General features: G+C 41.3%; 1 protein-coding gene across 1 annotated transcript; it reads left to right on the forward strand.

The window, feature by feature from the left end:
- Positions 1 to 6,918: 6,918 nt before the first annotated feature.
- On the forward strand, positions 6,919 to 60,168 carry LOC118386732 (uridine diphosphate glucose pyrophosphatase NUDT14-like). The gene is made up of 5 exons (XM_035774497.2): positions 6,919 to 7,079; positions 19,506 to 19,549; positions 33,160 to 33,224; positions 35,411 to 35,723; positions 47,018 to 60,168. Exons 1-5 carry the CDS (start codon positions 6,999 to 7,001, stop codon positions 47,265 to 47,267), a joined length of 753 nt encoding a protein of 250 aa, XP_035630390.1. The 5' UTR covers positions 6,919 to 6,998; the 3' UTR covers positions 47,268 to 60,168.
- The last annotated feature ends 9,868 nt before the right edge of the window (positions 60,169 to 70,036 follow it).

Below are 70,036 nucleotides of genomic sequence, written 5' to 3' on the forward strand. Positions count from 1 at the left end.
GAGAGGGCCTAGAACAGAGCCCTGGGGGACACCAGTGGTGAGAGCGCGTGGTGAGGAGACAGATTCTCGCCACGCCACCTGGTAGGAGCGACCTGTCAGGTAGGACGCAATCAAAGCGTGGGCCGCGCCGGAGATGCCCAACTCGGAGAGGGTGGAGAGGAGGATCTGATGGTTCACAGTATCGAAGGCAGCCGATAGGTCTAGAAGGATGAGAGCAGAGGAGAGAGAGTTAGCTTTAGCAGTGCGGAGCGCCTCCGTGATGCAGAGAAGAGCAGTCTCAGTTGAATGACTAGTCTTGAAACCTGACTGATTTGGATCAAGAAGGTCATTCTGAGAGAGATAGCGGTAGAGCTGGCCAAGGACGGCACGTTCAAGAGTTTTGGAGAGAAAAGAAAGAAGGGATACTGGTCTGTAGTTGTTGACATCGGAGGGATCGAGTGTAGGTTTTTTTTCAGAAGGGGTGCAACTCTCGCTCTCTTGAGGACGGAAGGGACGTAGCCAGCGGTCAGGGATGAGTTGATGAGCGAGGTGAGGTAAGGGAGAAGGTCTCCGGAAATGGTCTGGAGAAGAGAGGAGGGGATAGGGTCAAGCGGGCAGGTTGTTGGGCGGCCGGCCGTCACAAGACGCGAGATTTCATCTGGAGAGAGAGGGGAGAAAGAGGTCAGAGCACAGGGTAGGGCAGTGTGAGCAGAACCAGCTTTGTCGTTTGACTTAGCAAACGAGGATCGGATGTCGTCGACCTTCTTTTCAAAATGGTTGACGAAGTCATCTGCAGAGAGGGAGGAGGGGGGAGGGGGAGGAGGATTCAGGAGGGAGGAGAAGGTGGCAAAGAGCTTCCTAGGGTTAGAGGCAGATGCTTGGAATTTAGATTGGTAGAACGTGGCTTTAGCAGCAGAGACAGAGGAGGAAAATGTAGAGAGGAGGGAGTGAAAGGATGCCAGGTCCGCAGGGAGGCGAGTTTTCCTCCATTTCCGCTCGGCTGCCCGGAGCCCTGTTCTTATGGGTGTGTTCCTAAATTCACTCTGGAGTACCAGAGTGCGCTTCATAAATTCAGAGGGTTGTCAGATTGTCAGTTTGTAAATTCAGAACGGTTCACTTTTGGACTGTTCAGAGTGCACACTGGACGCTCTGACCAAGGAGTAAATTAGATCCGAGTGTTCTGACATCACAATGGCAGTTAAGCACCCCAGCTAACTGGCTAAAGTTAGCTAGCTTGATAGTTACTTCCAGATACAAATGAGAGAACACCTCACTGATCATTTTACTCGCAGAGCTGGATAAGCCGTTTGCACGTTATCTAGAGCATTGGTGACTGTAACTGTGCTGCTGGCAACAATTTAATTATATATATTATTTTGCTGACATACTGACATGGTCATATTTAACGTGTGTTGTGTGTTCGTAAGTGCATCAGTTATTTTGTGTTCTGGCGAATTTACGGATGCATCCTAATTTATCCTGAACATTTTTGTATTTTTTTTTGATTACTTTGGTTTATTTGTGTGGTGGCAAGTAGCCTAGTGGTTAGAGCGTTGGGGCAGTAACCGAAAGGTTGCTGGATCAAATCCCCATCTGTTGTTCTGCCCCTGAACAAGGCAGTTAACCATCTGTTCCTTGGTAGGCCGTCATTGTAAATAAGAATTTGTTCTTAACTGACTTGCCTAGTTAAAGGTTAAATTAAAAAAATATTATGAAATATAAAGCGGGGCAAAAAAGTATTTAGTCAGCCATCAATTTTGCAAGTTCTCACACTTAAAAAGATGAGAGGCCTGTAATCTTCATCATAGGTACACTTCAACTACGACAGAAAAAATGAGAAGAAAAATCCAGAAAATCCCATTGTAGGATTTTTAATGAATTTATTTTCAAATTATGGTGGAAAATAAGTATTTGGTCTGCCCTTTCCCACCTGGACAAAAGGAACAGGTGGGAAAGCTATAAGAATGCTATTCATTGACTACAGCTCAGCGTTCAACACCATAGTACCTTCAAAGCTCATCACTAAGCTAAGGATACTGGGACTAAACACCTCCCTCTGCAACTGGATCCTGGACTTCCTGATGGGCAGCCCCCCAGGTGATGAGTGTAGGTAGCAACATATCTGCCACGCTGATCCTCAACACTGGAGCCCCTCAGGGGTGCGTGCCCAGTCCCTCCTGTTCACCCACGACTGCATGGCCAAGGCACGACTCCAACACCATCATTAAGTTTGCAGACACAATAGTGGTAGGCCTGATCACCGACAACGACGAGACAGCCTATAGGGAGGAGGTCAGAGACCTGGCCGGGTGGTGCCAGAATAGCAACCTATCCCTCAACGTAACCAAGACTAAGGAGATGATTGTGGACTACAGGAATTGGAGGACCAGGCACGCCCCCATTCTCTTCGTCAGGGCTGTAGTGGACCAGGTTTAGAGCTTCAAGTTCCTTGCTGTCCACGACACCAACAAACTAGAATTGTTCAAACACACCAAGACATTTGTGAAGAGGGCACGACAAAGCCTATTCCCTCTCAGGAAACTAAAAAGATTTGTCATGGGTCCTGAGATCCTCAAAAGGTTCTACAGCTGCAACATCGAGAGCATCCTGACTGGTTGCATCACTGCCTGGTACGGCAATTGCTCGGCCTCCGACCGCAAGGCACTACAAAGGGTAATGCGTACGGCCCAGTACATCACTGGGGCTAAGCTGCCTGCCATCCAGGACCTCTACACCAGGCGGTGTCAGAGGAAGGCCCTAAAAATTGTCAAAGACCCCAGTCACCCCAATCATAGACTGTTCTCTCTACTACTGCATGGCAAGCGGTACCGGAGTACCAAGTCTAGGACAAAAAGGCTTCTCAACAGTTTTTACCCCCAAGCCATAAGACTCCTGAACAGGTAATCAAATGGCTACCTGGACTATTTGCAGTGTGTTCCCCCCCAACCCATCTTTTACGCTGCTGCTACTCTCTGTTTATCATAAATGCATAGTCACTTTAACCATATCTATATGTACATACTTCCTCAATCAGCCCGACTAACCACTGCCTGTATGTAGCCTCGCTACTGTTATAGCCTCGCTACTGTATTTAGCCTCGCTACTGTAATTTTTAACTGTCTTTTTAGTGTTGTTTTTATTTCTTTACTTACCTATTGTTCATCTAATACCTTTTTTGCACTGTTGGTTAGAACCTATAAGTAATTTCACTGTAAGGTCTACTACTCCTGTTGTATTCGGCGCACATGACAAATAAACTTTAATTTGATTTGAAATGGTGGAAAAAAGGGATATGGTTTGTTAAAGAAGAATGGTAGAAAGTGTAAGCAGAGGGAGCTGAAGACAGGAGGAGAAATGGAAGTGAATGAGGGTGAATTATCGGAGGTGGTAGGTGTGGTATAGATATCGGAGACCGAGGTATGAACCAAGGATCAGGAGGTAGGTGTGGTATAGATATCGGAGACCTAGGTATCAACCAAGGATTAGGAGGTAGGTGTGGTATAGATATCGGAGACCTAGGTATGAACCAAGGATCAGGAGGTAGGTGTGGTATAGATATCGGAGACCTAGGTATGAACCAAGGATCAGGAGGTAGGTGTGGTATAGATATCGGAGATCTAGGTATGAACCAAGGATCAGGAGGTAGGTGTGGTATAGATATCGGAGACCGAGGTATGAACCAAGGATCAGGAGGTAGGTGTGGTAAAGATATTGGAGATCTAGGTATGAACCAAGGATCAGGAGGTAGGTGTGGTATAGATATCGGAGACAGAGGTATGAACCAAGGATCAGGAGGTAGGTGTGGTACAGATATTGGAGATCTAGGTATGAACCAAGGATCAGGAGGTAGGTGTGGTATAGATATCGGAGACCTAGGTATGAACCAAGGATCAGGAGGTAGGTGTGGTATAGATATCGGAGACCGAGGTATGAACCAAGGATCAGGAGGTAGGTGTGGTATAGATATCGGAGATCTAGGTATGAACTGTGGATCAGGAGGTAGGTGTGGTATAGATATCGGAGACCTAGGTATGAACCAAGGATCAGGAGGTAGGTGTGGTATAGATATCGGAGATCTAGGTATGAACCAAGGATCAGGAGGTAGGTGTGGTATAGATATCGGAGACCTAGGTATGAACCAAGGATCAGGAGGTAGGTGTGGTATAGATATCGGAGACCGAGGTATGAACCAAGGATCAGGAGGTAGGTGTGGTATAGATATCGGAGATCTAGGTATGAACCAAGGATCAGGAGGTAGGTGTGGTATAGATATCGGAGACCTAGGTATGAACCAAGGATCAGGAGGTAGGTGTGGTATAGATATCGGAGATCTAGGTATGAACCAAGGATCAGGAGGTAGGTGTGGTATAGATATCGGAGACCGAGGTATGAACAAAGGATCAGGAGGTAGGTGTGGTACAGATATTGGAGATCTAGGTATGAACCAAGGATCAGGAGGTAGGTGTGGTATAGATATCGGAGATCTAGGTATGAACCAAGGATCAGGAGGTAGGTGTGGTATAGATATCGGAGACCGAGGTATGAACCAAGGATCAGGAGGTAGGTGTGGTAAAGATATTGGAGATCTAGGTATGAACCAAGGATCAGGAGGTAGGTGTGGTATAGATATCGGAGACAGAGGTATGAACCAAGGATCAGGAGGTAGGTGTGGTACAGATATTGGAGATCTAGGTATGAACCAAGGATCAGGAGGTAGGTGTGGTATAGATATCGGAGACCTAGGTATGAACCAAGGATCAGGAGGTAGGTGTGGTATAGATATCGGAGACCGAGGTATGAACCAAGGATCAGGAGGTAGGTGTGGTATAGATATCGGAGATCTAGGTATGAACTGTGGATCAGGAGGTAGGTGTGGTATAGATATCGGAGACCTAGGTATGAACCAAGGATCAGGAGGTAGGTGTGGTATAGATATCGGAGACCTAGGTATGAACCAAGGATCAGGAGGTAGGTGTGGTATAGATATCGGAGATCTAGGTATGAACCAAGGATCAGGAGGTAGGTGTGGTATAGATATCGGAGACCGAGGTATGAACCAAGGATCAGGAGGTAGGTGTGGTATAGATATCGGAGATCTAGGTATGAACCAAGGATCAGGAGGTAGGTGTGGTATAGATATCGGAGACCTAGGTATGAACCAAGGATCAGGAGGTAGGTGTGGTATAGATATCGGAGATCTAGGTATGAACCAAGGATCAGGAGGTAGGTGTGGTATAGATATCGGAGACCGAGGTATGAACAAAGGATCAGGAGGTAGGTGTGGTACAGATATTGGAGATCTAGGTATGAACCAAGGATCAGGAGGTAGGTGTGGTATAGATATCGGAGACCGAGGTATGAACCAAGGATCAGGAGGTAGGTGTGGTATAGATATCGGAGACCGAGGTATGAACCGTGGATCAGGAAAAAGATGAGTCTGTGAAAGTAGGAGTGAAGTTTATGGAAAAAGTGGACTCTTTCCTTTTGGCTGATCCATTTGTGGTTTCACGGTCGGTGAAAAAAGAGTTGGGTAATGTGGAATCAGTGAGGGTAACCAGAAATGGTCCAGTGATAATTGCTTGTGTTTCTGTTGGTCAGAGGGAGCTCGAAGTAAAACGAATTTGGGCAAGAAAAGTGAATGGTTTCGTTCTCTAGTAAAGGGCACCAATGAAAGGAGTGATAACTGGGGTAGCAGTAAATAGAAAAGTTGACCAGCTGAGGGGAAAGATTCCCTGTGTATGTGATGCTCGTCGTTTGATGCGACGCAAACAGGGTGGCAAGAGTGAGGAAACAGAAGAGTCATTGTCTGTTCTTCTGAGTTTTGAAGTTGAGTCTTTGCCTGACAAAGTGAAGTTAGGATATTTAAGTTAACCTGTACGAGCGTATATGCCGAATACGTTACGATGTTACAGGTGTCAAGCTGGCATGTGGCAGCAGTGTGTAGGAGGGAGGGTGTGAGAAATGTGCAGAAAGGAATGATACAAGGGAATGTGTAGTATTGGGGAAAGTAGTGAAATGTGTTAATTGTAGGGGTGTCCATGGAGCTGGGTGTAATATTCATATGTGTAAACATACTGAATTGTAATTGGATGCATTTTACCGCCATGACTCACCTGGTTACTGTGCTATGATTGGTTAAGACCACCCAAATGGTTAGGTCATGGGCAGTTTGATCCTGGTTGGTGATACCTGAGCATGCCAGTTATAGGTAGCTAATAAAGAGCTACGTTAAGAAATATCCTGTAGTACTGCATTTGATTATTTTGTACAAAGTGTGCAAAACAAGACACTGGGGATCAGAAATGTCCCATGCGAGAGTGGCAGGTGAGGATTCCAGGGTTAGAGTAGTGCAGACGTTGTCATATGCTGAGGCAGTGAAGAAAGTAGAGGAAGTTGTGTTAAGGGGGAGGAGTGGTGAGAGTAGTAGAGATATACCAGTACAGAGGGACAGGCCAAAAAGTGATATAGGTTTCAGTAAGATTGGATTTTTAGCATTTATAGCAATGGTTATCAGCTGTGCTGCAGGGATGGAACGGAAGTTGCAGAAAATGGAGGTTGTGGTGGCAGATGCAGAGAGGTATTTGGGTGTGCAAGACTTGACATCAGAAGAGTTACAGGGTGTGTTAAGTGGTGATGTCCCATCCTTTCAGGATGATGGCATGAGGTAGGAATAAATACATTTAATTAGTGGAGAAGGGTGGTGTTCATTTTATTTGATATAATTTAGAAATTAGTGAGTGTAGTGTTAGATGGTAGGGTATTTATTTAGAACATTTACATTTTTCAAGCAAAGTATAAGGGAGTTGTACTCCAGTCTAGTAGGTGGCGGCAATGCAACAAATTGGATGACAACCGCCGTTAAATCGCATAGAAGAAGAATAAGAAGACTTCCAATTAAAAGCGAGTGTATTTTGACCTTACTAGGGAACCGTAGGCATTTGTCTCATTCCCCACTCCGACCTGTGGTTTGTGCTATCTGACGTGAGATAAGCGTCGGTGGAAAGCTAGCAGTCTGAACTATGGAGCAGATACATGATATCCAGGTCGTTCCGTGCACCAACTCCAATTATCTGAAACCATTCAGGGTGCACTATAACCAGGTGAGTCAAAATAGCTCACTCGCGCCTGAATCTAGTCTGAATTCCCGGACTCATTCATTTCTATTGCTAGTAGCCCAACCCCCATCCTTTTCCCCATTGCTTTATTGTGCTGCTTCAACGGCATAACCTTCATAAAAATACAGTACACCGTATTTCAGTAACACTTATGGACTTAGCTGTCTTAACTTTGCTTCACAACTGCCACCAAATGTTTTCTCTTAGCATGAAATGTAGATTTTCAGGCAAGTAGCTAACATATCAGTTACTGTCTCATGAGCATATGCTTTACATTAACGTTAGCTAACTCGCAACCTAGTTAAGTAACTGGCTAGCTTGTTGGAAATGTACAACCTGATGCTTAGCTACAATATCTACATTTCTCCGGTGGTTGTTGTTGCACGTTGAGCGTTAGCTAGCCTAGTCATGTAATGTCAGGCCTTGTTGGGATGTGTCAAACTAGAGATGGCCTTGCTAGTTTGATAGTGATTTTATGAGGTCGGATGTTGAGCATTTGGTGCTGTGCTGAGCTTGCAAACCCATTTTACTTTCAGTGATATATATTTTAATATATCTAGGGAACCCACACAAGTCCACTTATGTATAGAACCCACCAGTATTTTATGGCCCACAAATCATCTTGTGAAAATGTTCATCTACCTGAGTCTTTAATCTAAAGGGCAGCTAGCCCCTCGGGAGATAAAATGCATGTTAGGATAGCTTTCTAGTTAGCTACATTGATTCCACTAGTAACTATCCTCTTAGGTACGTACAGTAGCTAGTTGTTTGGAAGATGGATACACCAGGATTTGTGGTCGTTGTTTCAGTATGATATGTTGGATTAAGGAATACTAGACTCCGTAACAGTCGTTGCCATTCTTGAATTAGGCTGTTACCACTTTCTGGATCGAAAGCTATGCTCAGGTCAATCAATAACATACATGTAGGCTTCTAGAGGCTGGGCAAAGGCTGTGCCTCCTTTGACACTTTCCTTCAGGAAATGTGGAAATGTTCTGCTGTGATTTCTTTGGCAGTGAGACTCTTTGGGGCGGGCAACGCTTCATCACATTCACTCAACCTTTCCTGAGATAATGACATTTCTCCTTCTGTGGATTTCATGAAGGGCATTAGGCACCGTTTCGGCAGGAGGGCACCTGTAGATATTTCCGTCCCCATCTGGGCTTGTGGTCCTGGCCTAACGCTTCCTGTCATTGAGTGTGGAAGTGTTCTGCTTCTCTGGCCCATTGTTGCTCTTTAGGCGTTTGTGAGTCATAGGCTGAATGACCACTGTTGAGCCCTATTGGTATGGCATTTCTTCCCCATCCGCTGTGTTATAGAAAAGACTTGATACTTTAAGTAGGGCGTTAAAGGACAAAATGAAACTTTGGTTCAATACTTTGTATTGTTATAGAGAAACTTCTCATGAACACAAAACTTTTTTTTTATTTCATGAAGATAGGACTTGCCATTGCTGAGATCTTATTTTCAAGATATCTGAAAAGATCAACAAGGTTGCAGACCGGTCAATGTTAATCCTAGTTAATAATTTCACCATCACCTGTCTGGATTTTTTTTTATAATAACATGTTTTGTCCAATATCTCAAGAGAGGGGGGTCATATTGTAATTAAATTGATTAAAAGTAAAGTACAACTTATGAAATAGAAATGCTATATTATGCAAATTAGGCACTACAGAATATATATTTACAGTAATGTAAGCCCAATAATGTGAAGTAGGGTGGTCATATTAACAGATGTTCATGCTTTATACAAAACTGAGTTACAATTCATTACATTTGTTATACAACTTTGCAAATGATATATGTAATATGCTAATTAGTCTGTATGGAATAAAAAGAGAAATACAGCAATGTTAAACCCATTCATTTAAAGTAAGGTGGTCATATCATTAACATATATTGGTGTGTGTGTGTGTGTACCAGGGGTACAAGCAGTGTACATATAATTGTCAGGGCTCGAGAAGCACCTTTTTTTTACAAGGAGCCCGTGGGTGTCTGTAAGCCGGTAATAGACTGCTTTTGACTAAAAATAAATAGAAAATTGGCACCAGCCAAGTGTCCAGGATGAGAGGAAAATCCCATTGTGAGATAATGCTTTTTTTTAGCCTATTCATTGAAGGAAATACCAGTTGATGTAAATACATTTGACTGGTTATGCTTATCGTTCTATTGGTTCATTTGCATCATTTAGTGGAATTAAATTGGCCAGTTTGTATATTCTTTATGCATCTTATTTATCAGATGTGCATAGCGTACAGAGAGCCTTTGAGCAGAAAATGAAGGCCAATGGTGACTTTTTAAAACAGTTTTAATGGCTGTGATAGAAAACCTGAGGATGAATCAACAACATTGTAGGTACTCCGCAACACTAACTTCAGGGTAATAAAGAATGTTTTGTAACCTTTCTTTACCAAGTAAGTCTTCATCATTTCATCATTTCCTGCCACTCATACACATTACATGTGTCTGTTCCATCACCTCTGAAAGTGGATGGCTCACACACATCAGATTTCATGACAGTTTACCTTGTACCAGTCTGGCATGCACAATGGGACGGTGTTGGCGGCTACCTTGGATGGAGTGGTATTACTTGCTGACAGACTTGAAACAATACTGTGACCAATCTCTTGACCCATCTGTTTGACTAAATCAAACATAACACTGCTGCGTATGGTATTCATCATCATTGGAGTGATTATCATCTCCATCACTCTGACCTGTTGTTTGATCAATAACATCCTCTTGTTCATTTACTGACGTTACACCAGACTCCCGGTTAAAGTATGCTCTACCATTCTAGCTATCTGAGCCCCCCGTACCAATACTGGGGTTTACAGTATCACAGTTAACTCCCCTAGGTTGTAAGTCCTCACCAGTGTTGGAATTGGCTAAACTTTTGAACATTTAGATTAGATGTCGACCGATTATGATTTTTCAACGCCGATACCGATTAGAGGACCAAAAAAAGGAGACCCGATTAATCAATACTGAATGAACACTTATTTTAAATTATTATAATACATCAATAAAAATCAATTTAGCCTCAAATAAAATGAAACATGTTCAATTTGGTTTAAATAATGCAAAAACAAAGTGTTGGAGAAGAAAGTAAAAGTGCAATATGTGCCATGTGAAAAAGCTAATGTTTAAGTTCCTTGCTCAGAACATGAGAACAAATGAAAGCTGGTGGTTCCGTTTAACATGAGACTTATTCCAAAATATTCCAAGTTAAGAGGTTGTAGTTAATATAGTATTTATATGACTATTTCTCTCTACCATTTGTATTCCATATACCTTTGACTATTGGATGTTCTTATAGGCACTTCGTTATTGCCAGTGTAACAGTATAGCTTCCGTCCCTCTCCTCGCTCCAACATGGGCTCGAACCAGGAATACAACTACCCTCGAAGCAGCATTACCCATGCAGAGCAAGGGGAACAACTACTCCAAGCCTCAGAGCGAGTGACGTTTGAAACGCTATTAGCGCGCACCCCGCCAACTAGCTAGCCATTTCACATCGGTTACACCAGCCTAATCTCGGGAGTTAATAGGCTTTAAGTCATAAACAGCTCAATGCTTGAAGCACAGGAAAGAGCTGTTGGCAAAACGCACGAAAGTGCTGTTTGAATGAATGCTTACGAGCATGCTGGTTGTCTATCATCGCTCAGTCAGACTGCTCTATCAAATCATAGACTTAATTATAACATAACAAATAAGAGCCTTTGGTCATTAATATGGTCGAAACCGGAAACTATCATTTCGAAAACAAAACGTTTATCGCATATACCCTGACTCTGCGTGCAATGAACGCAAGAGAAGTGACACAATTTCACCTGGTTAATATTGCCTGCTAACCTGGATTTCTTTTAGCTAAATATGCAAGTTTAAAAATACATCTGTGTATTAATTTTAAGAAAGGTATTGATGTTTATGGTTAGGTACATGTTGGAGCAACGATAGTCTTTTTTCCGCGAATGCACAACGCATCAATTATATGCAACGCAGGACATGCTAGATAACTACACATGGATGATGATATTACTAGTTTAACTAGTGATTGATTTATTGTTTTATTTTTATTTTTTATAAGATAAGTGTAATGCTAGCTAGTAACTTACTTTGGCTTCTTATTGCATTCGCGTAACCGGTAGGCTCCCCGTGGAGTGCAATGAGAGGTAGGTGGTTAGAGCGTTGGACTAGTTAACCAAAAGGTTGCAAGATTGAATCCCCGAGCTGACAAGGTAAAAATATGTCATTCTGCCCCTGAACAAGGCAGTTAACCCCCACCAGAATGTGTTCTTGACTGACATGTCTAGTTAAATAAAGGTACAAAAAATAAAATATCTGCCAAATCGGTGTCCAAAAATACAGATTTCCGATTTGGCTATTCCGATTAATTGGTCGACCTCTAATTTAGATTTGTATTTTTTTATTTCACCTTTATTTAACCATGTACGCTAGTTGAGAACAAGTTCTCATTTGCAACTGCGACCTGGCCAAGATAAAGCAAAGCAGTGTGACACAGACAACAGTTACACATGGAGTAAATGATAAAAAAGCCAATAACACAATAAACAAGCCAATAACACAGTAGAAAAAATAAAGTCAATATACAGTGTGTGCAAAAGGCATGAGGGGATGGGCAATAAATAGGCCATAGGAGTGAATAATTACAATTTAGCAGATTAACACTGGAGTGATAAATGAGCTGATAATGATGTGCAAATAGAGATACTAGTGTGCAAAAGAGCAGAAAAGTAAATAAAAACAGTATGAGGATGAGGTAGTTGTAGATTGGGTGGGCTATTTACAGATGGACTATGTAAGCTGCTCAGATAGTTGGTGAGGGGGGGGAAGAAAGTCTCCAACTAAAGCGATTTTTACAATTTGTTCCAGTCACTGGCAGCAGAGAACTGGAAGATAAGGCGGCCAAATTAGGTGTTTGCTTTGGGGATGGTCAGTGAAATATACCTGCTGGAACATGTGCTACGGATGGGTGTTGTTATCGTGACCAGTGAACTGAGAAGGCGGAGCTTTACCTAGCATAGAATTATAGATGACCTGGAGCCAGTGGGTCTGGCGACGAATATGTAGCGAGGGCCAGCCGACTAGAGCATACAGGTCGCAGTGGTAGGTGATATTAAGTAAATGATGGATCAGAAGCATAGAATATAAGGAGTGAAAGAGACTGGGTTTTATGTCTGAAGTTAATGGTTCTCTGAAGAAAGACAGATGGCTTTGGAATGTGTTGGATGGACGGGAGGAAGTCACAGGATTGCTATAGGGGAAGCAGATGGGCATCTGATAATTAGGTGAAGGAGGAGTTGAGGTCAGGTCAGATCCCCTGAAGGGAGTAATACGTTTTTTTTTACTCTATTACCCTCTTACTGTGGAACCATAAGATGAGAGGAGTGTCTAAAGTGGGATATATATCTATCTGTGATGGTGAGATGTTTTTTTGTTGTTGTCTGAATACAGCTGTGTCAACCCTTTGGGAAGAATTAAACTTGGTTAAACTTCTCTAGTGTCCGTGAGTTATTTACTCTGAAAAATAAGAACCTAACACCAGTAAAAGTGGTGGATCACCATTGTGCTTGACCAGAGTACCTGGATTCTTTGGTGTGGACATTCATGACGAATATTCAAATTGACTGTCTCCTTGAAGTTGACGGCAGGTGTAGTTCTCTTCTCTGGAGCACTGCTGTATTCCCGGTGATCTTGTAGATCCGGGTCATGGCACCAATTTTGTAACCAACTTCACACAGCCCCCCAGAAGAAAGGCACACAGACACCCACACTTCAGGTTGACTCGGGTTTTCATCTGCAGTAAAGTATATCAAACCGTGATGACAGGCACTGACAGGACGGTCACATTCACACGTTCACTGGTTAGGTGGGACACGAGACATCTTTTAGATAGGAGCAACATTAATGATACATGCCCTCAACGTGAAGTGATATTAATCTATAAATACAGAGCACAACTACAACCCTTCTTATATTTATTAAAACCTTTTAGGGAGTTTTATTCCTCTGCTGGTAGCGTGACTACAGCTCAAGCTCATTACCATAACGCACAATGCGCAAAAATATTCCTAAAAATATTTAACCTCCACACATTAACAAGTAAAATAGCTCAAATGAAAGATAAACAAGTTGTTTATCTAGCCAGCAAGTCAGATTTCTAAAATGTTTTACGGCGAAAACATAGCACATATTTATGTCAAACCACCACCGCAGACATATCTCATTAGCATAGCCAAGTAGGAAAAAATATGCAATCAACAAATGCAGGATTAAAAAAAAAATCATTTCACTAACCTTTTGAAATCTTCATCAGATGACAGTAATATAACATGTTACACAGTACATTCATTTTTTTTCAATAATATGCTATATATATCCATAAATCTCTGTTTACAATTACGCATCGTTCAAAAAATGCTACTAAAATGTGAGGAGAAATTAAATAGCTCCGGCAGATAACGTCAGCTAACAAGGAATACACATCATAAACTTTGACTAAATATGCATGTTTTACATATGTATAGGAAGATACACTTATTCTAAATGCAATCGCTGTGTTACATGTATTTTTAACGTTACAGGTAGAGTTCACTAGGCTAAACTAGGAGTCGGCGCTCCAAAAGTACCATTCTGGCTCCTCTACATTAGAGTCGACAGAAACCCAAAATTAACACAAATATTTCCTTACCTTTGCTGTTCTTCCATCAACAGAACTGGAAGGGATTAACTCACCAAACCAGCGTTTAGTTTTCAAGTCTGCGTCTTTCGGTTCTCAAAATACACGCATTTCGGTCAAAATGTAGGCAAAAATTGAAGTGGATGCGCACCAAAACGTCGAAATGATATATTATATGTTGAGTTAACTTGTCAAACTAACTTCATAATCAAGCTTTAACATGTTATAAAGGTGTACAGCAATTTTGAGAACAAACAGAAACACAGGCACCGTTCAATCGATCTTGGAAAAGAGAGAGGACTTGACCATTGCGCACAGAAAAGTGACAGGTTTTTTTGAGTGACTGAGAGCTTACCGCGTGCTCAAACTCTCGCGAGCGGGCGATTCTCACAATGAGAAGCCCCATTGAAAGCTGAGATCACGCTGAACACGTGGAGACTGTTCCTGGCGCTGTAACTGTTTGGGGAGGGTGTTTGCGATGAGGTCAAAGGTGACCCAACTTTTCAGATGAGAAGAGATAGTTTGGGAGAATGCAGATTTTGAGAGTTCTGCTTTACATAGAGACATAATTTAAACGGTTTTAGAAGCTTTAGTGTTTTCTATTAGATAATATTTTTTATTTGCATATATTAGCAACTTTTGACAAATGTATCATGTTTTATATGGGTACCCAAATCCTCCAGAAGGGGCAGTAAACCGTGGTATCCTGAACAGGTTAAGTGAATGTTTATATGAAAATAAACATTCACTTAATATTTCAATAAATTACCTGCTAGCAATAGCTATTGTGACATTGTAGTGCAGTGGCCAAGTTAGCTCGTCATTAACATGGCTAGCTAAGCCAGTAAAAACTTGGTTAACTTGCCGAATTAGGTGTTAAATACATTAACAGCAAAATAAATATATACAGTTGAAGTTGGAAGTTTACATGCATGTTGCCAAATACATTTAAAGTCAGTTTTTCACCATTTCTGACATTTTATACTAGTAAAAATTCCCTGTCTTAGGTCAGTTAGCATCACCACTTTATTTTAAGATTCCCAGTGGGCCAGAAGTTTACATATACTCAATTAGTAGCATTGTCTAACTTGGGTCAGATGTTTCCGGTAGCCTTCCACAAGCTTCCCACAATAAGTTGGGTGCATTTTGGCCCATTACTCCTGACAGGGCTGGTTGTAACTGAGTCAGGCTTGCACACGCTTCATCAGTTCTGCCCACACATTTTCTATAGGATTAAGGTCAGGGCTTTGTGATGGCCACTCCAATACCTTGACTTTGTTGTCCTTAAGCCATTTTTGCCACAACTTTGGAAGTATGCTTGGGGTCATTGTCCATTTGGAAGACCCATTTGCGACTAAGCTTTAACTTCCTGAATGATGTCTTGAGATGTTGCTTCAATATCTCCAAATAATTGTCATTCCTCATGATGCCACTTATTTTGTGAAGTGCATCAGTCCCTCCTGCAGCAAAGCACCCCCACAACATGCTGCCACCCCCTTGCTTCACGGTTGGGATGGTGTTCTTTGGCTTGCAGGCCTCCCCTTTTTCCTCCAAACATAACGATGGTCATTATGGCCAATGATTTCTATTTTTGTTTCATCAGTCCAGAGGACATTTCTCCAAAAAGTACTATCTTGTCTCCATTTGCAGTTGCGAACCGTAGCTTCTTCCTTGCTGAGCGGCCTTTCAGGTTATGTGGATATAGGACTCGTTTTACTGTGGATATAGATACTTTTGTACTTGTTTCCCCCAACATCTTCACAAGGTCCTTTGCTGTTGTTCTAGGATTGATTTGAACTTTTTGCACCAAAGTACGTTCATCTCTAGGAAACACAACGCGTCTCCCTCCTGAGCGTTATGACAGCTGCTTGGTCCCATGGTGTTTATACTTGCGTACGATTGTTTGTACAGATGAACGTGGTACCTTCAGGTGTTTGGAAACTTCTCCCAAGGATGAACCAGACTTGTGGAGGTCCACAATTTTTTTCTGAGGTCTTTGCTGATTTCTTTTGATTTTCCCATGATGGCAAGCAAGGAGGCACTGAGTTTGAAGATGGGCCTTGAAATGCATCTAGAGGTACACCTCCAATTGACTCAAATTATGTCAATTAGTCTGTCAGAAGATTCTGAAGCCCTGACATTTTTTGGGAATTTCCCAAGCTGTTTAAAGGTACAGTCAACTTAGTGTATTTTAATTTCTGACCCACTGGAATTATGATACTGTGAATTATAAGTCAAATCTTTCTGTAAACAATTGTTTGAAAAATGACTTGTCATGCACAAAGTAGATGGCCTAACCGACTTGCCAAAACTATAGTTTAACAAGAAATTTGAATTCAACTGTACATAGTCACATTCGCTATTTAATTTAGGATATATGAACCTGTTTTCCAACAACACTTTTTATGCAGAGGAAGGAGACACGATCCTGCTCTCAGAATATCTCTCTGACTGAGGAGCAGGCAGACCAACTTCCCAAATAGGGGAGAAGCACTCAAAACCCACTAGTTGTTCTTTCAAAGAAAATAATACAAAAATGGTAAGTCCGAAGACCTCTTCTATTACCAACCTTAATACAATGGCAGCAAATATTCTTATGAATTCAGCAACACATAATGAAAGGTAACTTTATTTATATCACCCCTTTTCCTGAAGTGAATGGTTTCACCCACTACTCTACTCGCGAACTGCGGCATTCTTTGATATCTACATTGCGTGCGAGGTTGATGGAAACTCTACAGTTTCACTTTGTCACACTAAGCTAGACAGAAGATGCTACCTGCTCCCAAAGTATCGATTACTTCAATCTACTAGCCCTATAATGAATTTTATTTTGAAATTTCATCTGATGGGTTCTTTGAATCAGTACACCACACACACACGATATCTAGCGGCAAAAAGTATCTGACAGCCACCTAGCTAGAATTGACATGCACCCCTACTGAAATCTCAAAAGCTCAGAACGTATTCATACCTCTTGACTTATTCCACATTTTGTGGTGTTACAGCCTGATTAAATTAAATGTAAATCTCACTCGTCTGCACATAATACCCAATAATGACAAAGTGAAAATGTATTTTTTTGTCATTTTAATTGTTTTTTTTTTTCTTCCCCATTTGATTTACCCAACATTCGTAGCACTTTGAAGGTGCGTAATATATGTTTATTAGCACCCCTTGTTGGATGGGGATTTGATTTGAACAGACCTCCAGGCTGTGTAAGGGCTATTTGACCAAGGAGACCTGGAGTGCTGCTTCAGATGACCTGGCCTCCACAATCACCTGACCTCAACCCAATTCAAATCAAATGTTATTTGTCACATACACTTGGTTAGCAGATGTTTAATGCGAGTGTAGCGAAATGCTTGTGCGTCTAGTTCCGACAATGCAGTAATAACCAACGAGTAATCTAACCTAACAATTTCACAACAGCTACCTTATACACACAAGTGTAAAGGGATGAAGAAAATGTTCATAAAGATATATGAATGAGTGATGGTGCAGAATGGCATAGGCAAGATGCAGTAGATGGTATTGAGTACAGTATATACGATGAGATGAGTAATGTAGAGTATGTAAACATTATATTAAGTGGCATTGTTTAAAGTGGCAAGTGATACATTGTTTTTACATGTATTGCAGCAGCCACTCAATGTTAGTGATGGCTGTTTAACAGTCTGATGGCCTTGAGATAGAAGCTGTTTTTCAGTCTCGGTCCCTGCTTTGGTGCACCTGTACTGACCTCGCCTTCTGGATGATAGCGGGGTGAACAGGCACTGGCTCGGGTGGTTGTTGTCCTTGATGATCTTTATGGCCTTCCTGTGATATCGGGTAGTGTAGGTGTCCTGGAGGGCAGGTAGTTTGCCCCAGGTGATGCGTTCTGCGGACCTCACTACCCTCTGGAGAGCCTTACGGAATGTGGGCGGAGCAGTTGCCGTACCAGGCGGTCATACAGCCCGACAGCATGCTCTCGATTGTGCATCTGTAAAAGTTTGTGCTTTTGGTGACCAGCCGAATTTCTTCAGCCTCCTGAGGTTGAATAGGCACTGCTGTGCCTTCTTCACCACACTGTCTGTGTGGGTGGACCAATTCAGTTTGTCCGTGATGTGTACGCCGAGGAACTTAACTTTCTACCCTCTCCACTACTGTCCCGTCGATGTGGATAGGGGGGTGCTCCCTCTGCTGTTTCCTGAAGTCCACGATCATCTCCTTTTGTTTTGTTGACGTTGAGTGTGAGGTTATTTTCCTGACACCACACTCTGAGGGCCCTCGCCTCCTCCCTGTAGGCCGTCTCGTCATTGTTGGTAATCAAGCCCACCGCTGTAGAGTCGTCTGCAAACTTGATGATTGAGTTGGATGCGTGCATTGCCACGCAGTCGTGGGTGAACAGGGAGTATAGGAGAGGGCTCAGAACGCACCCATGTGGGGCCCCAGTGTTGAGGATCAGCGAGGTGATGTTGTTACGTACCCTCACCACCTGGGTGCGGCCCGTCAGGAAGTCCAGTACCCAGTTGCACAGGGCGGGGTCGAGACCCAGGGTATCGAGTTTGGAGGGTACTATGGTATTAAATGCTGAGCTATAGTCGATGAACAGCATTCTCACATAGGTATTCCTCTTGTCCAGATGGGTAAGGGAAGTGTGCAGTGTGGTTGCGATTGCGTCATCTGTGGACCTTTTGTGGCGGTAAGCAAATTGGAGTGGGTCTAGGGTGTCAGGTTGGGTGGAGGTGATATGGTCCTTGACTAGTCTCTCAAAGCACTTCATGATGACTGAAGTGAGTGCCACGGGGCGGTAGTCATTTAGCTCAGTTACCTTAGCTTTCTTGGGAACAGGAACAACTGAGATGGTTTGGGATGAGTTGGACTGCGGAGTGAAGGAAAAGCAGAGGGAACTCCTTCAAGATTGTTGAAAAATTATTCCAGATACAGCTGGTTGAGAGAATGCCAAGAGTGTGCACAGCTGTCATCAAGGCAAGGCAAAGGGTGGCTACTTTGAAGAACCTCAAATATAAAATATATTTTGATTGAACACTTTTTAGTTACTACATGATTCCGTATGTGTTATCATAGTTTTTCTTCACTATTATTCTACAATGTAGAAAATAGTCAATAAGAAATTGAATGAGTAGGTGTCAACTTTTTTTTGACAGGTACTGTATATAAAATGTTTCTTATTGTAGTCTTTGCTCGGCATCAGACACATTTTGTGCTTCAGTTGCACTTCTAAACTCAGATGAGAATTCACTAACAGGCATTCCATCAGTAGATTGCGCTCTTACTGATGTGTTGCTACTTTTCTCCAGTACATTTTGCTTGCAGATGTCCAAACTCACCAAAAATTACTTTAAGTAGCTACTATTTTAAGTATAACTTTTTGAGCTAGATTGCCAGTCTTTGTCGTTTGTTTTTCATTTGCGCTCGCTAGCAGTCTTCATATTGAAATCTGCTATTAGTTTGTGCAAATGTTGTTAGCAATCTGGTAACTGATGCCCAATTAGCTTATTTTTTTTGCCCCTTGTGTACTAAGACGGCAATACTGTAAATCCCGCGATGAAAGGCTATATGAAAATCTGGATACCGTCCTAGTTAATGGATGATTTGATATCCATCCGAGCCCACCAACATGTAGGACAATTAACTAGATCCTAGCACAGTTTTTTCAGAATGGGAATGTCATTCATGTATTGTTTTTGTGTCGTTCACAGAATGGGACGAAGAAATCGTGGGACTTCATGCGAACTCATGACAGGTGAGCTTTTATCTGCCATTGACCCGTTTCGTTGTTGATAAGAGAAACTCCGTGCTAGAGATGGGGTGTATTCACATGAACACACTCAAACACACTCTTTCAACTACCTCGCTGTCAGCTGAGAAGAGTCTTCAGATGTGAAAACCCCACATGCCCACCCCCCCCCCTTCCCAACGCATTCCTATACCCTTCACTTTGACTTGCTACCTAATAAACTAACAAAATATAATATTGAGGCCATTTCCTTGAACTTGGGAAAGCCCAGACAATTTCTCTCTTCAGTCAGTATAAGCTCTTGGCATTTCTTGTGGAGATGAGGGGAGGAGGTATGAGGGGACATTTTTGGCTGATATTTTCCTTGCAAAAAAACCTTTAGCGTTTAACATTTAGCGGCCTTTTAAGCATTCTAGTATAGTTGAAACGCACAAACTGACAAAGTTAGTTTGTTGGCATTTACGTATATCCCCATTACCAGTAAAACATAAAACCTATTTCTTTAATTTGCTGTGCTGTTTCGTTGTTCATTTAAGTCGTTTCATTCTCAACCAAGATTTCATCATACATTTCAAGCAGTGAGGTTTCAGCTCTCTGTCCGTGGCCTCTTCCTCGGTGCGCATTGTCACTGTGTCCGTTTCCATCTTGTCCAGCTCTGTCTGTCCGTGGACTCTCCTCTTCGGTGCGCACTGTCACTGTGTCCGTTTCCATCTTGTCCAGCTGTAACTGTAACATTTCACGTAAACCCTGTTTCTTGTCTGCATCGAAGTAGCGGTCCTTGTACCTAGCATCGAGCATGGTGGCGACACAGTAAAGCGGCTCAGAGAGAATGCCTGTTAAAGAAGTAGTGGTCTTTGTACCTAGCATCGAGCATGGTGGCGACACAGTAAAGCGGCTCAGAGAGAATGCCACCGACTCGCTTGTTCACAGCCTCTAGTAGAGTACATTTGGCAGTTTGTTGAGCAGGCATTTCTTGAAGCTAATAGCAGTGACACCCATAGCAAGTAGCTCAAGTAACTCATGGGTGAACAGGGAGTACAGGAGAGGGCTCAACTCCGTGTAACTCCGGTATGGCTACATCTGAACAATAGCGCCTACTTGGTAGTGTGTACCGGGGCCCGAGGTGCTCGACCAGTCGGCAAAAGCCAACATCCATGACAGAGTGGTTGATTGTCAAGGGCAATGAATTCCATTATCTTGGCGTTAATGAATTTCGCGTTTTGAGTTGTCTCACTAAAATTCATTGCAAATTACAAAAAGTTTAAGAACAAATTTACTCACATAGTTTGGATATCCCAAAAAAGCAAAATTCCAAGAATTATTTAATAAATGAAGTCAACTTGGAAAATCATTAATCAACTGTTATAGTTGTAGATCTTATCTCAATTGTTGGAATTAAGACCTATCGTGTTCCTGATGTTATTTCATGTGACTTTTTTGTAACTTTTTTGGTGAATGTGGGTTCCTCTGTTAAAGAAAATTGAGAATACTTCTGGAAATCCCTTGTCTGCTTTCTTTTGATCTTCCTGATGTTATGGAGGTGATGGCGGTAACTGGCAACTTAAAGATTTCATCATGTTATTAGTCACTACCCTAAACCGTACTTTGACATTCAGAGTCCTGTACTTTGCTTAATTTATCTTTGCCTCGATCTTGGCTAGTCTCCCACAGTCCCTGCCACTGGAGAACATCCCCACAGCATGATGCTGCCACCACCATCCTTCACTGTAGGGAGGGTACCAGGTTTCCTCCAGATGTGACACTTGGCATTCAGGCCAAATAGTTCAATTTTGGTTTCATCAGACCAGAGAATCCTGTTTCTTATGTTCAGTCCTTTAGGTGCATTTTTGGCCAATTCCAAGGGGGCTGTCTTGTACCTTTCTTAAAATGTATTTTGTATAATATTTTTTTACTGAGGAGTGGCTTCCATCTAGCCACACTACAATAAAGGCCTGATTGGTGGAGTGCTGCAGAGATGGTTTTCCTTCTGGAAGGTTCTCGTAACTCTAGAGCTCTGTCAGAGTGACCATTGGGTTCTTGGTCACCTCCCTGACCAAGACCCTTCTCCCCCGATTGCTGAGTTTGACAGCTCTGTGAAGTCTTGGTTGTTCCCAACTTTTTCCATTTTAAGAATAATGGAGGCCACTGTGTTCTTGGACCTTCAATGCTGTCAAACAAATGTTGGTACCCTTCCCCAGATCTGTGCCTCGATACAATCCTGTCTTGGAGCTCTTCTGACAATTCCTTTGACCTCATGGCTTGGTTTTTGATCTAACTGTCAACTGTGGGACCATATATAGACCGGTTTGTGTGCCTTTCCAAATCATGTCCAATGAATTAAATCTACCACAGGTGGACTACAATCAAGTTGTAGAAACATCTCAAGGATGATCAGTGGAAACAGGATACAGTTGAGCTCACATCAAAGGGTCTAAATACTTATGTAAATGTATTTCTGTTATTTTTAATACATTTGCATATATATATATATATCACACACTACCATTCAACTGTTTGGGGTCACTTAGAAATGTCTTTATGTTTTTGTCTATTAAAATAACATCAACTTGATCAGAAATACAGTGTAGACATGGTTAATGTTGTAAATGGCTATTGTAACTGGAAACGGACAATTTTTATTTGATTTTTTATGGAATATCTACATAGGCGTACAGAGGCCCATTATCAGCAACCATCACTTCTGTGTTCAATGGCAGGATGGATCATCAACATTGTAGTTACTCCACAATACTCAATACTCCACAATACTAACCTAATTGACAGTGAAAATTAAGCCTGTACAAAATAAAACATATTCCAAAACATGCATCCTGTTTTTGCCGTAAGTCCCTACAGTAAAACTGCAACAAATGTGACACAATGCCCTGAATACAAAGCGTTGTGTAGCGGTTTCCCCAAACATCACTGAGTACCATTCTTCATATTATCAAGCATGGTGGTGGTTGCATCATGCTATGGGTATGCTTGTCATTGACGAGGACTAGGGAGTTTTTTTTATTTTTGCAAAAAGAAACCGATTTAGAGCTAAGCACAGAAACTCTTGGAAAGCAGACGGAACCAGGTTATTTTCGAACAGACACTGAGAGAAAGTTACCTTTCAGTATGCCAATAACCTGAAATATAAGGCCAAATATGCACTGAGTTGCTTACCACAGTGTTCCCGAGTGGCATATTTACAGTTTACTTAAATTGGCTTAAAATCTATGGCAAGACTTAAATGACTCTAGCAATGATCAACAACCAACGTGAAACCGTTGAATATTGTTTTTTTAAAGAATAATGTGCAAATATTTGTACAATCCAGTTGTGCAAAGCTCTTAGACTTACCCGGAAAGACTCAGGGGTGTGAATACTTAAGTAAATTAGATTTCTGTATTTCATTTTCAATACATTGGGGGGGTGTAGATGGTTGAGGGGAGAAAAATATTGTGTTTATTACATTTTGAGTTGGCTGTAACAAAATGTGGTGTAAACACTTTCTGAAGGCACTGTATATACTTTCGAAAAAATTATTTGGTTATGTTTCTAAAGGTATTGGGTAACTTATTTTTAATGTTTTTCAATGAACACAATAGCCTTATTCTGAGTTAGTTTACAGTAACAATCTGCTACTGTGTGCATGGAACAGCAGTTATTCTGGGAAAAAGGTATATTTTGAAATATAACAATGTTATAGGTCCCAGTTTTGGGACTGGTGTGGCAGATAATAGTTCCTGTAACAGGATAGATGATGAAACGGGCTTCTCTTTCAAAGGTTCTCAATTATTTTATTCAACATTCTCTAGTGCAAACTGTCTTTCTGTATTTTCATTGTATTTCAATGTTTTCTTGTTTTTTTTTGTCTTGAATCTCACATCCCTGACATTACTTCATACACATATCAAACATGCATCAATTTACACATAAAACATATTAAAATCAAATTCACATCCTCCAATTCTTTACATTTGTACCCCAAACACTTAATTTGAATTTGCCTGTTTAGGCTATAATTATGAAGTTGATTGTTGCCCACTATAGCCCCATAGGAGACTGTAAAACATGAAAGCCTTTAAAGACTGGAATAACTCATTTGAAGTTAACATAAACTCACTCACTTTTGTACAATTGACCTTATTTTAGCGCCCCAAAAACGTAATACTTCCAGATCAACTGCAATGTCAATACCATTGTAAAGCACAATTTCTCCCCTTTCCAACAAAATCAATTACATGACCTAAACGCTGCCCATTTCTGCATAATTCAAGCAGAGCCCTGTCGGGTCTTTTTAAAAATGGCACGTGGGGAAGCGAAACTAATGCGTGATAGTGAGAAGGAGAGATGTTGTGAAAAAAAGCATTTTTTTCCCACTCGATCTGTCCAACTTATCACCTCAAATGTAAACAAAACACTGAGTTTATATAATGTGTCATTACATACCTATTTGAAGGTTTGTCGAATTTGAATCGGGGTTTTTAGGGTTGTGCTAAAGTGATCTTAGAAGTAAACAGCGGATTTGAGAATGATGATCGCATGCAATGATGATGCAAAAAATTACTAGGTATCCCCCCTTAACCCCGTCACTGTTCATTTCTTGTTTTAAAAAGATGATCTCCACCAGGTGAGAGATTGTAAGACATGACACGTCACAATGTAACGGAGGGTCTTTTTTTTTTTAGCTTTTCTCCAATACTACAGAGCCATTACCATGTTGATCAACACTTGAATAGAAACCTAGTTCACACCCCCGATTTTGAAGTCAACAGTCACTAGAGTCCCATTAATTTTCTTTGTAACCTCGTTTGAATGTTGCGCACATTTGTACGGAATGGGGTGAATTTACGTTACTTCATACCCATGCTCAAAATACATTCACCCAGTGTAAGAAGAGCTAATAGAAAGACAAGACTATTGCAACTGACATTAATGTTAATTATTGGAAAATGACTGAACAAGCTAGCGTAGCACTAACCGGAGCTAGCCAACAGCTGACTGGAGCTAGCCAACAGCTAGCAGCTTTTCTAACATTTACAGTATAACAATTAGAATGTTCTTAAACATCGCCGTTACAACATTAAATTCTCTAAACCCTTAGGATATTGTTAGGTGTGTCTTTTTCAAAAATAAAGATGTTAAGAAGTAAAAAAAATTCTAAATGGAAGGACTGCATCTCAATTTCATTTTACGCTCAACGTGCGTTTTCAGTCCTGTAAGAAGTTATACAATTACTATGTTCAAAACCATTACATTCACTTCAACAGGCAAGTTCCAAAACTATATTCTGGTATCCAGGCTGGCTCACATCTGGCCGTGATTGGGAGTCCCATAGAGCGGCGCACAATTGGCCCAGCGTTGTCCAGGTTTGGCTGGGGGGGTGGGCCGTCATTGTAAATAAGAATTTTTCTTAACTGACTTGGCTAGTTAAAGGTTAAATGTAGAATATTAATTTTATTTTTTATTATTTTTGTCTTTTTGCACTTTACTGACCTCCCAGATTTGGGACTGCTGCAGCAGATAATTTATCCTGTGTTACAGGAATTTATGAAACGAGAGAACCGTAGTCCCAGATCGCATATAGTGCCAAGCAAACACGTCTCACTGCCTCCTACTGGCCAACAGTAGTATAAATTCATTGCAATGGCGAGAACTTGGAATGACATTTCGGTAAAAGCATTCTTCCCCAATGAACAGAAACACAACTAACTGTACATTTAGTGTGCGTCGCACTAATCTCTTTTGCAAAGATAATAGTAACTTCAGGCCAGTTAATATTCTACCTCTGGTGTTGAAGGTTGTTAGTGTGTAGCAGAGTAACTGATTGCCCACCTCAACAACAGCCCCTTCACATTACACTCCATGCAGTTTGGCTTCAGAGCGAAACACTCCACAGAAACGGCCAACTGCTTTCTTCTGGAAAATGTGAAGTCCAAGATGGACAAAGGGTGCGTTGTTGGGGCTGTGTTTCTGGACCTAAGGAAGGCATTTGATACTGTTAACCATGAGATTCTCATCACAAAATTGTCCAAGTTCAACTTTTCCCCTGATGCCTTGAGATGGATGAAATCATACCTTGAAGGCAGAACTCAGTATGTCAGAGTGAGCAATAAGCTGTCGCCCACTCTTAGCTATGATGTGGGCGTGCCCCAAGGGTCAATACTGGGGCCCCTCCTGTTCAGCTCGTACATTAATGACCTGCCTTCTGTTTGTACTTGGTCTGAAGTTCAAATGTATGCAGATGATGCGGTGATATGTGCATACAAACAACAAGCTGCACACTAACTCACTAATGTAATGGTCCGGGTTACAAGGTGGCTCAGTGACTCATGTTAGCATCTCAATGTGAAAAAAAAACTGCATGTTGTTCACAAAGCAGGCAACTGATGCTACTGAGCCAGATGTCTGTGTCAGGGGAGAAACTCCAGGTGGTATCTGATTTCATACTCATCATACTTGATTCCAACCTCTCTCTGTAAAAGCAGGTGAAAAAGTTAACTCTAACCAAATTCAACTTAGCTAATTTCCGATGTACACGAAATTGTTTGACTACAGAAGTAGCTAAACTGTACTTAAAATCTATGACACTCCCCCACTTAACATATTACTTGACTAGTTGGGACCAAGATTGTTGTAAAACAATAAAACCCATTCAGTCTGTCTACAAACAGGCTCTCAAAGTGCTTGATAGAAAGCCCAATAGCCATCATAACCGTTACATCCTCAGAAAGCATGAGCTCCTGAGTTGGAAAAATCATGTGCAATACACCAACGCGTGTCTTGTATTCAAGATCCTAAATGGCCTAGCTCACCCTCCACTCAGTATTTTTGTTAAACAGAAATCCCAAACATATGGCAGCAGATCCACAAGGTCTGCCATGAGAGGTGACTGTATATATAAGCAACTTTAGTCAATCTGTTTTCTCTGAGGGCTTCTCATGTTTGGAACATCCGACACATCTTGCACCACCTATGACACCTATCACACTTTCACAAAAACATGAAGACATGGCTAAAGGCCAATCATACTTGTGAACATAATCCCTAGTTGTGTATGGCCACTTTCCATCTTGTCTGTAGATTGTGGAAACACTTTGGTGATTTTTATTTATTTTGTCTTGTTGCTTTTTTGTCCTATGTTGCTTTGCATCTGCTCACTGCTCATTGATTGTCTGTATTGTAATGTTTTTTTAATAACCTGCCCACAGACTGTGGTTGAAAATTAGCCGGCTGGCTAAAACAGGAACTTTTACTGAAACGTTGATTTAATTTGCACTGTCGCTGTAAAAAATAAGCCCGACGGTAAGTGTTTTGGAAACCTCAATCTGTTCTTTCTGATACTGTATAGAAATCAAAATTCCTTACCTGCATGTGACTGTAGGAAGATTTGAAAAAGTCACTTTTCGGTGCTAAAATGTCCTCCGAACTGCTAATAACACATTTTCATCGTTTCCCGGACCCCGTCTGTAATACCTACATGTTGTAAGCAGACCACCATAGTCCCTGTGCCCAAGAACACCAATGTAACCTGTTGTTGAAGGAATTTAATTCCTCTGTTTTAATTCCCAATTAAAATTAAACACTGTTAATTCATAAGAATTTGTAAGACCCTTATTTTATAGGAATGGACAGAGCCCGGTCTTAAAAGTCAATTAACAGCCTTTATTCAAGAGACTACTGCCACAATACAGGTTACCACAGGTTATAAACTGAAAATGACGTCATTAGCTCTAACACTACCCCGTGCCATCTCCGTTCCAGTACCAAGGCTGTGTCTCAAGCCTTCCCACATCTGTCTCCCTACCAATTTAATATAATTTACCAGTCAAGGTTTTCTTGTGTAGATAAGCATTTTAGCCAGTCTGATTCATTTGTACCAAGGAACAGACAGTCATTGTTACTAAACTCTTGACCACATTCACACACATTATTTTCAGTACTGGGATCTGATAAGAAAATTCATACATATACAGTAACATTTAGTATTCTGATTAGTACATATACAGTAACATAGTATTCTGATTAGTACATCCTGATTGAAATTTATACATATTTAGTCATTATAGATAGTCATTTAGACAGGTGTTAAGGGAATTTTTATCGCCCCGTAGTACTCACATCTGTAGCCAGGAAATCCTTTGAATGGCTGGTCATGGCTCACATCAACATTATCCCAGACACCCTGGACCCACTAATTTGCTTACTGCCCCAACAGGTCCACAGATGAGACAATCTCTATTGCACTCCACACTGCCCTTTCCCACTTTTGCAAAAGGAACACCTACGTGAGAATGCTGTTGACTCAGCGTTCAATACCATAGTGCCCTCCAAGCACATCACTAAGCTAAAGATCCTAGGACTGAACACCTCCCTCTGCAACTGGATAATGGACTTCCTGACGGGCCACCCACAGGTGGGGATGGCATGCAACAACACATCTGCTACGCTGACCATCAACACGGGGCCCCGGTGGTGCGTGCTTAGTCCCCTCCTGTACTCCCTGTTCACCCATGACCGTGCATGTCTCCAACACCATTACGTTTGCAGAAGACACCACAGTGGTAGGCCTGATCACTAGAGGTCGACCAATTATTTATCAGAATGGCCGATTTAATTAGGGCCGATTTCAACTTTTCATAATAATCTGTATTTTTGGACACCGATTGTGGATGATTATTTTATTTTTTTCTCCACCTTTTATCTAACTAGGCAAGTCAGTTAAGAACACATTCTTATTTTCATGGTGGGTTAACTGCCTTGTTCAGGGGCAGAAGGACAGATTTTTACCTGGTCAGTTCTGGGATTTGTTTCTGCAACCTTCCGGTTACTAGTCCAACGCTCTAACCACCTGCCTTACATTGCACTCCACGAGGAACCTGCGTGGCAGGCTGACTACCTGTTATGAGAGGGCAGCAAGAAGCCAAGGTAAGTTGCTAGCTTGCATTAAACATATCTTATAAAGAAAACAATCAGTCTTAACATAATCACTAGTTAACTACACATGGTTGATATTACTAGTTTATCTAGCGCGTCCTGCGTTGCGTATAATCGATGCGGTGCCTGTTCATTTCTCATCGAATCACAGCCTACTTCGCCAAACGGGTGATGATTTAACAAGCTCATTCGCGAAAAAGGCACTGTTGCACCAATGTGTACCTAAACATCCATGCCTTTCTTTAAAATCAATACACAAGTATATTTTTAATCCTGCATATTTAGTTAATATTGCCTACTAACATGAATTCCTTATAAGTAGGGAAATTGTGTCACTTGCGTTCCGTATAAGCAGTCAGGGTATATGCAGCAGTTTGGGACATTTATTCCTAACGAAGACTAATTCATTTGCCAGAATTGTACATAATTATGACATAACATTGAAGGTTGTACAATGTAACAGCAGTATTTAGACTTGGATGCCATCCGTTTGATAAAATATGGAAAGGTTCTGTATTTCACTGAAAGAATAAACATTTTGTTTTTGAAATGATAGTTTCTGGATTTGACCATATTAATAACCAAAGGCTCTTATTTCTGTGTTATAATTAAGTCTATGATAGAGCCGTCTGACTGAGCGACGGTAGGCAGCAGCAGGCTCGTACGCATTCATTCAAACAGCACTTTTGTGCGTTTTGCCAGAAGCTCTTCGCAATGCTTCAACCATTGAGCTGTTTATGACTTCAGGCCTATCAACTCCCGAGATTAGGCTGGTGTAACCGATGTGAAATGGCTAGCTAGTTAGCGGGTTGCGCGCTAATAGTTGTTCCCCTTGCAGAGGGCCCCGGCTTTTGTGGAGCGATGGGTAACGATGCTTCGAGGGTGGATGTCGTCGATGTGTTCCTGGTTCGAGCCCAGCTAGGGGCGAGGAGAGGGACGTAAGCTATACTGTTACACTGGCAATACTAAAGTGCCTATAAGAACATCCAATAGTCAAAGGTATATGAAATACAAATGGTATAGAGAAATATTCCTATAATAACCTCAACCTAAAACTTCTTACCAGGGAATATTGAAGACTCATGTTAAAAGGAACCACCAGCTTTCATATGTTCTCATATTCTGAGTAAGGAACTTAAATATTAGCTTTTTTACATGGCACATACTGCACTTTTACTTTCTTCTCCAACACTTTGTTTTTGCATTATTTAAACCAAATTGAACGTGTTTCATTATTTGAGGCTAAATTGATTTGATTGTATTATATTAAGTTAAAATAAGTGTTCATTCAGTGTTGTAATTGTCATTATTGTAAATAAAATCTGCAGATTTAATCGGTATCGGCTTTTTTTGGTCCTCCAATAATCGGTATCGGCTTTGGAAAATCATAATCGGTCGACCTCCACTGATCACCGGCGAAGATGAGGTCAGTGACCTGGCAGTGTAGTGCCGGCAAGACGAGCTGATCATGGACTACAGGAAACTGAGGGCCAAGCACGCCCCCATTCGACAGGGCTGTAGTGAAGTGGGTTAAGTTCCTCGTTGTCCACATCACTAAGGATCTATGATGGTCCAAACACCAGCAGTCGTGAAGAGGGCACGACAACGCCTCTTCCTCAGGAGGCTGAAATTATTTGCTATTGGCCCTCAGGTCCTAAAAATTCTGCACCTGCACCATTGAGAGCATCTTGACTGGCTGCATCACCGCTTGGTATGGCAACTGCTTGGCATCCGACCGCAAGGTGCTACAGAAGGTAGTCCAGACGGCCCACTGCGTCACTGGGGCTGAGCTACCTGCCATCGATGACCTCTGTACCATGCAGTGTCAGGAAGGCCTTAAAAATTGTCAGACTCCAGCCACCCAAGTCAGACTGTTCTGTCTGCTACTGCACAGAAAACGGTACCGAACCGTAAACAGCTTCTACCCCCAAGACATAAGACTGCTAAATAGTTAGTCTGGGTAGCCATTTGGTTAACTATTTAACTAACTTTTTTGACTCATCACATACTCTGCTGCTACTGTTTAATTACCATCTGTCACTTTTTTTCCTAGTTACAGTTGAATTTGGAAGTTGACACACACCTTAGCCAAATACATTTAAAAAACTCAGTTTTTCATAATTCCTGAAGTTTACATACACTAAGTTGACTGTGCCTTTTAAACAGCTTGGAAAATCCCAGAAAATTGTCATGACTTTAAAAGCTTCTGATAGGCTAATTGACATCATTTAAGTCAGTTGGAGGTGTACCTGTGGATGTATTGCAAGGCCTACCTTCAAACTCAGTGCCTCTTTGCTGACATCATGGGAAAATCAAAAGAAATCAGCCAAGCCAAAAAACATTGTAGACCTCCACAAGTTTGGATCATCCTTGGGAGAAATTTCCAAACTCCTGAAGGTACCACGTTCATCTGTACAAACAGTAGTACGCAAGTATAAACACCATGTGCCCACGCAGCCATCATTCTGCTCAGGAAGGAGACGTGTTCTGTCTCCTAGAGATGAACGTACTTTGGTGCGAATAAGTGCGATTCAATCCCAGAACAACTGCAAAGGACCTTGTGAAGATGCTGGAGGAAACCGGTACAGAAGTATCTATATCCACAGTCAAACTAGTCCTATATCGACATAACCTGAAAGGCCACTCAGCAAGGAAGAAGCCACTGTGCAAAAACCACCATAAAAAAGCCAGACTGCGGTTTGCAATTGCACATGGGGACAAAGATCATTCTTTTTGGAGAAATGTCCTCTGGTCTGATGAAACATAATGGAACTGTTTGGCCATAATGACCATCGTTACGTTTGGAGGTTAAAGGGGGAGGCTTGCATGCAGAAAAACACCATCCCAACCGTGAAGCACGGGGGTGGCAGCATCATGTTGTGGGGGTGCTTTGCTGCAGGAGGGACTGGTGCACTTCACAAAATAGATGGCATCATGAAGATTGACAATTGTGCATATATTGAAGCAACACCAAGACCTCAGTCAGGAAGTTAAAGCTTGGTTACAAATGGGTTTTCCAAATGGACAATGACCCCAAACAGACTTCCAAAGTTTAGGCAATATGGCTTAAGGACAACAAAGTCAAGGTATTGGAGTGGCCATCACAAAGCCCTGACCTCAATCCTATAGAAAATGTGTGGGCAGAACTGAATAAGTGTGCAAGCAAGAAGGCCTACAAACCTGACTCAGTTACACCAGCTCTGTCAGGAGGAATGGGACAAAATTCACCCAACTTATTGTGGGAAGCTTGTTGAAGGCTACCTGAATCGTTTGACCCAAGTTAAACAATTTTAAAGGCAATGCTACCAAATACTAATTGAGTCTATAAACTTCTGACCCACTGGGAATGTGATGAAAGAAATAAAAGCTGAAATAAATCATTCTCTCTACTATTATTCTGACGTTTCACATTCTTAAAATAAAGTGGTGATCCTAACTGACCTAAGACAGGGAATTTTTACTAGGATTAAATGTCAGGAATTGTTAAACTGAGTTTAAATGTATTGGACTAAGGTGTATGTTAGCTTCCGACTTCAACTGTACTCATCTTCCTCAATTACCTCGTACCCCTGAACATCAACTCGGTACTGGTACCCCTTGTATGTAGGAAAGTTGTTGTTGTAACTAATACTGAACACAAATATAAACGCAACATGCAACATTTTCAGGGATTTTACTCTGTTCCAGTTCATATAAGAAAATCAGTCTATTGAAAGAAAGAAATTATGCTCTAGTCTATGGATTTCACATGACTGGGCAGAGGGACACAGTCATGGTTGGGCCTGGGTATCCCACTGGGTAGCCAGGTCCATCCAATTAGAATGAGTTTATCTCCATAAATTAGTATTAGACAGAAATACTCCAGAGATCCTGGATTACATGTGGTCTGGGGTTGAGAGGCCGGTTGGACGTACTGCCAAATGCTATAAAACAACGTTGGTAGAGAAATGAACATGCAACAGCTCTGAACATTTCTGCAGTCCGCATGCCAATTGTACGATCCCTTAACTTGAGACATCTGTGTTATTGTGTTGTGACAACTGCATATTTTAGTGGCCTTTTTATTGTCCCAATAACAAAGTTCACCTGTAAAGCTGTTAAAATCAGCTTCTTGATATTTCACACCTGTCGGGTGGATGGATTATCTTGGCAAAGGAGAAATGCTCACTAACAGGGATGGTAACAAATTTGAGCACAAAATATGAGAGAGGCTTTAAAAAAAATTTTTTTTAAGAAAATGGGACCAATACTTTACATGATGTGTTTTATATTTTTGTTTAGAATTGAGGACTATCCATGGACATATTACACTGCCAAAATGTATGGCTTGTGTTTGTATTCTGATTTTGGTATGAAATCACTATCTCATTTTGTGGTGTAAACGCTCAACTCTCATCAACACAACAGGGCGACTTCCTGCTTAAACTTGAACAATGTAATTCAATTTAGCATATTTTCAAGTTTGTGACGTTCTGTAGCTACATTAGGAAGAAAGAATGATGGCAGTCTGGGCAGGTATGTATTTTGTAGTGGATTTCTGTAAGTAGGAAATTGGTGCACTGTGCGTGATGTCATGTAATATAGTTAATTTAGTTTATTAACAGTATTTAACACTTGCTTGTCCACTGAAATTCTGAATGAAACAAACTGAATTAATTATTTTTCTCTACTCTCCCTTTTATTTCCAGTGTTTCGGTGCTGATCTTCAACACCACCTCACACTGCTTCATCTTGGTCAAGCAGTTCCGCCCAGGTAAAACTCCCTACTCTCCATTTCTCCTCGACCAATCAAATCATGTTTCCTCCGTAAGAACAACCTTTTTTTCTAAGGACTGGGAATTCACATTCCTTTTCATATTTTTCATAGTTATTAGACAATGAAGAGGGACAGGAAATTAAAGTAAGGTGGAGAAAGTGTGTTAGAAGGGTGTGGGTCAGAATCGAACCCACCACAACCTTTCTTCATCCCTGTCACATTGCAAGTTTCTTAGCCAGCACCTGTGTATTATAGGATTTTGCTGAACTGCCACTTGAGACTGTAAAGTGGAACAATATCACTCTTAACACGTGGCCTGGGATCTGTCTGGCACATGCTCTCTCCTCCCGGCCTCCAGCCACCTTTACCCCTGTGGTGTTCACCAGGGTTAGGGTCAATTTTGTATCTGCCAAAGCAGCCGCTATTCTTCCTGGGGTCCAGCAAAATTAAGTCAGTTATACAAATTTAAAAACATTACTATACATTCACAACAGATTTCACAATCCTTTAAGTGTGTGCCCTCAGGACCTTACTCTACTACCACAAATCTACAACACAATATAGTGTATAGTGTTTATGTTATCATGTGTGTGTATGCATGCTTCACAGTCCCGCTGTTCCATAATTTGTATTTTTACCTGCCTTTAAAATCTGATTCTACTGCTTGCATCAGTTACTTAATATAGTAGAGTTCCATTTAGTCATGGCTCTATGTAGTACTGTGCGCCTCCCGTAGTCTGTTCAGGATTTGGGGATTGTGAAGAGACCTCTGGTGGCATGTGATGTTGGGTATGCATGGGTGTTCAAGCCGTGTGCTAATAGTTTAAACAGACAGCTCGGTACATTCAGCTTGTCAACACTTGACGTCAGTCTCTCTTCCACTTTGAGCCATGAGAGATTGACTTGCATATCATTAATGTTAGCTCTCCATGTACTTTTAAGGGCCAGCCGTGCACACCATCTTAGCTACTATATTCCATGGCTACATCAAGCTTGTGACTTTACAAACTTGTTGGATGCATTTAGTTTTTTTTGGTTGTGTTTTGTATTATGTTTAGCCCAATAGGAAGTGAATGGTGAACGATGTATTGTAATTTTGGAGTCACTTTTATTGTAAGTAAGAATAGAAGATGTTTCTGAACATGTCTACATTAATGTGGATGCAACAGTGATTATGGATAATCATGAATGAATTATGAATGATAACTGAGAAAGTTAAAGGGACCAAGATCATATCCCCCCTAAAATAAAATGCTCATCTCCTCTGCTATTGATAATATGTCAGAGGTTTATTATGTTTTGTTGTAGCCTCAACTTTATCACTCATTATTCATGATTTTTATCGCATTCAGGGTTATTTTAGACTGGTGTTCAGAAACATCTACTAACTTATACAGAAAGTTACTCCAGTCATTTTTCACCATTCAGTTATTATTGGGCGTAACCTGAAACCCAACCAAAACGAGCTGCAAATACATCCAGCAAGTGCGTATAGTCACAAGCTTGATGTAGTCATTGCATGTTAGGAATATGGGACCAAATACTAAACTCTGGACTACTTTAATACACTAAGTGATTTTTGTCCAAATAGTGACGTTTTCAAATTTGGGACTAGATGTATAAAGTGCTTTAATTTCAGAGCAGTAAAACATGAATGAAAATACCCTCAAATAAAAGGTGACATTCTGTACTGTTGCCTCATATGAAACATTTGATCTCAAATCCAAGTGTTGGAGTATAGAATTTTAGCTTCAATGTCAATGCATACGGAGGGAAGTGTATCTGTGTCTTCAACTGTATGTATTTAATTTTTTTCAATAAAATAAAATAATAATTTAATTTTCTTTTTAACCAGTCTCTTATTACGGTGTTGACTTCCACCAGCAATGTTTTTACAAGTTCAGGGGTGTGTAGAGGTATGCGTGTAATGATTTTTTTTATAGGGGTACGACTTTACTATACAAAGTCTGTCAGACACTTATTATATAATTTCAATTGTGGCATATTTGAAGAATAAAAACAGACTTTGTTTTGAACTGCGCAATCCCTATTGTTGAGAATTGAAAGGAATGATACATCTACGAGAAAAAGCTATCTGGGTCCCCAGGTCACTATAGTGTAACACATGTTGCGATCTCACTCTTTCCCCATTCACTCTCCCTCCACCCTGTCGCATCCTGCAGCCGTGTACATGTGTGAGTGGGAGAGGACCAAGGAGCCAGCCGTGCAGGCAGCGGCGGGGGAGGAGGAAGGGGCTGCAGCCACTGCCATCCCGGAGACTCCCATCGGCGAGACTCCCCAGGAGGAGGCTGTTGCTACGGCTGGGGGCGTCAAGACCCACCAGCCCCCGGGCTCGACGGGTATGACCTACGAGCTGTGTGCAGGCCTGGTGGACAAGGCCGACCTGTCGCTGGAGGAGATTGCCAGGCAGGAGGTGCTGGAGGAATGTGGCTACGACGTGCCAGTCGCCAAGCTGCGGAGGATCACCTCGTACAGGTGTGTGTGTGTGCACGTATGGCTCCGGGCTGAAGTTTCCCCTAGGTACATATCTAGGAGTAGCTTCCCCTCCTGCAATCCTAACCGTATTCATTAGCTGGGAAAATGCTAAACTGACCCAAGATTAGCGTCTAGCGTCACAAACACACACCCACCCATAACTTCATACAGGCACACACACATGCGCGCACACACACTGTCGTGAATAATTGATTTGCTCAAGGTGTGTAAAATGCTGAACCCGAAGATGAGGCGAATGATTTCTATATTTAAAGGTTTAATAGACAAACAATAGACCCATATGTATATGGGGAGATTGCTATGAACCTCTCAGAGGAATGTGTTTATCTGCCAACCTCAAGGGCAGGCAGGCATAAAATACTTGTGCTTATCTGTTCGTTCTCCAAGTGTTCCAGTACCCTGGTTGAACATTAAATCAGACCTGAGACCACTTAAGTCAAAGTAGGCTATACATTTGAACATCTCAATTGCTTGTGAGTAACCATGGCTGGATTACAGGTAATGGCCGGGATATCAAGTTAGTTTTTTTCTCACTCATTATTCATGATTCATTCATGTTTTTGTTTTTTTATCGCATTATCAGGGTTATTTTAGAAGTGTTCAGAAACATATTTTCTACTCACTTATAAAGTTCCTTTTAGAAAGTGTTCACACCCCTTGACTTTCCACATTTGGTTGTTTTACAGACATAATTTAAAATGGATTAAATTGAGATTTGTTTGTCACTGGCCTACACACAACACCATAATGTCAAAGGGGAATTGTTTTTATTATGTAATTTTGACATGAATTAAGAATGAAAAGCTGAAATGTCTTGTCAAGTATTAAACTCCTTTGTTATGGCAAGCCTAAATAAGTTAATGTGCTTAACAAGTCACATAAGTTGAATGGACTCCCTCTGTGTGCAACAATAGTGTTTAACATATTTTTTAATGACTAGCCCAAACATACAATCACACTACATGACCAAAAGAATGTGGACACCTGCTTGTTGAGCATCACATTCCAAAATCATGGGCATTAATTTACTGCTGTAACGGCCTCCACTCTTCTGGGAAGGCTTTCGACTAGATGTTGAAACATTGCTGCGGGGACTTGATTCCATACAACCACAAGCATTAGTGAGGTCCGGCACTGATGTTGGGCGATTAGGCCTGGCTCGCAGTCGGCGTTCCAATTAATTCCAAACGTGTTAGATGGGGTTGAGGTCAGTGCTCTGTGCAGGCCAGTTAAGTTCTTCCACATCGACCTCAATAAGCCAGTTATGTATGGACCTCACTTTGTGCACGGGGGCATTGTCATGCTGAAAAAGAAAAGGGCCTTCCCCAAACTGTTGCCACAAAGTTGGATCACAGAATTGTCTAATGTATTTTTTATGCTGTAGCATTAAGATTTCACTTCACTGGATCTAAGGGGCCTAGCCCGAACCATGAAAAACACCCCTAGACCATTATTCCTCCTCCACCAAACTTTACAGTTGGCAGTATTCATTCGGGCAGGTAGCGTTCTCCTGGTATCCTCCAAACCCAGATTTGCCCGTCGGACTGCCAGATGGTGAAAGCGTGATTCATCACTCCAGAGAACATGTTTCCATTGCTCCAGAGTCCAATGCCGGCCAGCATTTACAGCAATCCAGCCGATGTGATCTTAGGCTTGTATGCGACTGCTCGGCTATGGAAACTAATTTCATGAAGCTCCCGGCCAACAGTTCTTGTATTGACATTGCTTCCAGAGACCGTTTGGAACTCTGCAATGAGTGTTGCAACCAAGGACAGATGTTTTTTCTGCGCTACGCTCTTCATCACTCGCCAGTCCTGTTCTGTGAGCTTGTGTGGCCTACCACTTTGCGACTGAGCCGTTGTTGCTCCTAGACGTTTCCACTTCACAATAACGGCACTCACAGTTGACCGGGACAGCTCCAGCAGGGCATAAATTTGATGAACTTACTTGCTGGAAAGGTGTCGTCCTATAACGGTGTCACATTGAAAGTCAGCTGTTCAGCTAGGCCATTCTACTGCCAGTGTTTTTTCTAAGGAGATTGCATGGCTGTGTGCTCAATTTTATACACATGTTGGCAATGGTTGTGGCTGAAATAACCAAATCATCTACTAATTTGTGGGTGGGTGGATAGGTGTGTGTTTTTAAAGCAGACATTGAATATCCGTTTGAGCGTGGTGATGTTAATTATACTTTGGATGGTGTATCAATACACCTGGTCACTACAAAGATTCAGGCGTCCTTCCTAACTCAGTTGCCGTAGAGGAATGAAACTGGTCAGGGATTTCACTGAGCCCAATGGTGACTTTAAAAACAGTAACAGTAGTTTTTGAAGGCTGTGATGGGAGAAAATTGAGGATGGATCAACAACATAGTTACCCCACAATACTAACCTAATTGACAGAGTGGAAAGAAAGGAAGCCTGAACAGAATAAACATATTCCAAAACATGCATCCTGTTTGCAGTAATGGTGAACTTTTTTTATTTTTACAAAGCCATGAACTTTTTGTCCTGAATACAAAGTGTTATGTTTGGGGCAAATTGAATACAAAATATTACTGTGTACCACTCCATGTTTTCAAACATAGTGGTGGCTGCATCATGAGTATGCTTGTAATTGTTAAGGATATATATATTTTTGAGTTTTTCAGGATAAAGAAAATAAATGGGATGGAGCTAAGCACAGGCAAAATCCTAGAGGAAAACCTGGTTTCCACCAGACACTGGGAGATTAATTCACATTTCAGCATGACAATAACCTAAAACACAAGGCCAAATCTACACTGGAGTTGCTTACCAAGAAGACTGACTGTTCCTGAGTGTCCGCGTTGATCTATGGCAAGACCTGAAATTGGTTGTTTAGCAATGATCGACAACCAGTGGCAATTTTAGCATGTAAATCTTGGTGCGGCAAAAAAAAAAAAAAAAGATGCATGCCACAACACTAAACAATACATGAATTGCACTATAATGGCGACAAGCAGTGCCCACATACTGTTAGAGCCTAGGGGGTCACATTCATGCATTCAGAGAGGGGGTATATTAATTTGGCCCTGGTGGCACAAAATCAAAAGTCTGACTGCATGGAGATGCTTGGGAATATGGTCAATACGGGGGACCGTGTTGTGGGTGTTTCAGGGAAAACGGGTACATTTGACCTCCATCTAGGACGTGACAATAGTTAATCAAATCTCCCCGTTTCTCCCCTTTCAAAAAAAAAAAATGTTTGCCATGCAAATGAACTGAATCCCCCAAAAACATTTCCACTGCATTTCAACCCTGCCACAAAAGGACCAGCTGACATCATGTCAGTGATTCTCTTGTCAACACAGGTGTGAGTGTTAACGAGGACAAGGCTGGAGATCACTCTGTCATGCTGATTGAGTTTGAATAACAGACTGGAAGCTTCAAAAGGAGGGCGGTGCTTGGAATCATTGTTCTTCCTCTGTCAACCATTGTTACCTGTAAGGAAACACGTGCCGTCATCATTGCTTTGCACAAAAAGGGCTTCACAGGCAAGGATATTGCTACCAGTAACATTGCACCTAAATCAACCATTTATCGGATCAAGAACTTCAAGGAGAGGGGTAGAATTGTTGTGAAGAAGGCTTCAGGACGCCCAAGAAAGTCCAGCAAGCGCCAGGACCGTCTCCTAAAGTTGATTCAAGTGCGTGATTGGGGCACCACTAGTACAGAGCTTGTTCAGGAAGGGCAGCAGGCCAGTGTGAGTGCATCTGCACGCACAGTGAGGCGAATACTTTTGGAGGATGGCCTGGTGTCAAGAAGGGCAGCAAAGATGCCACTTCTCTCCAGGAAAAACATCAGGGACAGACTGATATTCTGCAAAAGGTACAGGGATTGGACTGCTGAGGATTGGGGTAAAGTCATTTTCTCTGGTGAATACACTTTCCGAATGTTTGGGGCATCCGGAAAAAAACTTGTCCGGAGAAGACAAGGTGAGCGCTACCGTCGGTCCTGTGTCATGCCAACAGTAAAGCAACCTGATACCATTCATGTGTGAGGTTGCTTCTCAGCCAAGGGAGTGGGCTCACTCACAATTTTGCCTAAGAACACAGTCATGAATAAAGAATGGTACCAACACATCCTCTTGAGAGCAACTTTTCCCAACCACTGATGTACTCCAAGCATTGATTATGCAAGAATGGGCTGCCATCAGTCAGGATGTGGCCCAGAAGTTATTTGACAGCATGCCAGGGTGAATTGTCTTGAAAAAGAAGGGTCAACACTGCAAATATTGACTCTTTGCATCAACTTCATGTAATTGTCAATAAAAGCCTTGGACACTTATGAAATCCTTGTTATTATACTTCAGTATTCCATAGTAACATCTGACAAAAATATCTAGACACTGAAGCAGCAAACTTTGGAAATTAATATTTGTGTCATTCTCTCAACTTTTGGCCAAGACTGTACATGGCGGAGACTTAATCAAGCTAGTCGTCTTGACTACTTTCTTATGCCACTCTCTCTGGCACCTCAGGTTTTTTTTGTAACTTTTAAAATATTTGCAAATATTTTCCTAATTCTGTTTTCTTAACTGTATTGTTGGTTAAGGGCAAGGATTTCACGGTAAGGTACACCTGTTGTATTCTCCACATGTGACAAATATAAAATGTGATTTACCTAGTGCATTCAGAAAATATTCACACCCCATGACTTTTTCCACATTTTGTTACAAAATGGGATATAATTGTCCTTTTTTTGTCAACGATCTACACAAAATACTTTCAAAGAAAAAAAACTAATCTACCTTTACAATATGCCCAAGAGAGCCTCATTAACCGCTCTGGGATATGTGGGATGGTAGCGTCCCACCTGGCCAAAAGCCAATGAAAATGCAGAGCTCCAAATTCAAATAAATTACTATGAAAATCAAACTTTCATGAAATCACACATGCAAGATGGCAAATTAAAGCTACAGTTGTTGTGAATCCAGCCAACATGTCAGATTAAAAAAATTGTAAGAAAGGCTTTTTGGCAAAAGCAAACGATGCTATTATCTGAGGATAGCACCATAGTAAACCAAGAGAGCGAAGCATATTTCAACCCTGCAGGCGCAACACAAAATGCAGAAATAAAATCTAATTCATGCCTTACTTTTGGCGAGCTTCTTTTGTTGGCACTCCAATATGTCCCATAAACATCACAAATGGTCCTTTTTGTTCGATTTAATTCCGTCTATATATCCAAAATGTCCATTTATTTGGCGCGTTTGATCCTCCCTGCTCCGTTGTCACCTACTTTAACAATGTGGGTCGACACACAAGTTAACGTCCCTATCTTAGTACATACATTACACACTTTATTCTTACCTCTTGTCAGTAGCGGTTTAAGGTATAAAGAATATACAGACAAGCGTTAATGTTTAATTTAAGCAACATTTATTGTACTTATCAATGTTATGGATGAGTGCGTTGTTTGGTTCTGTTCCCCTCCATCTCTGTAGCTTCCAGGTATGCTGGGATAAGGACCAGAGCTACGGTAATCGGGCTGGCTTTGTAGTGCCTGTCCTGAATGGCTCTCTCATATGAATGAGCATATTGGAAGACTTCATGTCAGTAGGGGTGGGATTTTGTAAATGTGTTATTGGTATATTGTATCATGAGAAACGTTTTGCAATATCTGCAATTCATTATGTTTAGCTGAGTGGAAAATGTAGGCTTTGATGAAGGTAATTGCTTAATTAATTACTGCTGGGTATGTTCTGATGGGAGTGGCTTCCCCTACAAAAGGAGCCTCTCTTTCAGTTCAAGGGGGGAACCATTTTGGATTGAGCTGTTGTGGCAGTGTTGTTTTTAGCTGTCCCATAATGGATACTTTGGATGGCAGTACTGTTGTTTTTCTTCCGGATTCACTATGTAAATAAACTATGTAAATAAACACCCACACGCACAGAAGTACTTTTGCGGCTCCGCCATATTTTTATTTGATAGAGGTTAGGTTTTTCAGTTTAGCCTTCTGGCCTACTCTACGTGACAAATCTAATTTTATTGGTCACATACACGTGGCTAGCAGATGTTAATGCAAGTGTGGCGAGATGCTTGTGATTCTAGTTCCAACCATGCAGTAATATCTAACAATTTCACAACAACTACCTTATACACATGTGTAAAGGAATGAATAAGAATATGTACATATAAATATATTGAGCGATGGCCGAACGGCATAGGGAAGATGCAGTGATGGTATAGAGGTCGACCGATTTATGATTTTTCAATACTGATTATTGGAGGACCCAAAAAAAGCTGATACCGATTAATCGACCGTTTAAAATCAAATGTATTTATTTATCATATATATATATATATATATATATAGACAATTACAACAATACTGAATGAACACTTATTTTAACTTAATATAATACATCAAAATTTGGCCTCAAATAAATAATGAAACGTGTTCAATTTGGTTTAAATAATGCAAAAATAAAGTGTTGGAGGAGAAAGTAGAAGTACAGTATGTGCCATGTAAAAAAGCTAACGTGAGAACATATGAAAGCTGGTGGTTCCTTTTAACATGAGTCTTCAATATTCCCAGGTAAGAAGTTTTAGATTGTAGTTATTATACGACTATTTCTCTCTATTCCATTTGTATTCCATATACCTTTGACTATTGGATGTTGTTATAGACACTATAGTATTGCCAGTGTAACAGTATAGCTTCCGTCCCGATCCTCGCCCCTACCTGGGCTCGAACCAGGGACACATCGACAACAGCCACCCTCGAAGCATTGTTACCCATCGCTCCACAAAAGCCCTTGCAGACCAAGGGGAACAACCATTTCAAGTCTGAGCGAGTGACGTTTGACACGCTATTAGCGTGCACCCCGCTAACTAGCTTGCCTTTTCACATCGGTTACACCAGCCTAATCTCGGGAGTTGATCGGCTTGAACTCATGAACAGCTCAATGCTTGAAGCGCAGCGACGAGCTGCTGGCAAATGCAGGAAAGTGCTGTTTGAAAGATGCTTACGAGTCTGCTGCTAGAATGCTCTATCATAGACTTAATTAAAACATAACACACAGAAATATGAGCCTTAGGTCATTAATATGGTCAAATCCAGAAACTCATTTCGAAAACAAAATGTTTATTCGTTCAGTGAAATGTGGAGCTTTTCCGTATTTTATCTTTAACGGGTGGCATCCCTAAGTCTAAATATTGCTGTTACATTGCACAAACTCAAATGTTCTGTCATAATTATGTACAATTCTGGCAAATGAATTACGGTCTTTGTTAGGAAGATATGGTCTTCACACAGTTCGCAACAAGCCAGGCGGCCCAAACTGCTGCATATTCCCTGACTCTGTTGCACAGAACGCAAGAGAAGTGACACAATTTCCCTAGTTAAAAGAAATTCATGTTAGTAGGCAATATTAACTGAATATGCAGGTTTAAAAATGTGTACTTGTCTATTGATTTTAAAGAAAGGCATTGATGTTTATGGTTTGGTACACATTGGCGCAACGACAGTTTTTTTTCATGAATGCGCTTGTTAACTCATCACCCGTTTTGGAGAAGTAGACTGTGATTTGATGAAAAATTAACAGGCACCGCATTGATTATATGCAACGCAGGAGAAGCTAGTGTCGTGTCTTTACTATCATTAAATTGAAGACTTAGTTTTTATCAAAGATTCTCTAATTAGTATTACGCGATCAAACTGATTAATCATCTAACTGTAATTAACTAGGAAGTCGGGGCACCAAGGAAAATATTGATTACAAAGTTATAATTTCCCAATATAACCTTTCAGATATTTAATATCTGATCAATTAGTCTTCGAATTAATGAATTATTTACTTTACCTCACGTTAGTCTCATTCCAAACATTGTAAATTGTTGGTTATCTGTACGAACCCAGTCTTCACTGAGTCATCCATACATCAATTGTCTTAAATCATTTATTTATTACTAACTAAGTAATTCACAGAAATGCATAACGAAACAAGGTAAATGTGGTTACAAGAAATGATAGGAGAATGTGCCCTAGTGGGCTAAACCGGCATGGCGGCTTGTTAGACAAAAGGGAAGTGGGGGTCGACTAAAGTCACGAGTTAATAATTATAACAATTGAAATGCTAATCCTTTACACATGAACGCTTACTCATTTGGGAACAATTGCAATCAATATATTTACGCTCAGTGTGTCGTCTTGATCGCTGTTGAGAAGTTTGTTTATTTTGTAGAATTTTCAGTCTGTCTGCCGTGGTTAGAGGGGATAGTTCAGAGCGACATTCATTCATGTTGTTGTAGAATGGATGTTTCGGCAGTTGTCATTCTTCACGTTCAATGATACCGAATTCCTAGCTGCAGACTAGTAATTTAATATCAAAGTTATTCTGTCGGTATCAATAGTCTAAGAGTTTAACCACGGTATGGTTAAAAGATTCAGCAATGGTCTGCAACCTTCGTCCTCCCGTGATTGAGAGAAACATGGTCTACTTGAGGAATTCTCAAGATTGGGGTTTTATTCGGAATTGCAGGAAAGGGGCTGTCCCAGCATGCCTGACCATAACTGGGCTCATAGGCGGTCCTCTGATTTAGTTAAACTCAAAAGGGAATTGGAGTTTCCTTCATTAAACAGTCCAAAATCACATTACACAATTTTACAAACAGTATCATACTCACTCATTCATCTTCTACAACAATTAGATGTAAACCTCATATCTGAGGCTATTTTCTTTGATCTTTTTGGCCTTCCTGTGACATTGTGTGGTGTAGGTGTCCTGGAGGGCAGGTAGTTTGCCCCCGGTGATGTGTTGTGCAGACCTCACTACCCTCTGGAGAGCCTTGCGGTTGTGGGCGGAGCAGTTGCCATAACAGGCGGTGATAAAGCCCGACAGGATGCGCTCAATTGTGCATCTGTAAAAGTTAGTTTTTGGTGACAAGCTAAATTTCTTCAGCCTCCTGAGGTTGAAGAGGCGCTGTTGCGCCTTCTTCAGCACGCTGTCTGTGTGGGTGGACCATTTCAGTTTGTCTGTGATATGTTCGTCGAGGGACGTCGCTGTGGCTAGGGGGGTGCTCCCTCTGCTGTTTCCTGAAGTCCACGATCATGTCCTTTGTTTTGTTGACGTTGATTGTGAGGTTTTTATCCTGACACCACACACCGAGTGCCCTCGCCTCCTTCCTGTAGGCCGTCTCGTCGTTGTTGGTAATCAAGCCCACCGCTGTAGAGTGTATGGCCACACAGTCGTGGGTGAACAGGGAGTACAGGAGAGGGCTCAGAACGCACCCTTGTGGGGCCCCAGTGTTGAGGATCAGCGGAGTGGAGATGTTGTTACCTTCCCTCACCACCTGGGTGTGGCCTGTCAAAGTCCTGGATCCAGTTGCACAGGGTGGGGTCGAGACCCAGGGTCTTAATGATGAGTTTGGAGGGTACTATGGTGTTGAATGCTGAGTTGTAGTCAATGAACAGCATTCTTACATAGATATTCCTCTTTTCCAGATTGGTTAGGGCAGTGTGATTGCGTCGTCTGTGGACCTATTATAGCGGTAAGCAAATTGGAGTGGCTGGAGGTGATATGATCCTTGACTAGTCTTTCAAAGCACTTCATGATGATGATGGAAGTGAGTGCTACAGGGCGATAGTTGTTTAGCTCAGTTACCTTAGCTTTCTTGGGAACAGGAACAATGGTGGCCCTCTTGAAGCATGTGGGAACAGCAGACTGGGATAGGGATTGATTGAATAAACACACCAGCCAGCTGGTCTGCGCATGCTCTGAGGACGCTGCTAGGGATTTCGTCTGGGCCGGTCAGCCTTGCAAGTGTTGACACGTTTCAATGTTTTACTCACGTCGGCCACGGAGAAGGAGATCTTTTTGTTTTTTCTTTTTGTAATCCGTGGTTGAATGTAGACCCATACCTCTCGTGTCTGAGCTGTTGAATTGCGACTCCACTTTGTCTCTATACTGACACTTTGCTTGTTTGATTGACTTACGGAGGGAATAACTACACTTTTTGTATTCGGCCATGTTTCCAGTTGCCTTGCCATAATTAAATGCAGTGGTACGTGCTTTCAGTTTTGCTCACATACTGCCATCAATCCACAGTTTCTGGTTAGGGAAGGTTTTAATAGTCATAGTGGGTTCAACATTTCATACACTTCTTTATAAACTCGTTCACCGAGTCATCGTATACATCAATGTTATTGTCTGAGGCTACCCGGAACATATCCCAGTCCACGTGATCGACGCAATCTTGAAGCGTGGAATCTGATTTCGTCAGACCAGCTTTGGATAGACCTAAGAATAGGGGTGACCTGTTTTTAGTTTCTGCCTATAGGAGGGGAGCAACAAAATGGAGTCATGGTCAGATTTGCCAAAAGGAGGGCAGGGGAGGGCCTTGTGTTCACCGCAGAAGTTAGAGTAGCAGTAGTAGAGTGTTTCTCGCTTGTGTACTGCAATTGATATGCAGATTAGAATTTAGGTAGCTTTGTTCTCAGATTAGCTTTGTTAAAATCCCCAGCTACAATAAATGCATCCTCAGGATATATGGTTTCCAGTTTTTGTAAAACTCCAGTGAAGTTCCTTGATGGCCATTGGTATCCGCTTGCGGGGGGATATACACCGCAGTGACGATAACCGAGGAGAGTTGGGAGATAATACGGTCGGCATTTGATTGTGAGGAATTATAAGGTGGACAAAAGGACTTGATCTCTTGTTTGTTTTAGCTGCCTGTGGATGGTGTTCAACTGATGTGCTGTCTTCGGTAGCAGAAGCAATGGCTGTTGGAACATTTGAATCCCAGCCAGTGTCTGGGGTGAGTGTTCCCATAGGTGCAGGTCTAGGATCAGCTTTCCCTCCCCAATTTAGATCAGCATCTAGGGGCAACGTCACCCAACACCTCCCACCAAACCTTTTACAGGATGATTTCCTGGATTCCTTAATCAGGATTAAGGGACCTTACTTGGCCCCTAGCTGTGGGTTAATTTTAGCTTCCTGTGGATGGTGTTTTGATATGGCTGTCATGTAGGGAGAATTGAGGAATCTAAGTGTAGATAGGAAGCCTGTCATGGGGATCCTCTAGCCCCAAAGAGGATCATCATCATCACCCTATAGACACACTACACTCACCACCTCCTCTCCACCAACTCCACGCTGGTGGTGTTTCACCTGGGATTGTCATGGCGATCTCTCAAAAGTTTTGGCATTGGTTTGGGAAAATCTTTGATTTTGAACTGACTGCTAAACCCCTCCAAATTTAGCTGGATAACATTTTGACCTCGTGTGTGTGTGTCACCTCTCTCTCCGCAGCTCCGGCGTAGGTGTGACAGGAGCCAAGCAGACCATGTTCTACGCCGAGGTGTCGGACGAGAACCGCGTGGGCGAGGGCGGAGGCGTGCCTCAGGAGGGGGAGCTGATCGAAGTGGTCAAAGTGCCCCTCCATGAGGCCATGACCTTTGCCTATGACGAGAGCATCCCCAAGACCATGGGCGTCATCTTCAGCTTCATCTGGTTCCACAACAACATGTCGCCCAAGTACAAGATTTCCACCAACGTGTAACCCACCCAACCCCGTCCTTGCACTCTTGAGCCTGAGGTAGAAGTTGCAGTCAACAACAGATCTGGGATCAGAAGACCCTAACCCCAAGCCTAATCTTTACTATTAAGGGTATGGAGAAAAATATCTGAGCCTGTGTCAGTGGTTAGAGACAACTTCAATCTACTCCCAACACCTTGCCTCTGACCATTTCCATATAAAATGGCCCCGTGGTAACCATTTTTGTCTTGTTACTAACCATGTTCTTTTTTGGGGGTTTGTCAAATATTTGATCTTAATTAATTTTCCTCTAAAACTTGCCATATTCACTTTTTGTTGTGTGTAACCTTTTCCTCACAGAGGTCACGAAGATGGCGACATCACTCTTGTCCAGAGCTGCTCGTCTGTAGTTGATTTGATCACGTTCCAGGAATGAGAAAATGTTGTTTCTTATTCAGTGCCAGAGTTTATCACATATGACGGTCGTTGCTGAGTCTGTTAAATTGCCACAGCTTTTCCAGGCACGCCTTGCTTACTTTCTCTATGATCTACACAGCCTCAAAGCCAGTGTTTCTCATTCTTGTGTCTTGGGGGGCATTTTTAGCCCAGCCAAGCACTACCACTCCTAATTTAACAAATTAATGAGTTGAGTAACTGCTGGGCTAGAAAAAAAAATGGGTCCCCTCACGTCCAGGACTGGGAGACACTTCTCTAAGCAATAGTTTGATAGTTGGTTGTTTGATCATGTCTAGAAACAAATCAACATTTCAGTTTGCTTAGGTGTTTAGATATGTTGTAAGCATTGCATTGAATCTAGGGCTGTCACTACAGTAGTGCGTGCTCTGAGGTCACAAGATATTGTACTTTTGATAGAGGCTTCTTTTAACTACCACAGGAATATCACCTACCTCTACACTGATAAGCTTTATTTCAGTTACTAATGTCACAATACCAGTACCACAACACACCGTATCACAATACTCAGAGGTATTGTAAAATCGTGATACTACAATACTCATCACGATAATGCGATAATTGTGAGTATCGTGATACTGCGCATTGTGATAACACTAGTAAACACCATACGATTAATTGTGATATTGTGAGAACCTTCTGGTGGACAATTGCTCTCACACGTATACATGTGTGTTAACAGGAAGGCTTCACCGATACTGGCTGAGAACAACCGCGTTTTTATGTCTCAGACAGTGTTTTGTTTTTTTCCTAATGAAGGAAAGTGATGTCGAGCCCCTATGAGCCTCCGTAGAATGGAGCAGGGTCAATGGGAGTTTTGTTTTGGGAAATTGAAAACCTAGCTTGTAACATGTCTGAGTAATTTTAGCATGCTACTTAACCCAGCTATCTGGGATAGCACCTTGAGCCCATAGTGCTGTTTTGTGATCCCTTTTTGTTTTTTAACCTGACGCGGGGGGAAAGTTTGATACCTGCACTGTGTGGGGCTCGAAGGAAAATGGTTGCTCTTTTTAACTTGGGCCATGTCTCAGCTTCACAACAGTTTAATCCTCCCTTTCCCCCCATGGCTGTTTTGGCCAGACCACTTCAAGACACCCAGATTTCCACAGAAATCAACAACGGCAGCTATTCAAGTCTGTAGTGGTTTGAAACTAGGGTTGCAAAACGTTCCCAGGTTTTTCAGTAAACCCGGATGGAGGATTCCATTCTCAATTATTCCCTCCAGTTTTACTAGAATTCTTTCAAGCGGAATTTCTGAAAAACCTAGGAAATTGGGGAAAGGTTCCGGAATTGTGCAACCCTATTTGGGAAAGAAAGTGCTTAAGACAACAATCACAAAATCACTTGCTTAACGTCTTAGGTTGAACCGTTTTCCCCCTCTCGATGAGGTGACATTCAGGGATCACCATTCTGCACCTTTTAGCCATAGGCTTTTTAACCCTTGGGTATTGTGCTGATGACATATGTCGTAACATTTCTATGTAGTTTGCCAATATCACAAACTGTCAAAGTCCTAAATGGTTAATTGACAAATCTTCTTTTGGCAACATATTAATGTGTGGATTCATGGCCCCTTTCGCTAAAACTTGGTAAAGATCAGTGGTAATATACTGAACAAAAATATAAACGCAACATGCAATAATTTCAGATTTTACTGAGTTACAGTTCATATAAAGAATTCCGACACTTGAAATGAATTCATTAAGCCCTAATCTATGGATTTCACATGATTGGGAATACAAATATGCATTTGTTGGTTGTACCAGTCAGTACCTGGTGTGACCACCATTTGCCTCATGCAGTGCGACACATGTCCTTCGCATAGAGTTGATCAGGCTGTTGATTGTGGCCTGTGGAATGTTGTCCCACTACTCTTCAAGGGGTGTGCGAAGTTGCTGGATACTGGAACATGCTGTCTTGCAGGTCGATCCCAAACATGCTCAATGGACAAACATGCCCATGGACAAACTGGGACATTTTCAGCTTCCAGGAATTGTATACAGATTATTGCAACATGAGGCTGTGTATTACCTTGCTTATTGCGACAGATGAATGGCACGACAATGGGCCTCCAGGATTTGGTATGCATTCAAATTGCCATCGGGTTAACTGTAAATGGCTTATGCCTACCCATAACTTGTATTCTCTCTAACACAAGGTGTGCCTGTGTAATTGTTTTATTTGATTTAACTTGGCAAGTCAGTTAAGTACAAATTCTTATTTACAATGACTGCCTACCGGGGAACAGTTATTTTTATTTTTTATTTTTGCTTGGGGATTCGATCTAGCAACCTTTTGGTTACTGGCCCAACGCTCTAACCACTAGGCTACCTGCTGTCCCATAATTATTATGCTGTCAGCTTCTTGATATGCTACATCTATCAGGTGGATGGATTATCTTGGCAAATGAGAAATGCTCACTAAGAGGGATGTAAACAAATATTTTTAAAAAACATTTGAGAGAAATAAGGTTTTTGTGCAAATGGAACTTTTCTGGGATGTTTTATTTTAGCTCATGGGACCAGCACTTTACATGTTGCGTTTATATTTTTGGTGTGTACACACACACACAGTGCACTCGGAAAGTATTCAGACCCCTTCACTTTTTCCACATTTTGTTATTAAATCATTTTTTGTCCCTCATCGATCTACACACAATACCCTTTACATAAGTATTCAGACTCTGTACTCTAGGACGTCTTGATGGTTCTGAAAGTCTAAAATGTAAGAATGATGGAGGCAACTGTGTTCTTGGGGACCTTCAATGTTGCAGAAATGTTTTGGTGCCCTTCCCCAGATCTGTGCCTCGACACAATCCTCTTTCAGAACTTTACAGAAAATTCCTTCGACCTCATGGCTTGGTTTTTGCTCTGACATGCGCTGTCAACTATAGGATCTTATATAGACCAGTAAGCTGTGTGCCTTTCCAAATAATGTCCAATCAAGTTGTAGAAACATCTCAAGGATGATCAATGGAAACAGGATGAGCTCAAGTTAGTCTCATAGCAAAAGGTCTGAATACTTAAGTAAATAAGGTATTTGTTTTTTATTTTTAATGAATTTGCAAAAACCTGTTTTCGCTTTGTCATTATGGGCTTTGTGTGTAGATTGCTGAGAATTGCTTTTAGAATAAGGCTTCAATGTAACAATGTGCAAAAAGTCAAGGTGTGTGTGTATGTATGTATGTATGCGTTTGTTAAACAAATACGTATATTTTATATTTGAGATTCTTCGAAGTAGCTACCCTTTACCTTGACGGCTTTGCACACTTTTTGCATTCTCTCAACCAGCTTCACCTAGAATGCTTTACCAAACGTCTTGAAGGAGTTCCCACATATGCTGAGCACTTGTTTGCTGCAATCCAACTCGTCCCAAACCATCTCAATTGGGATGAGGTCGGGTGATTGTGGAGGCCATGTCATCTGATGCAGCGCTCCATCACTCTCCTTGGTCAAATAGCCTGGAGGTGTGTTGGGTCATTGTCCTGTTGAAAAACAAGTGATTAGTCCCCACTAAGCGCCAACCAGATGGGATGGCCTATTGCTGCAGAATGCTGTGGTAGCCATGCTGGTTAAGTGTGCCTTGAATTCTAAATAAATCACTGTCACCAGCAAAGCATCATCACACCTCTTCCTCCATCCTTCACAGTGGGAACCACACATTTTATTTATTTTTATTTCACCTTTATTTAACCAGGTAGGCAATTTGAGAACAAGTTCTCATTTACAATTGCGACCTTGGCCAAGATAAAGCAAAGCAGTTCAACACATACAACGACAGAGTTACACATGGAGTAAAACAAACATATATTCAATAATACAGTATAAACAAGTCTATATACGATGTGAGCAAATGAGGTGAGTTAAGGGAGGTAAAGGCAAAAAAATGCCATGGTGGCAAAGTACAATATAGCAAGTAAAACACTGGAATGGTAGATTTGCAGTGGAAGAATGTGCAACGTAGAAATAAAAATAATGGGGTGCAAAGGAGCAAAATAAATACAGTAGGGAAAGAGGTAGTTGTTTGAGCTAAATTATAGGTGGGCTATGTACAGGTGCAATAATCTGTGAGCTGCTCTGACAGTTGGTGCTTAAAGCTAGTGAGGGAGATAAGTGTTTCCAGTTTCAGAGATTTTTGTAGTTCGTTCCAGTCATTGGCAGCAGAGAACTGGAAGGAGAGGCGGCCAAAGAAATAATTGGTTTTGGGGGTGACTAGAGAGATATACAGTGCCTTACGAAAGTATTCGCCCCCCTTGAACTTTGCGACCTTTTGCCACATTTCAGGCTTCAAACATAAAGATATAAAACTGTATTTTTTTGTGAAGAATCAACAACAAGTGGGACATAATCATGAAGTGGAACGTCATTTATTGGATATTTCAAACTTTTTTAACAAATCAAAAACTGAAAACTTGGGCGTGCAAAATTATTCAGCCCCCTTAAGTTAATACTTTGTAGCGCCACCTTTTGCTGCGATTACAGCTGTAAGTCGCTTGGGGTATGTCTCTATCAGTTTTGCACATCGAGAGACTGACATTTTTTCCCATTCCTCCTTGCAAAACAGCTCGAGCTCAGTGAGGTTGTGAACAGCAGTTTTCAGTTCTTTCCACAGATTCTCGATTGGATTCAGGTCTGGACTTTGACTTGGCCATTCTAACACCTGGATATGTTTATTTTTGAACCATTCCATTGTAGATTTTGCTTTATGTTTTGGATCATTGTCTTGTTGGAAGACAAATCCCAGTCTCAGGTATTTTGCAGACTCCATCAGGTTTTCTTCCAGAATGGTCCTGTATTTGGCTCCATCCATCTTCCCATCAATTTTAACCATCTTCCCTGTCCCCGCTGAAGAAAAGCAGGCCCAAACCATGATGCTGCCACCACCATGTTTGACAGTGGGGATGGTGTGTTCAGGGCGATGAGCTGTGTTGCTTTTACGCCAAATATAACGTTTTGCATTGTTGCCAAAAAGTTCAATTTTGGTTTCATCTGACCAGAGCACCTTCTTCCACATGTTTGGTGTGTCTCCCAGGTGGCTTGTGGCAAACTTTAAACAACACTTTTTATGGATATCTTTAAGAAATGGCTTTCTTCTTGCCACTCTTCCATAAAGGCCAGATTTGTGCAATATACGACTGCTTGTTGTCCTATGGACAGTGTCCCACCTCAGCTGTAGATCTCTGCAGTTCATCCAGAGTGATCATGGGCCTCTTGGTTGCATCTCTGATCAGTATTCTCCTTGTATGAGCTGAAAGTTTAGAGGGACGGCCAGGTCTTGGTAGATTTGCAGTGGCCTGATACTCCTTCCATTTCAATATTATCGCTTGCACAGTGCCCCTTGGGATGTTTAAAGCTTGGGAAATCTTTTTGTATCCAAATCCGGCTTTAAACTTCTTCACAACAGTATCTCGGACCTGCCTGGTGTGTTCCTTTTTCTTCATGATGCTCTCTGCGCTTTTAACGGACCTCTGAGACTATCACAGTGCAGGTGCATTTATACGGAGACTTGATTACACACAGGTGGATAGTATTTATCATCATTAGTCATTTAGGTCAACATTGGATCATTCAGAGATCCTCACTGAACTTCTGGAGAGAGTTTGCTGCACTGAAAGTAAAGGGGCTGAATAATTCTGCACGCCCAATTTTTCCGTTTTTGATTTGTTAAAAAAGTTTGAAATATCCAATAAATGTCGTTCCACTTCATGATTGTGTCCCACTTGTTGTTGATTCTTCACAAAAAAAAACAGTTTTATATCTTTGTTTGAAGCCTGAAATGTGGCAAAGTTCAAGGGGGCTGAATACTTTCGCAAGGCACTGTACCTGCTGGAGCGCGTGCTTCAGGTGGGTGATGCTATGGTGACCAGTGATCTGAGATAAGGGGGGGCTTTACCTAGCATGGTCTTGTAGTTGACATGGAGCCAGTGGGTTTGGCGACGAGTATGAAGCGAGGGCCAGCCAACGAGAGCGTACATGTCGCAATGGTGGGTAGTATATGGGGCTTTGGTGACAAAACGGATTGCACTGTGATAGACTGCATCCAATTTGTTGAGTAGGGTATTGGAGGCTATTTTGTAAATGACATTCCCGAAGTCGAGGATTGGTAGGATGGTCAGTTTTACAAGGGAATGTTCGGCAGCATGAGTGAAGAATGCTTTGTTTGCGAAATAGGAAGCCTGTTCTAGATTTAACTTTGGATTGATGATGTTTGTTTTGGGTCTGGAAGGAGAGTTTACAGTCCAACCAGACACCTAGAATATGTGGACAACGACAAATACCTAAGTCAGAGCAGTCCAGAGTAGTGATGTTGGGCAGGTGCAGGCAGCGATCAGTTGAAGAGCATGCATTTAGTTTTACTTGTATTTAAGAGCAATTGGAGGCCGCGGAAGGAGAGTTGGATGGCATTTAAGCTTGCCTGGAGGGTTGTTATCAGTGTCCAAAGAAGGGCCAGAAGTGTACAGAATGGTGTCGTCTGCATAGAGGTGGATCAGAGACTCACCAGCAGCAAGAGCGACATCATTGATGTATACAGAGAAGAGAGTCGGTCCAAGAATTGAACCATGTGGCACCCCCATAGAGACTGCCAGAGGTCCGGACAGCAGACCCTCCGATTTGACACACTGAACTCTATCAGAGAAGTAGTTGGTGAACCAGGCGAGACAATCATTTGAGAAACCAAGGCTGTCGAGTCTGCCGATGAGGATGTGGTGATTGACAGAGTCGAAAGCCTTGGCCAGATCAATGAATACGGCTGCACAGTAATGTTTCTTATCGATGGCGGGTAAGATATCGTTTAGGACCTTGAGCGTGGCTGAGGTGCACCCATGACCAGCTCTGAAACCAGATTGCATAGCAGAGAAGGTATGGTGAGATTCGAAATGGTCGGTAATCTGTTTGTTGACTTGGCTTTCGAAGACCTTAGAAAGGCAGGGTAGGATAGATATAGGTCTGTAGTAGTTTGGGTCAAGAGTGTTCCCCCTTTGAAGAGGGGGATGACCGCAGCTGCTTTCCAATCTTTGGGAATCTCAGACGACAGTGCTGTTGACCGGGGCAGGAGTAGCCAGGTGAAAAGCATGGCCAGCCGTAGAAAAATGCTCATTGAAATTCTCAATTATAGTGGATTTATCAGTGGTGACAGTGTTTCCGATCTTCAGTGCAGTGGGCAGCTGGGAGGAGGTGTTCTTATTCTCCATCGACTTTACAGTGTCCCAGAACTTTTGAGTTAGTGTTGCAGGAAGCAAATTTCTGAAAATTTCTTCCCTGAACAGCTGTATATCACGGGGGCTGTTCGATGCTAATGCAGAACGCCATAGGATGTTTTTGTGTTGGTTAAGGGCAGTCAGGTCTGGGGAGAACCAAGGGCTATATCTGTTCCTGGTTCTACATTTCTTGAATGGGGCATGCTTATTTTAAGATGGTTATGAAGGATGAAGAATGAAAAAAAATAACCAGGCATCCTCTACTGATGGGATGAGATCAATATCCTTCCAGGATACCCCGGCCAGGTCGATTTAGAAAGGCCTGCTCGCTGAAGTGTTTCAGGAAGCGTTTGACAGTGATGAGTGGAGGTTGTTTGACCACTGACCCATTACGGATGCAGGCAATGAGGCTGAGATCTTGGTTGAAGACAGCAGAGGTGTATTTAGAGGGCAAGTTGGTTAGGATGATATCTATGAGGGTGCCCGTGTTTAAGGCTTTGGGGCGGTACCGGGTAGGTTCATTGATAATTTGTGTGAGATTGAGGGCATCAAGCTTAGATTCTAGGATGGCTGGGGTGTTAAGCATGTTCCAGTTTAGGTCGCGTAGCAGCACGAGCTCTGATGATAGATGGGGGGGCAATCAGTTCACATATGGTGTCCAGAGCTTGGGTCAGAGGGTGGTCTATAGCAGGCGGCAACGGTGAGAGACTTGTTTTTAGAGAGGTGGATTTTTAAAAGTAGAAGTTCAAATTGTTTGGGTACAGACCTGGATAGTAGGACAGACCTCTGCAGGCTATCTTTGCAGTAGATTGCAACACTGCCCCCTTTGGCAGTTCTATCTTGTCTGAAAATGTTGTAGTTTGGGATGAAAATTTCTGAATTTTTGGTGGTCTTCCTACATGCAGAGATTGTCCTCACAAAGACACAGCGGTTGGAACCAATAATCTCAAATTTGGACACATTTCCACCGGTCTAATGTCCATTGCTCGTGTTTCTTGTCCCAAGCAATTCTCTTCTTATTGGTGTTGGTTAGTAGTGGTTTCTTTGCAGCAATTTGACCATGAAGTCCTGATTCACACAATCTCCTCTGAACAGTTGATGTTGATGTGTCTGTTACTTGAACTCTGAAGCATTTATTTGGGCTGCAATATCGGAGGATGGTAACTCTAATGAACCTATCCTCTGCAGCAGAGGTAACTCTGGGTCTTCCTTTTCTGTGGCATGGAGTGTGATGGTTCTTGTGACTGGACTTGAAGAGACTTTCAAAGTTCTTTACATTTTCCGGATTGACTGTCGTTCATGTCTTAAAGTAATGATGGACTGTTTCTCTTTGCTTTTTTGAGCTGTTCTTGGCATACTATGGACTTGGTCTTTTACCGAATAGGGCTATCTTCTGTATACCACCCTACTGTATCACAGCACAATGGATTTGCTCAAAAGCATGAAGGAAAGAAATTCCACAAATTAACTTTTAACAAGGCACACTTGTTAACCTGTTTGGGCGCATGAACCGCTAGCAGGACACCTACGACAACATCTGGTGAAATTGCATAGCGCGATATTCAAAATACAAAAATCGTTCTTGAAAATACAGGTGTTGTCATATTTCAAAAAGGCTTTATGGTGAAAGCATACCATGCGATTATCTGAGGACAGCGCCCCACATCTAAATACTTTTTCAGCCAGCACAGGCATCACAATCACAAATAGCGATTAAATAAATTACTTACCTTTGAAGATCTTCCTCTGTTTCCCAAGGGTCCCTGCTACACAATGAATGGTCGTCGCCAATGATCTCAGTAATCCACTCATTCAACATGCATACAAACAAATCCAAAAAGTTACCTGTAAAGTTCATCCAAACAAGTCAAACGATGTTTCAAATTAATCCTCAGGTACTCTAATATCGAAATAAACGATAATATTTAAGATGGAGAATAGTATGTTCAATAGGGAACATAAATAACGAAGAGTGCGCACCTCATTCACGCACCAACAAGACTACTTTTCTAATGAGACACCTTCGAAAAACTACAACTACTTGCTCATTTTTCAAACAACAAGCCTGAAACTCTTTCTAATCACTTTTGACATCTAGTGGAAGCCATAAGAACTGCAATCTGGGTCCTATCTATTTGTATTTCCCATAGGCTAGCATTGAAATGGCCTGTGTCCTCAAAATAAATTATTTCTGGATGTATTTTCCTCGGATTTCCGCCTGCCATATCAGTTCTGTTATACTCAGACATTATTTTAACAGTTCAAGAGACTTCAGTGTTTTCTATCCAATGCTACCAAGTATATACATATCCTAGCTTCTGGGCCTGAGTAACAGGCAGTTTACTTTGGGCACGTCAGTCATCTGAAATTCCGAATAATTACCAGTATGCTAATGAAGAATTGGAATGCATTCCAGGTGACTACCTCATGAATCTGGTTGAGAGAATGCCACAAGTGTGCAAAGTTCTCATCAAAGCAAAGGGTGTCTACTTTGACCAATCTCAAATATAAAATATATTTTGATTTAACACTGTTTTTGGTTACTACATGATTCCATATGTTCCATAGTTTTGATGTCTTCACTATTATTCTACAATGTAGAAAATAGTAAAAATAACCCTTGAGTAGGTGTCCAAACTTTTAACTTTTACTATATATATATATATATATATATATATATATATCAGTTGAAGTCGGAAGTTTACATACACCATAGCCAAATACATTTCAACTCAGTTTTTTATCATTTCTGACATTTTATCCTAGTAAAAAATCCCTGTTTTAGATCAGTTAGGATCACCACTTTATTTTAAGAATGGGAAATGTCAGAATAATAGTGATTTTTATTTCAGCTTTTATTTCTTTCATCACATTCCCAGTGGGTCAGAAGTTTACGTACACTCAATTAGTATTTGGTAGCATTGCCTTTAAATTGTTTAACTTGGGTCAAATGTTTTGGGTAGCCTTCCACAAGCTTCCCACAATAGGTTAGGTGAATTTCGTCCCATTCCTCCTGACAGAGCTGGTGTAACTGAGTCAGGTTTGTAGGCCTCCTTGCTCGCACACACTTATTCAGTTCTGCCCACAAATCTTCTATAAGATTGAGGTCAGGGCTTTGTGATGGCCACTCCAATACCTTGACTTTGTTGTCCTTAAGCCATATTGCCTAAACTTTGGAAGTCTGTTTGGGGTCATTGTCCATTTGGAAGACCCATTTGAGACCAAGCTTTAACTTCCTGACTGATGTCTTGGTGTTGCTTCAATATATACACATTGTCATTCCTCATGATGCCATCTATTTTGTGGAGTGCACCAGTCCCTCCTGCAGCAAAGCACCCCCACAACATGATGCTGCCACCCCCATGCTTTACGGTTTGTATGGTGTTCTTCGGCTTGCAAGCCTTCCCCTTTTTCCTCCAAACATAACAATAGTCATTATAGCCAAACAGTTCTATTTTTGTTTCATCAGACCAGAGGACATTTCTCCAAAAAGTACTGTCTTTGTACTCAAATGATGTCAATTAGCCTACCAGATGCTTCTAAAGCCATGACATAATTTTCTGGGATTTTCCAACCTGTTTAAAGGCACAGTCAATTTAGTGTATGTAAACTTCTGGAATTGTGATACGGTGAATTAATCTGTAAACAATTGTTGGAAAAATGACTTGTGTCATGCACAAAGTAGATGTCTTAACCGACTTGCCAAAACTATAGTTTGTTAACAAGAAATGTGTGGAGTGGTTGAAAAACTTGTTTTAATGACTCCAACCTAAGTGTCGGTAAACTTTGGACTTCATCTGTAGATATTCAGTCCATTCAGAAAGTTTTCAGACACCCTGACTTTTTCCACATGTTGTTATCATACAGCCTTATTCTGAAATGGACAATAAAAAAAATACATTCTCATCAATCTACACACAATACCACATAATGACAAAGCAGAAACTGGTTGTTTGAAATGTTTGAACATTTATTAAATATGTCCCTTTACTCAGTACTTTGTTGAAGCACCTTTGGCAGATATTACAGTATTTAGTCCTCTTGGGTATGACACTACAAGCTTGTCACACCTGTATTTGGGGACTTTCTCCTATTCTTTTCTACAAAGATGCATCGCAGCACAGCTTTTTTCTTGTCTCCAGAGATCTTCGATCAGGTTGAAGTCCGGGCTTTGGCTGTGCCACTCAAGGACATTCGGAGACTTGTCCCAAAGCCACTACTACATTATCTTGGCTGTGTGCTTAAGGTCATTATCCTGTTGGAGGGAGAACCTTGGCCCCAGTCTGAGCTCCTAAAGGCACTCTGGAGCAGGTTTTCATCAAGGATCTCTGTATTTTTCTCTGTTCATCTTTCCCTCCATATTGACTAGTCTCCCAGTCCCTGCCACTGAAAAGCTTCAAACAGCATGATGCTGCCACCATCATGCTTAACTGCAGGGATGGTGCCAGGTTTCCTCCAGACTTGACACCTGGCATTCAGGCCAAAGAGTTCAATCTTGGTTTCATCAGACCAGAGAATCTTGTTTATCATGGTCTGAGTGTCCTTTATGGCAAACTCCAAGCGGGCTGTCATGTGCCTTTTACTTCCGTCTGGTCACTCTACCATAAATGCCTATTGGTGAAGTGCTGCAGAGATGGTTGTCCTTCTGGAAGGTTCTCCCATCTCCACAGAGGAACTATGGTGCTCTGTCAGTGACATTCGGGTTCTTGGTCACCTCTCTGACCAAGTCCCTTCTCCCCCGATTGCTCAGTTTAGCCGGGCAGCCAGCTCTAGGGGGAGTCTTGGTGGTTGAAACCTCTTCCATTGAAGAATGATGGAGGCCACTGTGTTCTTGGGGACCTCCAATGCTACAGAAATGCTGTGGTACCCTTCCCCAGATCTGTGCCTCAACACAATCCTGTCTAGGATCTCTACAGACAACTCCTTTAAACTCATGGCTTGGTTTTTGCTCTGACATGCACTGTCAACTGTGGGACCTTATATAGACAGGTGTGTTCCTTTCCAAGTCATGTCCAATCAATTGCATTTACAACAGGTGTACTCGAAGTTGTAGAAACATCTTGAGGATGATCAATGGAAATAGGATGCACCTGAGCTCAATGTCGAGTCTCAAAGCAAAGGGTCTGAATATTTATCTAAAGAAGGTATTTCTGTTTTTTATTTTTTATACATTCAAACATTTCTAAACCTGTTTTCCATTTTTCATTATGGTGCTTTGTGTGTAGATTGAGGAAATGTTTTTATTTAATCTGAGTCTGAATACTTTCTGAGTGTGTGTGTGTAGATTATTTATAAAGCCAGTCACATTTAACAGGTAGTCAATTGATTATAGACCTAATTAAGTTGGTTTCCTCTCCTCACTTTTCTTAGACAATTAAGGCAATGGCTGTTTTCACGTCTCCTAACTCTGCATTGTTCGCCACACCAATATGCTGGTTAATAATAAACTTTGCTTTTATTCATATAGCAACATGGTCTAGGAAAAGGTGCCAATTCAACAGCGCAATGTTTCAGAACCCTGGACAGTAACCGCTGTCTGGCGCGGGAGAAAGTGAATTTGGTATCAATGTTATTTTTATTGGTGTTGCGCCATTGTTCTTACAAAATATAACAATATACAATTTCAGTAGCACATGTCTTAGTGATGGACTGTGCCATCCCCACAGCCTCCACAATGGAGTAGTTTACTTACACACTTTTTTATTTTGCTCGACTAAAGAAATCTCGGTCTACCAACAGCCTATCAATCAACCAGTCGACTAAGTGGGGACAGCTCTAATCCGCATATAGATGACATTTACAATTTAACCAATAGCATTTATGTAAATAGTGAGAAGAACAGGTCCTAGTATTGTCCCCTGTGGAACACTTTTATGTATTTCAAGAATTTCGGACTTGACCCCCATCAATCACCATGGCCTTAGTTCCGTCACTAAGATGTTCATGAAAGCATGAACAGGTGTCAGAGCTCAGGCCTATCGAGGACAACTTATTCAATAACATAGCATGATTAACCGTATCAAAAGCTTTTGACAGGTCCACAAACAAAGCGGCACATTTAGAGTTGACAACCAAAGTGGCTGCTCTAATAGTCTTATGACCAGGCCTAAACCCTGATTTGGTTTACATTCTAAATACATTTCTCAGATTAAAAAAAGGGCATAGTTGTACATTTACCAATGATTCAAGAATCTTAGCTAGACAAAGAAGCGTTGAAATTGGGCACTAATTATTTTTTGATCACTACTATCCCCACCCTTATGGAGTGGCAGCACGAGATTTCCATACTTTTTGAATTTTTCCTGACAACAATGTTAACCAAAAAATGTGAGTTATTGAGCCAACAATGATGGGCGCAGCACAATTAAATGATTTGATACTGAGGGCTACATTGAACCTTTTTAACTAAAGGTGATTGCTTTACCGTAACATTCTAGAGGTGGGGGACTTGGTCAAATTCCTTTCAACCTCAAAGGGACTGGACTGCTGTCTTCCAGCACCGAGGCGGGCCCTTTCCCCTGAGCATGGAGTTCCCAAACTTCCTCTATTTCGAATCAAGTATCAGGATTTCATGGTTTTTGACCCTACTCATGTTAGTTTGTTCAGCTACTTTGTGTAAAGTGTAAAACATTTTTCTCGCTCTTGGCGGTTTTAATATGTACGAGTTTCTCTTCCTTTGCTCCACTGATTGAATCGTGATAAGTATTTATGAAGTGAAGTTGGGTAGGCTTCGAAGGCTGTAAGAGAATTAGCATTAGAAAAAGTAATTGTCCATTAGGTTTGCACAAAATGGAAAATTTGCTTTGGCGCTCTTGGCATTGGACGGATAAACAAAATCTACATAACTTAAAAGGATAAAAACAGACATAAAAATGCACATTCCACACTGAGCTTTTCCATATCGGTTCACCATAGAGGATTGTCACTGCAGGGGGGGGGGGGATGAAGGATTGTTTTGTAAACTTTTTGTTTTTGTTTTGCATGTGGCACCTTTAGTCTCCGACCGGGCGGCAGCATGTTGAAGGGTGGGTGTTTTTGTCGTGGACCTAGAGTGTTTTCCTTCTATAGTGTTCTATATCTGGAGTAAGTCGAGGGGTATGAATACCTTCTGAAGGCATTGTTGGTCACAAAGGCATATCAGTAGCAGGTGAGGTTGTACTGTGTTAAAGGCTGAGACACTTAATTAATAAGATCCTGACATTATCTTCTCACCTTAGGTGGCTTCACTCCTACGTGATGCTCGTCCCTCAACAGGTCTGTCTTGTAGGACATGGAACTTTAAACATTTTGATTTTACTCATCCGCCCAACACTAGTTCCTGATTCTTAAAATCACTCCGCTCTCAGTAGCTAATATGCGCTGGCTACTACGGCAGACCATGTTTGATCAGCTGAGCAAGAGGGGTGGAGACGAAGCCAGAATCTGTCCAAAATAAGCCAAATGCAATTCTATGGTCTTATTTTTTTTAAACCTTATTTTACCATGTAAGTTGACTGAGAATGCATTCTCATTTACAGCAATGACCTATGTAATAGGTGCTTCTACACCTGCATTGCTTGCTGTTTGGGGTTTTAGGCTGGGTTTCTGTACAGCACTTTGAGATATCAGCTGATGTACGAAGGGCTATATAAATACATTTGATTTGATTAATAGTTACAGGGGGGAGGAATGACCCAATTGTAAGCTGTGGATGATTAGGTGACCGTTTATGGTATGAGGGACAGATTGGGAATTTAGCCAAGACACAGGGGTTAACACCCCTACTCTTACAATAAGTGCCATGGGATCTTTAGTGACCACAGAGAGCCAGGACACCCGTTTTAACGTCCCATCCGAAAGACTGCACCATACACAGGGAAAGGTTCAGGCCCCTACTTGCTGTGTTAAAAAAAAGAAGGTCAAGTGACACTGACTAGCACCTGTTGTCTCCCTCTCCTCCCTGCTGCAGCGACCACCACAGAACTTCAACAGTGTTTATCATGCTGTCCGTGTTGCTGAAGCTGCAACATAACTACAGCCATTTCTGACTGAAAAGTCATGTTACCGAAATCCCTGTTTAGGAAAAACATTCCCTATTCCCTCAACCCCTGTTGTCTTTACTTGTATGCATCGCATCCATGTGACCAATAGGGCCTGACCTATAACATCTCATAATCAAATCAATAAATTGGTTATAACAAACTCTGAACACGTGACCGCAAAATGGATGCAGAGGACATGACAAATAAAGTTGAAAAGGTCATGTTTACTGGTTGCGCAGGAGGTTAAAGGGAAGTCGCATGTGTGGAGTAAATGTGACTAAGTTGTGTAAAATACTAAGTGCTTTTGGACCATTTTGGTACCATGTAAACAACACTAAATATATTAGAAGCGTACTAGAGAGTAAAGTGTTTTTTTTGTTTGTTTTGTAAAGACTTTATTACAGCAAAGATTAAACGGTCACATTCATTTGTGAATGCAATTTCCCAAAAGGAAATGGTTCATTTCTTATTTACGGTAATTATTTTGCATTTCAAATCATGAATGACTCGTATGCTCTGTGATGACTAACGATGATGACAACATAAGGAGATCAAGAAGAAAGTAGCATTGTTATTATGAGTATTGTTTTTCTGAAAATTTGGAACAGAGTAAACTACATTAAATAATACCAGCGGCTGTTTCAACGAAAAAAGTCTGAAGCCTTTATTGCAGCATAGCAAAGACTAAAAACAGACGATTTTGTCAAATTGTTTAATCTGACATGTTGTGTGATGCTTGGTGCTCACGGAATAAGTAGGCTATTAAACAAACACTCAAAAAGAAGCAGAATCTGTCTATGAATATGGATGATTTATAAAGCCAAGCACATTTAACAGTTAGGCTATTGATTATAGACCTAATTAAGTTGGTCTCCTCTCTACTCACTTTTTATAGACTATAGAGAATTAAGGCAAGAGCTGTATTCTTGCCTCCGCCACGTTGTTCTCAACACCAACATGCTGGTTAACTTTGCTACTGTGCACATAGTGGTTGCTCAATGAAAAGTGTTGTGATTATACTGCTGGACTTAGAGGTCATTTGTGGTTTAGTATAGTACCCTGCATCACTGCTTCATTTCTCCAGACCAGCACAAGGGGGCGTTAGAGCACTGATTTATGATTTTGGGTCCCGAGGCTCTACTGTGGCTCTAACTGACAATGAATGGGCGTTATAAACCAAGTAGAAACGGAAAATTGTGCACTACTTCAAAATTGAATTTCAATTAACTGAATGATGAGGATGAAGGTGATTGAATTTAAAACAATAGTGTAAGAATTGCTATTCTTATGTTCTGCATGCGCACACCTGGAAAAAGACACTTTTGTTGTTTCTACTTGTAAGAGAAACAAAAATGTTAAATTCCATGATATTCTTAAGATATGTGTTGACTGAATATAATCAAGTTGATGCCGCAGTCATATAGCCTCGGCACCAACATCAAGCTGAGTGACTCACTTATGGCTTTGAATCAAAACAAGTAAGTACCAACATTCTTTCTGATTAGTCTTTTAATAAAGAAATGTTTTGGTTATCCTGACCTGGATGCCATATTATAGTCTCTAAAAGGAAAAATATTACCACCTTCTCTTGCACATGTCATTTTCCATATGGATCCATAATGAAGAAATATCACTGAATGACAGAAATATTGAAATAAAGTAGGTTAATGTATGTAAACATTGTTGCTTACTGGAAAATACTATTTCAAAATGAATGGTAGAGGTGAGGGGAAAAGACTGGTCGAGACAAGCATGGGGACTGGTCTTGATAAATCATTGAGATTTTTATTTTCCCTGAATCTCTGTGTGGATGTTTGTTCGACTACAATTAGGGTGTGATCAGGGAATGTATATGTTTAAAGTTATAATAAAATGATCTGAATGACATTAAGAGTAATGACTAAAGTATTTCACCCTAATAGTTACAGAAGCTTAGACAATGTGTTTAGACATAATACTAGAATATTGTGAGACAGTGGAAACATTTGTGTTTGTGTGTGATAAAGAGGAACTGACAGACATGTTTTGGTCCTGTGAGACCAAGGACAGGAGATAAAGTTCCTCCATCCAGGGAGGAACAGATGTGCTTGTAGACTTGTAGGAGTTATATAAAAGGCTATGCGCATTATATTGTTTTCAGAGCTCTCATGAATAAACTACAACTAACCTTTTGCAGAATCTGAAACTTTGCCTAATTCTTATTAACCCTAGCTTTACCACCTAGGGGGAATTAGTCAAAGCTATAGTGATTTATCATCATTGGGATTGAAAATTCTTGTGTCAAAATGTTAGGATTATTTTGTGTTTACTGTAGTACTGTAGCCTACTCCAAACCCGTCACATTGTACAGCGCCATTATGGGCTATTAGCAGGACAATATATTCTTGCCATGAAGGAGGGTAGGGGGAGAATTGTATCGTCAAATGCATTTCTTAGTTAGGTTCGCAGTATCACAACCGGCCGTGATTGGGAATCCCATAGGCCGGTGTAGGCTGTCATTGTAAATACGAATTTGTTCGTAACTGACTTGCCTAGTTAAATAAAGGTCATGTATATTTTCCTGAGGGTTTTGTTTCTCTTGGCATATTAATCAAATTAATTAAGCTACATTTCTTAAAATCAATCTCGTATATTATATGTAGGAATTTAAAATAAGTTTTCAATTCTCTACTACAGGCAGTAACTTTCTGTTATTTGAAAACAAAATAAGCTCTGAAATATCGTTAATGTTTTCAAACACTTGTTTTTCACAAGTGCTATTAGCAGAACAATAGACACGATGTGGTCCCAAAAACACCTCTCTGATATTAGGTCCAGCATATCTTGCTGATGTCATTGAATGTCTGTTTAATATTCTCTAAAAGGAAAAATATTCCCTAATCTCTTGCGCACGTCATTTTCCAGATTTGCTCTAACAACAAATGCCCCTTGGATATTAATTTAGTATCCTCCAATTCTCTAAATGTAATTATTGGCGGCGAGCCATGTAGATTTCAAAATAGTTTAGACTTTTGATGGCACATGGTTTATGAATTGACACAATTTTCCGTTCATTCTGAACAATAGTGTAAGAATTGATATTTCTCTGTCCTGCACACACACCCAAATAAATACTAAGCTGTAACTGGACTGTAGCATATTATTTACTAAAACTGTTATACTAAGGTTTTTATTCTAAGAGAAATGAAAATGACCTGGACGCCATGTACAGTATTATAGTCTCAAAGGGAAAATATTACCACAGTCTCTTGCGCATTTCATTTCTTTCATAATGCATCCTTATTTACAAAGTGATTATTAGATATTCTCAGTGCACATATGTAAATCTCAAACTCTAAAAGTAATTGGAAAGGTAGATGCAAATGATTTGTGGCATTGTGGTTAAAGAATAAAGAATGTAAACAAGATTCTGTGTTTCTATTTACAGTAGTGATGGACAGCTGGAGGCATTTTGAAAACTTGTTTTTCACAAGTGTACTCTAGCAGGTGTAGCCCATCATGCAAACAATGTTTCCGATTACCAGGACAATACTCTTCATAGCCCGGCCGCTGTAGATGTGAAAATCCCCCAATTTGGCCCTAACAGGTCTTAATCAACATCTTTATGCCTTCATGTAATAAAATGAGGAGAAATATTTAAACTACATTTTAGTTGCACTTCCCCCCAGCTCCACAACCACGGGTAAAACCCTGCTGAGATGCTTGATGCATTTGTTGTGTTAATTTCTCAAGCCAAAACGTCTTCATGGCCTTCATCAGTTCATCTTTGCTTGTTACTGTAGGCTTGGCAGAGTTACGGATTAATGTTTTCAGTTGATTGCCTAACAAGTTCGATCGGGTTTAAATCAGGAGACCTAATACATGTAGAGATGGGAACAAAAATATTTTTTAGATATACTATAGGCCTACCATAGGTGTTGTAGGTATTTTGTATTTTACTACATAAAGGTCTACTTTGCTGGCGTCTTGACCCAGTTTATGTCCTCATTTGCAATGCAAACCTGGGCGGCAGTGTGTTTTGGGTCATTGTCTGCATTTGGAGAAAAAAAAAGACATTTAGCCTAACAGCCGACATTAGGTACAATACTAGAAATATACATGTAAATAGGCCTAAACATATCAAAACATTGCTATAATTTTACCTTGAAAGAAATGTGGTCCCAGAAACACCTCTCTGACATAGGGTCCATCATATCTTCAAAGCTTGAGCCATGATACTTGAAAAGAGGCCACTGTGAATTATTGTTGAACACACAGCAGTCCGTGAGGTGTAGGCTACAATATATTATATACCTTTTGCTTTGTAAATGTTAAACTTACTATCAAAAATCAAATATGGGCCTGGTCCCTGGTGAGAAATAGTCCCCTTCCTCACATTTAGTTTGATGGGATGCTTGGGACTCCGCTTGCTTGATCATCTTCCTTTTTTTCTGTAGCAATGTTGAGCAAATTGCTCAAGGGCCACAGTTGATACATCTGTGAAGATGGCGTCATTGAATTTCTCGCCAGCTTTGATCCATGCCTGCATGACGCGAAGGTAGTCATCAGATGAATCATTGGGTCGAAACTACAGAACAGTACAAAACGAGAACACACATGGTTAATGTCCTGACATCTGTGTCTGTCGGTCCCCTTCCTTTCTTCAAGTCCAGGCAAGTTTCTTCAACTGTGTTCCGACTGTGATGGTTTGGCTTTTTCAAGAGAGGCTTTATTACTGCCACTTTTAGTGAGTTTGGTACACATCCGGTGGATAGAGAGCCGTTTATTATGTTCAACATAGGAGGGCCAAGCACAGGAAGCAGCTCTTTCAGTAGTTTAGTTGGAATAGGGTCCAGTATGCAGCTTGAAGGTTTAGAGGCCATGATTATTTTCATCATTGTGTCAAGAGATATAGTACTAAAACACTTGAGCGTCTCTCTTGATCCTAGGTCCTGGCAGAGTTGTGCAGACTCAGGACAACTGAGCTTTGATGGAATACGCAGATTTAAAGAAGAGTCTAATTTGCTTTCTAATAATCATAATCTTTTCCTCAAAGAAGTTCAAGTTTAGTTCAAGTGAAAGTCATCCTCTCTTGGGGAATGCTGCTTTTTAGTTAGCTTTGCGACAGTATCAAAAAGGAATATCGGATTGTTCTTATTTTCCTCAATTAAGTTAGAAAAATAGGATGATCGAGCAGCAGTAAGGGCTCTTTGGTACTGCATGGTACTGTCTTTCCAAGCTAGTCGGAAGACTTCCAGTTTGGTGTGGCGCCATTTCCGTTCCAATTTTCTGGAAGCTTGCTTCAGAGCTTGGTTATTTTCTGTGTACCTGGGAGCTCGTTTCTTATGAGAAATGTTTTTAGGGGTGCAACTGCATCTAGGGTATTGCGCAAGGTTAAATTGAGTTCCTCAGTTAAGTGTTATCTGATTTTTTTTGTCCTCTGGCGTCCTTGGGTAGACAGAGGGAATCTGGAAGGACATCAAGGAATCTTTGTGTTGTCTGTGAATTTATAGCACGACTTGTGATGTTCCTTGGTTGGGGTCTGAGCAGATTATTTGTTGCAATTGCAAACGTAATAAAATGGCGGTCTGATAGTCCAGGATTATGAGGAAAAACATTAAGATCCACAACATTTATTCCATGGGACAAAACTAGGTCCAGAGTATGACTGTGACAGTGAGTGGGTCCAGAGACATGTTGGACAAAACCCACTGAGTCGATGATGGAGTGGGTCTGTGGACTTTTCCATGTGATTATTAAAGTCACCAAAGATTAGAATATTATCTGCTATGACTACAAGGTCCGATAGGAATTCAGGGAACTCGGTGAGGAACGCTGTATATGGCCCAGGAGGCCTGTAAACAGTAGCTATAAAAAGTGATTGAGTAGGCTGCATAGATTTCATGACTAGAAGCTCAAAAGACAAAAACGTCTTTTTTTTTTTTTTGTAAATTGAAATTTGCTATCGTAAATGTTAGCAACACTATAGCCTTTGCGGGATGCACGGGGGATATGGTCACTAGTGTAGCCAGGAGGTGAGGCCTCATTTAACACAGTAAATTCATCAGGCTTAAGCCATGTTTCAGTCAGTCCAATCACATCAAGATTATGATCAGTGATTAGTTCATTGACTAGAATTGCCTTTGAAGTAAGGGATCTAACATTAAGTAGCCCTATTTTGAGATGTGAGGTATCATGATATCTTTCAATAATGACAGGAATGGAGGTGGTCTTTATCCTAGTGAGATTGCTAAGGCGAACACCGCCATGTTTAGTTTTGTCCAACCTAGGTCGAGGCACAGACATGGTTTCAATGGCGATAGCTGAGCTGACTACACTGACTGTGCTAGTGGCAGACTCCACTATGCTGGCAGGCTGGCTAACAGCCTGCTGTCTGGCCTGCACCCTATTTCATTGTGGAGCTAGAGGAGTTAGAGCCCTGTCTATGTTGGTAGATAAGATGAGAGCACCCCTCCAGCTAGGATAGAGTCCGTCACTCCTCAGCAGGTCAGGCTTAAAATACTTACTGAGTCTGTTTTGCAGAGTGTGAATTACACCATGATATTCTGGTGGGGATCTCTATTGAGCGCCCCCAAAAATATGTATGGGCCTAATAATAATACCCCCTAGAGTTGATTGACGCACCGGTCTAAGTAACATAATAAAACATATCTCCATCAAAATCAGTCAGTTTAAGCTAAATCTCTTTTTTGTTGTTTCATTGGACGCGTCTCAATCCAATGCATCTGCCGATGTCCTCGTTCTGCGGTGAAAGGTGGCAGAGCGAGAGCGGTGTTTGTCAGAAGATCTCACAAAAACGTCTGTAGCGTCTGAATGGTTGTGACCACTATGGAAAGGGGAGATTTTCTCCATTTTGCTCAATGACTCGTCTGAAGTTAACCAGTATCGGTTTCAGAAAAATTATGGACGTATGAAGGTAGTTTTAGAAACATCTCAAAGATGTTGAATGTAATCAGGGTGCACTTGATCTCAACTTCGAGTCTCATAGCAAAGGGTCTGAATACTTATGTAATTAAGGTATTTCTGTTGTGTTTATTTATACATTTTCAAAAAAACTTTTCACTTTGTCATTATGGAGCATTGTGTGTAGATTGATGAGA

This window comes from Oncorhynchus keta, chromosome 8, assembly GCF_023373465.1.
Source record: "Oncorhynchus keta strain PuntledgeMale-10-30-2019 chromosome 8, Oket_V2, whole genome shotgun sequence".
In the NCBI taxonomy this organism is placed as follows: domain Eukaryota; kingdom Metazoa; phylum Chordata; class Actinopteri; order Salmoniformes; family Salmonidae; genus Oncorhynchus; species Oncorhynchus keta.

Excerpts from the sequence above, each read along its gene's own strand:
- LOC118386732 (XM_035774497.2), top strand. The coding sequence starts at position 6,999 with ATGGAGCAGATACATGATATCCAGGTCGTTCCGTGCACCAACTCCAAT. Across the intron at positions 7,080-19,505 it reads TCAGGGTGCACTATAACCAG|AATGGGACGAAGAAATCGTG; the intron begins GTGAGTCAAAAT and ends TGTCGTTCACAG. Across the intron at positions 19,550-33,159 it reads TTCATGCGAACTCATGACAG|TGTTTCGGTGCTGATCTTCA; the intron begins GTGAGCTTTTAT and ends TTTTATTTCCAG.